At 37.5% G+C, this 72089-nt stretch overlaps 3 protein-coding genes and 1 long non-coding RNA gene across 4 annotated transcripts; all 4 read left to right on the plus strand.

The window, feature by feature from the left end:
- Positions 1-6358: 6358 nt before the first annotated feature.
- LOC755538 (ankyrin repeat and sterile alpha motif domain-containing protein 1B-like) lies at positions 6359-16210 on the plus strand. Its single transcript, XM_030988199.1, has 9 exons — positions 6359-6747; positions 7104-7295; positions 8150-8307; positions 8947-8981; positions 10720-10795; positions 12217-12314; positions 12535-12669; positions 15093-15296; positions 15944-16210. Exons 1-9 carry the CDS (start codon positions 6418-6420, stop codon positions 16201-16203), a joined length of 1488 nt encoding a protein of 495 aa, XP_030844059.1. The 5' UTR covers positions 6359-6417; the 3' UTR covers positions 16204-16210.
- A 1326-nt stretch (positions 16211-17536) lies between these two features.
- Positions 17537-20345, plus strand: LOC105437369. The gene is made up of 3 exons (XR_970589.2): positions 17537-17642; positions 19035-19197; positions 20273-20345. It is a non-coding gene; the product is annotated as an uncharacterized LOC105437369 (long non-coding RNA).
- A 10830-nt stretch (positions 20346-31175) lies between these two features.
- LOC753213 (myotrophin-like) lies at positions 31176-35227 on the plus strand. The gene is made up of 4 exons (XM_030988144.1): positions 31176-31234; positions 31675-31795; positions 34030-34221; positions 35066-35227. Exons 1-4 carry the CDS (start codon positions 31176-31178, stop codon positions 35225-35227), a joined length of 534 nt encoding a protein of 177 aa, XP_030844004.1.
- A 22988-nt stretch (positions 35228-58215) lies between these two features.
- LOC105437372 (putative ankyrin repeat protein RF_0381) lies at positions 58216-65758 on the plus strand. Its single transcript, XM_030988145.1, has 8 exons — positions 58216-58274; positions 59604-59737; positions 59909-59979; positions 60211-60628; positions 60902-61068; positions 61498-61662; positions 61879-61959; positions 65720-65758. Exons 1-8 carry the CDS (start codon positions 58216-58218, stop codon positions 65756-65758), a joined length of 1134 nt encoding a protein of 377 aa, XP_030844005.1.
- The last annotated feature ends 6331 nt before the right edge of the window (positions 65759-72089 follow it).

Consider the following 72089-nt stretch of genomic DNA (forward strand, 5'->3'; position numbering starts at 1 on the left):
CTATATTATATATACACTCAACTCGCTGCGATCTGATCTCTCTCCCCCCCCCCCCCTAACTTTGAAGAACGTAACCCCCGAGCTTTTGGGGGTTTATGCTGGCCCCTTGAAACCCGTGGACCCCACGCCTATATTATATATACACGCAACTCGCTGCGATCTGACCCCCCCCCCCCAACTTTGAAGAACGTAACCCTGAGCTTTTGGGGGTTTATGCTGGCCCCTTGAAACCCGTGGACTCCACGCCTATATTATATATACACTCAACTCAGGACCCGCGGAAATCCGCAGGATTCTAAAGGGGGGCGCAGGCAAAAAATTAAGTTTTTCATTTCGGGGGCTCCATTTCAAATTTTTGGGAAATTTTCGGGGGCTACTTTTTCAACTTTCGGGGGCTCTTTCTTCTGGGGCTCCTTTTTCATTAATTCATAAAAGGATAGGCCTACACTTTGTTGAGATTTGTTTAGTAGGCTATAAGGTTTCAGGCTTCCTACTTCATAATTGCCTATTTAAAAAAAAACAAAAAACATTTTTCTAGTTCAATAACTAAGTTTTCATGCATTGATTTGATGCAAGAACTGTAACATAATAGACCCTAGATTGTGATTATTTCCGACCATGAATTTCGATAATCATTTTTCAAAGTAAAATTTTCACAAGAAAATCAGACAGTCGTTTAAAAACGTAGACATTAGTAATACTTTTACTATTTGTAAGCTCAGGTTTCGTAAATCTATTCACAAAACTATATTGAAATCGCGGCAATAATGATGCAAATCCAACAGATAACAATTTCAAAGTGTCAAATCAGCTCAGCTGAACTCACACACACTACAGCGTAACTCCATGAGCTCGAACACCGGCGCCGCAGGCGTCGGACGCCTGCGGTGCGCGGTGCTGGTGTTGAAGCTTCCTGCAAGCTCATGTCAACTCACACACACTGCACAGCAGCATTGCACTGTTTTGACTGAAGGCAGCTTGCGACTCAACTGTCAGTCCAATGGTTTTCTTGTAATAACTTTCCTTTAGAAAATGATGATCAAAATTTAGTATACATGTCCGTAATAATCACAAAATAAGCTTTGATTTTATACCTCCATTCACAAAAACTATATCAAAATCGCGGCAATCATGATGGAAATAGGTCTCTAAGTTTGGACGTCGACGGGATTGCTCGTCGTGTGTCGTGTGTCTATTTGATACGGATGTAATGTTGAATATGCATGAGGTATCTCTGTCGTCACGCATATCCTGCATTATGCATGTCGCGTCTGTTTTCGCCCTGGACGTCGACACGGAGGAGGACCTCGGGCGGAGTATAGCCAATTCGCTAGAGTAGACTCTCCCGCGGACGACGGCACCGGTCACCGGTACCCCGAGGGGAGGGTTCAGGAGGAGATAGCCGCACCAACTTGGGTCGGCGATCTCATTAAAAAACAATAGAATACAAAGGCTCGCCGAGACGTCGCGCCCCCCGCGGAGCCTTAGCGTATTATTATTATAGATTTATTTTATTTTATTTTATTTCTGCATTTTTTTCAAATAAGATATAACTAAATAACAAAGAACATAATATACATGTCAAAATGTTTTTTTTTTTTTACATAATATATGTACATATAATAACAAAACTTATTATTTCCATAACAATTTTATCATAAATTTAAAGTATTATCCGAACTATTCTGTTGGAAAAGTGCAGGAGACCGCAATCATAAGCAAAGCTTGACAAGGATGGCGGCCTAAAAAAAAAAAAAAAATCATGTGAGCCAAATATTGGTACGTAGTGGTGACTAGATTTAATTGGTTAAATATTTGCCTGGTTGAGCTATTGTTTGTTAGTTAACTAGTTGAATGATTGGTTGAGTAGTTTATTTGTTAGTCGGCCTATATAGATATATTGGTTAAATGAATAACTAGTGATTGGTTACTGGTGGAATGGTTAATCGAGGTGTTGTGGACTAGTGGATAAGCCACCCGACTGCAGATCACAAGGTACGGGGTTCAAGTCCCGATGCGGCTCTAATGTCCTTTAGCAAAGACGTTAATCTACATTTGCACTCTCCAGCGCTAGTTACTTTGGTAGATCGGCTATAACCAGGGTGATATGTGTAAAGCGCCCATTAGTGTCAGAGAATGACGGATACCGGTGCTATATAAATAACCGTATTATTTATACAAAAGTGAGCACACACACACACACACACACACACACACACATTTGGGTAGCCTTTCATCGGATATTGATTGATAAATTAGACCTATAATATAATAATTTTTATCTTTGTTTAATACCGGCAAACGTTAATGTCATGTCATAATCATACTGGCTATAACCTGTTCCATGTTGTCTCAATTTTGAACGGGGTGACGTTAGATAAAAAGCCAGAAGTTCATTTTTTTCTTTGCACAATACTTAAATGTTATTTATGCCTTTGGTTGAGCATATAGAAAGTAAAACCATCCGGTGTTTGATTTATCCCTCTCTACAATTCATTCCACTGATAACGACATTTTATTTCTTCTCGAAATGAAAGAGTTCAATACTTTGTTTGACTAGTTGTAAAGAGATAAGCCATGAAGTCTCTTTTACTTCGTAAATTTTGTTTTGTCACAAACTGAATAACAAAGAGGATTCATGGAGTTTACACACGCACAATGGTACACCCTTCAATACTTCACGCGATGCAAAAACAGGCGCCACATTATCAAAAGGGGAATTCCAAAAGAATTTAACTCTAAGAATACCAGGCAGAATAATGTACGGGATTTACGTGTACAGTGTCTGTATAAAAGTGCTGTAATGGCACAGTATGGGTTATGATCGCAAAATTGTGCATGAAATCACATCCAAGCATGAAAAAACACAATTGATCTACAGTAGACTAATTGAAAGGTGTTTTGCACTATTTCCAAACAATGTACATATTTGCCTTTCATGATGGAATCATAGATAATAAAGTACGGTAACCTTTTACTGAGATGCAACATACATCAAGTAAGCTGGGTAATAAATAAGTTCAGAAGGCTTTAATTTGCTTAATATTGACATTGGTATTTGACGAAGGGAAAAGACGTTCTTCACTGTGAACAGGTCAAAATTCAAAAGCATTTGCAACAATCGGCCTATTTACTACAATACTTAGCAGTGTTGAGCACAAAACTTTCCAAAGTGAATGTATGTAACCATATTGACCATTGAAGTTGAAGAAGATGACTAATGCAATAGTGTTTAAAGTGATTAAAATTGTCCATGAATTTTCACACGAGTCTGTTACATTGTGTGTAATATATGCATTAACAATTTTAATCGAGGCAATGCCGTGATAACCTCAATGTCATATCATATGAAATTAATGTACCGGCAGGCGCGTACGCCGGGGGGGGGGGGTTAAACCCCCCCCTTTGGTTTTTTTAATGTGTGTATTTAAAAAAAAAAATTATGCCAAATTATTAAAATTATGCCAATGGCTGACCTAAAACAAGTGCCCTTACCCCCCCCCCCCCCTTACGGAGCAAAATGTCAAATTTTCAAACTTCGAGACTCCCCCCCCCCTCCCCCCAAAGAAAAATGTCCTCTTACCCCCCCCCCCCCCCCCCCCCCCCCCCTCTTGAAAAAAAAACCTGCGTACGCCACTGGGTACCGGAATATAATCTTGCAGCTCAATGGCTGCAAGAAGCCTGGGTGCATGGAGTGGGTGCAGACGTCGAATTATATCGATAGAAAACACATATTCAGTCAGGGAAGGAATATCTTTCTTCCACCGTAATCTATTTAATCGTGTCTACAATGGTACCGAGTTTTACGGGTCAAACAAGAAATGCGTTCATGAGTTTTTACCTGTAGCTTTAAATAGAATCTTCCCACTAAATGCAAAGTCCCGAGCAATTTTGTTGGCCTTTCCGTCCGAGGGGAAGGGGGGGGGGGGGAGAGCCTGTTTTGATCCTTTCTGCCTTCTCAGTTCGATATTTAACTGTGCATCGCGGTAAATAGGGATACATAATTGACAAATTCATGTGTACCTCAATCCGGCGAAGCAGGTTAATGTTTTGAGAAAAGCCTTCTAGGTGGCCTAGACTGGGACTGAGAAGTAATGCCTTACTTAAGGGCACTTCTACACCGCGTTGGCTTCTTTTTAACAGGGACTTGCATAAATAAGACAATAGGCATGCACCCTCCATGTGCTACAATGCAACGGATAAATACGGTTGACTTGAAATAATTCACCATCATTATCTTCAACTCCATTATATGACGGCCATAACCATTTAAATACTGTATGCTCCATCATCGTCATCGTAGTTATCATATCAGTCCGATATCAGTCGGACATTTGTCCCAAGCTTCACTGCATTTCTATTACCAACCATATACTTAGTGCCATAATCAGCGTTAATATTTGCTTTGTTCATGAGTAATTAAATTATCAAAGGTTAGGAATCAGTGTCTTCCACGCATAGTAAGTAATTTAATTTCGAGATACGTCATTAGGCGGCAAATGCTCCTTTACTACAAATTGTGTCATGAAACATGTAAAACATGGAATGTTTCTCCTTAATTAGGCTTGACGATATCCCTCCTTGAAAATGTTTCTTCGTAGTTACACGTAAATGTATGTCTCAATGAAAGAGACGAACAGCTAGAACAAACGTTTCCACCCTTTATTTAAGAGTGAATGGGAAGGAAACTTTGTTTTTTTAAAAATGCACACGCTTTATATTTATTGAAACGTTGATGATTGCCACAAAATATAAAAATAAAAGAGGAAGAAAGAGCGAGGTTAACAGTGGAATAGGAATAACAGATATTTGAATAAGGATTTAGTTCACTGCACAGGACTTTGGAACTTGTTGAAAACGATATAAAAAACAACTTTACATTGCGAGAAAAAACAAACCAGTGTGGTGTAAGATTATGCTTGTAACATGCAAAATGCAACGGGATCATCTGCTACACAAGTTTTAGATTGCTAATCGTAACATTTCGAAGTCAAGCGTTAAGAGAGAAGAAGATAATTACAAGGAACTATGCTAGATTAGGGTGTCTGGTAAACAGGTGGTTCTTCAAGTATGGAGTACAGAAATCAACATCTTCATGAGGCAGGATTGAGGGGTAAAATCAAAAGCTTTACAAATCTGCTAAAGAAGGGTTATAACAAATACCGGACATACAAAGTTGGAAACACACGTTTACATAATACGGTAAAGAAACGCCATAGAACCGTCATTGAGTATCCCATGAACCAAGGTGCTGAGATAGAGAAGGGTGATAATGACGGATGGACTGCATTACACAGTGCTGCTTTCAATGGTCATCTTGATGTCACCATATCTCTCATCAGTCAAGGAGCTGATGTGAATAAAGGAGATAATGAAGGTGTGACTGCCCTACACAAGGCTGCTCAAGAGGGTCATCTTGATGTCATCAAATATCTCATCAGTCAAGGAGCTGATGTGAATAAGGGAGATAATGACGGTTGGACTGCATTACACAGTGCTGCCCTAGGGGGTCATCTTGATGTCATGACATATCTCATCAGTCAAGGTGCTGAGAAAGAGAAGGGAGATAATGACGGTTTGACTGCATTACACAGTGCTGCTTTCAAAGGTCATCTTGATGTCATGAAATATCTCATCAGTCAAGGAGCTGATGTGAATAAGGGAAATAATGACGATTGGACTGCATTACACAGTGCTGCTCATGGGGGTCATCTTGATGTCATGAAATATCTTATCAGTCAAGGAGTTGAGGTGAATAAGGGAGATAATGACGGTTGGACTGCATTACACAGTGCTGCTCAAGAGGGTCATCTTGATGTCATGAAATATCTCATCAGTCAAGGTGCTGAGATAGAGAAGGGAGATAATGACGGTTTGACTGCATTACACAGTGCTGCTTTCAAAGGTCATCTTGATGTCATGAAATATCTCATCAGTCAAGGAGCTGATGTGAATAAGGGAAATAATGACGATTGGACTGCATTACACAGTGCTGCTCATGGGGGTCATCTTGATGTCATGAAATATCTTATCAGTCAAGGAGCTGAGGTGAATAAGGGAGATAATGACGGTTGGACTGCATTACACAGTGCTGCTCAAGAGGGTCATCTTGATGTCATGAAATATCTCATCATCGGTCAAGGTGCTGAGATAGAGAAGGGAGATAATGACATTTGGACTGCATTACACAGCGCTGCTTTCAAAGGTCATCTTGATGTCATGAAATATCTCATCAGTCAAGGAGCTGATGTGAATAAGGGAAATAATGACGGTTGGACTGCATTACACAGTGCTGCTCATGGGGGTCATCTTGATGTCATGAAATATCTTATCAGTCAAGGAGTTGAGGTGAATAAGGGAGATAATGACGGTTGGACTGCATTACACAGTGCTGCTCAAGGGGGTCATCCTGATGTCATGGAATTTCTCATCAGTCAAGAAGCTGATGTGAATGAGGGAGATAATGACGGCAGGACTGCATTACACATTGCTTCCCAGAAGGGTCATCTTGATGTCACTAAATATCTCATCACCCAAGAAGCTGAGGTGAATAAAGGAGATAACGATTGTTTGACTCCTCTACACCATGCTGTTCAAAATGGTAATATTGATGTCGTTCAAGTCCTTCTGGCAGGAGGAGCACGTTCTGACACAGAAGACATTCACGGGCACACACCTCTACAACTGTGTTCATCACTCGGGTACCAAAGCATCGCTGATCTATTCATCGACCGTTCAAATTACAAGGTAAAAATAATAAAAAATACTTTATGTCGAATCTACCTTGATGTATTTGATACATGCATGTATAGTAACAAAAATTGAAATTCAATTAAGCGAATATCAGTCATAGGCTACCTACCATTATTTGTTTAGACCGGATCAATTCGATTTTGTTAAGCTAATAATAACCATACATAATAGACTTCAATGCTGTTTTGTATGTACTTTATAGAAAAGTTACGATGTTTGTGTAAAATGAATTCGAATTATTGGTTTAATTGATCACATATGGCAGTACTTGTGTTCACAGAAATTTGGATTTCCTAGCATTACCAAAATAAAATCTCAAGCTCTCATGCTGCGTATTTTCTCATTTCCAGCTCGCCCAGAATGATTTAACTGATATCCATCTTGCCATACAACACGGTAACACGTCCATCATTGAGAAGTTAGTTTCTGAGGGAGCTGATCTCAATGTCCAGTCAACTGACGGCCAGACGTGTCTGCATGAAGCCATTAGACTCTGCTATAAGAGCGTGAACACCGTGCAAAAAACTGACTCTCTAAGAAAGGTGAGTCATACCAAAAAAACTGAAAAATAGGTAGAACGTACGCTCATCTTAATGCCTAGATTACATTTGCCCCGGGCGCCGTACGATAAATTAGTCTACGATATTTGGTGCGATTTTTGGGGCATCGTAGGAGGCTACGGGCTACGATGTTTATGTTTACATTATCTAAAAGCATCGTGGGATTTCTTGTATAGGCCCTCGGGGGCAGGCCGGGGCAAATCTGTACAGAGGATGCTTGAAGATTGTACGGAAATAGTGCAATTTCAGTGCAGTCTCCGCAGCCTCCGCACGGAAATCGTACGAAAACCCGATTGCTTTACGAAAAGTATGTTGTTTCTTTTCAAGTGTATTTTGTTTAAAGGGACTTTTTTAATAGCAATCTTCCCTTTCTTTGGAACTATACCTTGGATAATTGATTCGTTAATCAGATAGCTTATTGGTCGAATGATTTCATTTATGGACATCTAAAAAAGAAAAAAAATATTCCGTCCAAACCTACTGATTTCTTATTTGTAGTTGTTATATTTCTTTCAAAATACCGCATTCACTTACAGTAGAAAGTTGTAACGGACATTCCACTCCGGTATCACTACTCTCAGAAAATGTAGTCTCAATTACTGTTATTAGTGAATCCAAGAATCTGATATCCGTGATTGGCCCAAGAAATATGTATGTTGGTATTTGGGCGAGTGTTTGTGTGTGTTGGAAATCTACAATAAAAATACAGATTTCAACTGATGTAATTCTAAGAGGCAGCGTCAGTATGCGTGTGATGCTTCATCCATCCTGACTATTGATGCGTGATACTGTTTTAATAACAAAAGTATATACAAAATTATGTTTGTATGTTTTAGATCTCTGATGAGTATTACAAGGGCGAACTATCTCCTGAGAAGGCCTTGGTGTTCTATCTCCTAGAGAATGGAGCAAAGTCAGATGTGAGGGACACGGCAGGCAAACTACCAATCCAATATGCCAAGGACGAAGTGATCAAACAAATGATTTTGTCAAGGTGATTTTTTTTTCCAGGTCTAAAAGAATAACGTTGTCCCCATCAGCCATGTCACTGTGAGACAAGATGTTTTTCAAAACTCAAGGAAATAATGCGTATTTCCATCTTGCTCTTTTGACTAGGAAGCGGAATGACATATTTTGAAATAGAAAATTCCACTAAGTGTTATTATAAATCTTAACAGCTGATCAAATAGTATATTTGTTGTTTGGACATTGAAATTGTACAGTATGTGATAACTAGTGACAATTAATATGTTCGATGCTAAAAGCCAGGCCTGCTATATATAAGTCGACTACTTCATCTTTGTTTTCCTTCTACTCTACTACTAAGATAGTATACATTTTCTACCAAATTCGTTTACAAGTTATTATCCAACTCTGGTTCTTTAAATATTAAAATTATGTGTGAATTGTATTTTACGGTATTACCAGGTGAATAGGTATGTATTTTCTTCTTTTCATGCGTAATGCTAAGATAATAGCCCATTTTTTAAAATAATATGCCTCGATAAGTGTTTGACGTTCAACAGTTGTTCATTTTGTTGTAATATCATGTTTGTCATTTGTTTATGAATGAAAACAAATACATGCTTTCACAGCCCATATAAATTACCTTCTTAAATATGATTAATTTCAGATTACCTTCTTTAGAGGAGATCCATTCTTATCGAGGTAAGAACATCCTTCAAACACGAAAAGCTTTTCTTAGTATATAATAGCTAAATAAGTGATTCTAATATCATATTTTTCCTCATCCATTTAGTCATGGATTAATGTCTAGCGATGATTAAACATGGCATTTCAGGTTTTCCATCACGAAGAACAAGGGATTTTATAATTTAATGTCCGTGTACTTAATCGCACACATATCCTACCCACTTATCCCTACGAACACTACATTTGTGGACCGATCTACACCCCCTATCAGTGTTCGTACAGAGGTCGTACAGAGGATATTTTATGTTGGGGACCGGGGTAAAATTCAATGAATTATTGAAAATTGCATTTACTTTTTTTTTAACTTTTTTATTTGTGTGAACTGCCCCTACCCTAGCCCTCGCTGCGTACATGCAGTCATGGTTCAGTGGCAAAGCAATGGCCTCGTAACTGTGAGGCTCTAGGATCAAAACTGTGTCGATGTGCCATATTAGTTCCCTTTTTTGTGGGGCATTAGTCCTCATTACTGTCATTTATGACTTAAGTGCGTAGGTCCCCTAGTTGATAAGCATAGTAGCATACACATGCTTTAGCAGTCACGCAAAAACAAAAACAAAACACTGGCAAATATTATTCAATAAAATCTGAGAATGTATACTATTATCTAGATCTATGAGGAATAATCATTGTCAAAATAATTCCATAAATTTGGGTAAAAAAAAATATTCCAACTATATGAGCGACAGTGTATATGCATGTTCCCTCCTTTTGAAAACACCCCCTAAGTCCGGTGTGTAAAGTCAATACGGGCCGGATTTTTGTGTACTACAAGCCGGACTTTGGTGCGTGAAAAGTACCCCTTTACCGGACATTTTGGTAACACGCATGGTATCCCTCCGTTCACGGAGTGGGGGGGGGGGGGGGGGGGGGGGGGGGGGTAGCGTATGTAAGTGTGTTTTGGCGGGAAAGTTATAAGAGAGAGAGAAAGAGTCTAGACTACAAGAATAACAACAAAAATTGTATAAGGAAAGATAGAGAGTAAATAATAGAATGATAAAAACAAATGATAACATAACAGAAGGTGATAGAAAGAAGAAACAAAGAATCACATGAGGAAAGGAAGGAAGAGAAAATGAGCCTTATAAAAACAAAGAATAACATAAGAGAAGGTGATAAAAGGAATAACAAAAAAAAGAATAACATAAGAAAAGGTGAAAGGAGGCAGAAACAGAGATTAAAATGAATAAAGATAGAAAGAAAAAGTGATAGAATGATAAACAATAAATATTAATTTTGTGAAGGAAACTAAAACAAAACATTACTTACAGGCCGCCGTACATAAATTTTGATTACGCGCGAAAACGACCCGTGCTATTATAGCAACATGATGCAACAGGTGTTGGATCCTTCATATTTCTCCATGTATACTAGATTGCGAAGGATTCAACACCATTAAAATAATTTGACAATTGCGTTTTTGAAGGTGAAAGTGAAAGAGAGGTAATATCCACTGCTTGGTCGGCCTGCTCCCTGACTTATAATACGTAATATACTGGGCAGTGCGTGAGGGGGGAGGGGGGGGGGGGGGGGTATCATTCAATATTTATTTCAGTGTGTACTTGTATTGTATCGGCTTCTGAACTGATGAGGATAGAAATTAATGTTGGTATTAGTAATGGGATCATTCATATTTTATTATAATCTGTTAATACTACATGTCAATACTGCCATAATACATATCATTGATTTTCAGATAGTGGAAAGGGCGATGCTCTGTTGAATACGGAACCTGCTGGCACATCTCAAGCTTTAGCTGAGGAATCAGATCAGTAAGTTTAAGTTTTCATGAGTCTCGCAATTCAATTTCATGTGCTGATGCTTGTATTACAGCGGCATTTCTTTTCCCGCCCAACTTTTTAAAACCAGCATGCAAATTAACATTCAGTTCACTCAGTTTCATAAGATATCGAATGAGGGCTTAGATCTTCATTCCAAAAGTGTTCTATTTTTCCAGGTTTAATTTTAGGGTCATGGGTCACTTTATTTCAAAGTGTGTGACGAGCTTTCATTTTCAAAATGCACGTAAGGAGCATCCGATTTCATGCCTGCAAGTCTCTGCAGGAGTCATTCATCATTCTCGTTACAGTGAATGTGACACTTGTACAATACATTTCATGTATATTAAAACGTTACGTGGTCAAGTTTTGTCTTTAAACATGCATTCGAAATTCTCTGCAAATTTTGTCATGACAAAATCCACATGAAGGAAATGAAAGAATAGATCCCGTAAGGAAAAAAAGATGAAAAGCAATACGTACAAAGACGTATTTAGCTACATTTTTGGGCTCTTAATTGTAATGCAAACCATGCCGAAACTTATCAAATGTGATATCATCTTGTAGGAAATGTAATTACCTAACGACATGTCACTCATGCTAAACTGAGGTTCTGTTAGACATATTCCAGCAGCATATATTCGAATAAGTCCAAATAGAAATACCCAACAACCTTTTGCAAGATTCCATGTCTCAAAACCCGTCAGATTGGGGTTTTGCATCCCCCATATGTCAAGCACTTAGAGACATTGTCGATGTAATAAGGGCTATTATATAGGGGTCCATTCGCTATTCATAAGGACCGTTATTCATAAGGACCTCTATTCGTAAGGACCGCTACTCATAACGTGAAACTTCCCATACCTGCAGGTCCGCTATTCATAATGGTAAAAGAGGGTCACTATTCATAAAGAAATAAGGTTCGTTAATCATAAGGACCGCTATTCACAACGTGAGATGAGGGTCGCTGTTCATAATACGAAATGAAGTTCAGTCGTAAGGGTCGCTATTCATAATATGAAGTCAGGGTCGCTATTCATAATACAAGAAGAGGGTCGCTTTTCATAATACGGAATGAGGTTCATTTTACGCATAAGGGTCGCTATTCATAACACGAGAAGAGGGTCTCTATTCATGATACGAAATGAGGTTCGCTATTCATAATACCACGTGAGGGACGCTATTCATAATAGGAGAAGAGGGTCGCTATTCATAATAGGACTAGAGGGTTGCTATTCATGTAATGTATTTATCTGGAACGGAGTCATGGGATGTCCTCTAATTGAAAGATAATTTGCCACACGTCAATAGGTAAATGACCAACAACATCAAATTTACAAGAGATGTGAATAACCTAGTTGTTAACTGTATAAGTTTTGTTTATTTGTATGTGTTTTTTTCTTCTTCTTCGACAGAAGAACTATGGAGGCCGAGATGAACGACTATGACAATCTTCCGGCAAAGGCGCAAAGTGATGGAACATACAGTGAAGAGCCAATAGACCACGCCTTAGGTGAGATACGTATGAATCTGAGGCTGGTGAATATTTGTATGCAAGAACACATAGGTATATTCACCTCCAAGTTAAGAATCTGTATTTATATATAGATCTGTGTAGTCAGCAGTGAATATGTTGATCAACATTATCAAACAAAATATGTTATAAATGATATGTGGTTTGTGTCAAATAAATCGAGTCCTAAATGTTACCTTTTCCCATTTCCAAAAAACAGGTGAATTGACAGGACTAGATTTCCCTCGGAAAATAGAAGCAGTGCAAGGCCCCACAGGAGGACAGACCATGAAACAGGAGCCTTCAGCAACCAATGTCCAACCTCTTCCAGATGACACGTCCTCCGCGAACCAAGGTAATGTGGCGAATGGAGGTAAAACAACTGTCAGTCTATTCAAAGTTGATACGCGGTGCCATTCAATGAAACAGTTTTCGATAGAGAACTCCAAGCAAGTACGTACACATGACACTGTATCGTCAAAATGCATTGTTATGGCGAGAGTATGATCGTTTTTTTAAATTTGGTCGAAGATAAATTATGAAAACAGGACAAATATACACAGTTTTGTTGACTTGATTTGTCACCTGGCCTTTAACTGCGACATTAGCAGATAATGTTCTCCACCTCTACCTAATTAAGGTTATACTCGATGTCGCCATCAGGAAATTTTCTCAAGATTTAATTGAACCCTGCATATGAAGAAATGGGGAAGAGAGATGCGCAGAAGAATAACTAAAAACATGAGGCAACCTGCATAGTATTACAAGCATTTTGCAAACCTACAACAGCCGCTTTGAGGTCGAAAAGTTTGTTTTGACAGGCCCATATTAATATTATTATTATTCCTTATTGAAACCAAAGTTGTATTTCAAATACAAATACAACTACGACCAGAGACATAACACTGGTAACAATAATGTACAAAGTGATACCGTGCACAAAGCGTACAGTATGATACATGAATTTTATGAATAACAATGTAAACTCATGATAAAATATTGCCTCATGATTGTGGCGCACTTACGCACTCATCGCACCTTCATTATTTTTTATTAGGTGTGCGCATATGGGTGTGTTTGGTCTGGGGATGAAGATTGTAGTAATGAGTACGAAGCGCGGAAGCTCTGACGTTTCATTAAATTATGAGAAAAATCAGACGATTTGGTGTACTGTTCTCTACTCTTAATCCTTATCTGAATTTAGTTCTCCCAAGTTTTGACGTTTCATTAAATTATTAAAGAAATTAGAATATTCGTTGAACCGTGCTCGACTTTTAATCCTTGTCTGAATGAAGTTTCCCCCGACGGCGCTAAGTGCGGAAGTTTTGACGTTTTATTAAATTATTAGCGAAAGCAGACGATTCGTTGTACCGTTTCGACCTTTAATCCTTGTCTGAATTCAGTTTCGCCCTTCCCGCGTAAAGCGCGAAAAGCTTAGACGTTTGATTTAATTATCATAGAAAGAAGACAATTCGTTGCACCGTTCGCGACTCTTAACCCTAATTTGTATGAATTCAGTTTCAGTTTTGGAAGCTTTGACGTATCCTTAAATTATGAGAGAAAGCAAACGATTCGTTGTACTGTTCTCGACTCTTAATCCTTATCTGAATTCAGTTTTTCCCCCTCCCTCGCAAATCGCGGAAGCGTAGACGTTTAATTAAATTATTAGAGAGAGAATACAATTCGTTGTACCGTTCTTGACTCGTCTAAAGGAAGTTTTTCCCTCCCGCGCGAAGCGCGAAATTGTTGGCGTTTTATTCAAATATAGAGAAAGGAAGACGATTCGTAGTACCGTTGTTGACTCTTAATCCTTGTTTGAATTTAGTTTCCCCGAAAATTTTAAACCTTTGATTTCTTTAGCTGATATTATAGGAAATTGAAATTTCGAGAAAATACAAGTATTGTAGTTGTAGTCACTCCCGGAGTCGTCACAGCGGATAAAAAGTTACAGTTCGTAGGGAAAAAATCTTGTCGGCCGACCGACAATATACATCTCACCGACTTCAAATTTCTGCATTGATATAATACACGAGGATCGAGCAAGAATACCGACACAGCTGACCCAACACAGCAACATATTTACCCGTGTCTTTCTTGCTCCCTCGACGAGACGACTCCACCCATCAACCCCCTCTCTCTTTTACTCCCACTCCTCCTCTTTCAGGCTCTCACACTCCCTCTCTCTCCTCTCTTTCACCCCCGTTTCTTTTGTTTCCCTTTTCTCCTTTTTCTTCTTTTTTTCCTTTTCTTTCTTTTCTTTCTTTTCCTTTCTTTCCTCTCCTCTCTTTTTCTCTTTTCTTTCCATTCTTTTCCTTTCTTTCCTTTCTTTCTTTTCTTTCCTTTCTTTCTTTTCTTTCCTTTTTTCTTCTTCTTTCTTTGCCTTTCCCTCTTTCCCCCTCCCCCCTTTCTCTTTTTTCCCGACGGCAGCGTAATTTTACTGACAATATCCTGACAGGTGGGTGGGAGGGGGGGGGGGGGGAGAGGGGGGGAAGTCGCACCCCAACACCCCTCCCCCCCTTTAGAGACGCCCCTGATTTCACCCATTGGCTAAAAATAGGTCGGTTTGGAGTCGGTCTTTAGGAAGGTCTGCCAGTGTGACTGAGGTATGATGGTGGCAATGATTGATGATGTTGACTGTGTTGGTGATGATTTTGGTGATGATGGTGATGGTGATAATCGTACAACTCTTGAAAACATGTTGGTCAAGTAGATTATGCAATCTTTTACAGTTGAGAAAATTAACAAACTTTGTACATCCTACCAACCTTTATTTTTCAGTCGGAGAGAAAGTCCATTGGGATCTTTTGACAGAAAGTCCTCGAGAACTTACCCTTCAAGATAATGAAGTAGTAATATCATGCGGTATCAGGTTCTCGCCTTCTGGAGTCAAGCTCAGCGAAACTATCAAGGTCACGTTGGACCATAATGCACATTTCACCAATCCAAGACGTGCAGAGGTCGTCTTCTACACCCGCAACAAAGGTCTGGGGCAACTATCGTGACAAAAGCTCCTGCGACAACAATTGTTCCGGGCTTTATTTCTTCAAAGTTATAAGCATTTGGTTGGGGTAGAAATTGAGTTCCAGATTTAAGTTAAGGATTTGTGTATTGGAGGAGATTGAAGCGGAGCAATTGTCGCAGGAGCAAGTATCATAACGTTTACCACAGCTCAAATGTCTTTTTCATCTAACAAACAAAACAATGTTGACATAGAAATATAACACTAAATATAAGTGAAATTATCGTTGAAGCTTAAAATAAGAAAACAATATATGTCACTTTTATTTCCTTTCTTTTTTCTTTTTTGTTTAATTAAGTAAGCTTAGTGATAACTTATTTACGGACCAGAAGGTGATTCTATGTACACATTCCCTCAGCCCCGCCCCCTCCCCCTCCAGATTTATTTTTGTGGGCATAGAAAGAAGAAAATTAATTGGCTGATGGCCCTACTGCATAGTGAAAGTTGATGCCAACATATCTATATGCTGTCTCTCAATAATTTGTTGGATTATATATCAATATATTGTTAATAGATTCACCAATAATATAGGATTTGTCATAAAAAAAATCAAATGACGTACAAGTTTCTTGGAGACCGAATATTTATGTTATGAATTTCGTTGTTATAGACTCAACAACTTTTGTGAGAATTCCCGCATCCACGGACGGTTGTCCGGCACGTTGTGACGTCAGATCAAAGGACTTGGATCTCTACGTAGATCATTTTAGTGATTGGTGGATTGTGGCCTTAATCACTCGGTACTTCATCGGAAAGAGGGTCCAGTGTACGCCATATATACGACCACCTGTCACGAAAGGGTTCACTCACTTAGTGCTACTCTGCATAACTGACGATCTCTTGGATGTTGTTAGGGTGAGACAGAGATAAGGGCGTTTGGCCGTTGTATATCATTTTGGATGGGTGGGGGGGGGGGGGGGCGGGGCGGGAGGTTGGTGATGGGCGATGTGTTGGAGCAAATATTCCAGCAAGTGAGTCTAAAAATTTACCATTCAAGAGGGTCTTCCGTTTTTTGCATTTGCCGCCAGATATTCTACAAGATTTTGTAAACAAGCAAACAGATAAATGAATTAGAGAGGGCGAAAAAGGCAAGTTATCATCTTCCCCAAAAAGTTCTCTGAAAAGAAGGAAAAGCAAGTTAAATACATTTTTTGGCTATTTTATGATTTTATGACGTCTGAATTAGTTATTGTGTGTGTGTGTGTGTGTGGGGGGGGGGGGTTAAGGTTGATATGGACATGTTTGCCCTTTTTGTTACTTAAAGATACTATGTCCCTTTTGCAGCCAACATTAATTTTGTAGAACTTTGCAGGAGTCATGAATATGTCATATATGTCCTATCTGTGAAATTTAAATGTTAGCAGTGTCCTAGTATTCAAATTATGCAACGAAACCCATTTACTTTCTAGATTTCCCTGTCAGACACTAGAGTGACTGACTGACATATTGTTTTCTTTGGCAATGATAAACATAAAATGAGCTGTAAAGGATACAAGAGCATTTGTCTACATCAATAACCCACTACTTGTAATGGCCAAAATTAAACTGACTGAATCTTTGCGCAACACACAAAGTACGACCATTCGGTACAAGGTTCTGAAAATCAGACCATTACTAAAAATATTGCAATCACTAGAGTCGATTGGTAAGTCGATTTGACAACTAACGGTCGTTATTTTCCTACAAAAAGCCATTTTCAAACCCTTTTGTTTTTTAGGGGAGTTTTAAATACGTTTGTGCTTTTGTTGTCTGGGTTTCCTTTAAATGATAATAGTTATCAAACAAATTTGATGACGAGTAACTTTGTAGACTGATTAATTTGTCAAACACTATAATCATTTGTTGTTGTTGAAACAATATGTCTATTATGTCTATTTGTTATCTGTATTGTATCTGTATGTGAAATATGAAACTAATAAACTAAATGCCGTTGGAATGTAACCTTTCCATATTTTTGACCAGGAAATTTAATATGTAATTTATATCCTAGAATTGTTGGATTAAAAAAAAGAGCTAAATATATATATATATATATATATATATATATATATATATACAGCTTTCTCTCTTTCTTTATGTATATACAAAGAAAGAGAGAGAGAGAGAGAGAGAGAGAGATGCGGGGGGGGGGGGGGGGTGTCTTCTTTACCATTCATTATGTTTTGCTCCAACAGAAAATAAACGAAGAAATGAAGGAGTACAGAAAGCTTTATCCGCCCCAGCCAATGTTCGTAGAATGGAGGCGTGGTGATATCAATATCGAGTTGTCCGATTGCTCAGAGGAAAATGAAGAGAAAATCAGTGAAAAGGTATTTTCTGTATTCCAAAGCTAGGGGTGTATGGATAATTAAAGAAAATAGGCCACTTTTGTTATGTAATGGCATTAATGCAGAAGCTTAATGTATGTCCTACCTATAGCTGCTGCTGCAACAATTGAAGTATGCGATTCGCATTCTGTTTTACTGGAATTTAATTATTTGTAACGGGTAAATGAAATATAAAAATAAAAAGATTCGTGCATCGAATTACGAAAATGACGAATTTACTATACGTTATATAACAACAATTGCGGACATATTCTGACTGGCCAAACACAGGGCATTTCGAAGCCGGAGTTTTAGAAGTATGTCAAGTCGGCTATTGTGGACGCCATTTAAAACCCTGCATGATTATGCGAGTATGGAAGGCCAATTTGGCCATAGCCCGCTTCAAAACCTTTTCTGATTTCACCCAAATCCCATTCATTTTGCACACAGTGCTTGCGAGCCCTAATCTCGTTCCCTTCAAGTTCCTCGATCCCAATTTTTTTTTCAAACATCGCAGGCAAAATCTTCGGCATCCAATCGAAGTCACATAATTCTTTGTTCATTGAAATCTCTCAAACATGACCGCCCAAGCGCCATTTTGTCTTTTCGGGCTGTTTAGGGGCTCTTCTGTCGGTCTACATATCTCAACCATCCGCAATACTAGAGCTATATCTCACCAATTGCATCTAGTGATGCACGTAGAATCACGGTCGTCAATCAATGCATATCGTTCTAATACCATTGCATTTTAGTTTTAATGTCACCCCCACTCTTTCTCTTTATTACATGCACATGAACAGCAGCTAACCACACATGCACCCACAAAACAAATGCACATATGCACACCCTTTCTCATTTGCAATCTAAATGGGGATATGTCTGACTTTTCAATGAATATAAATGGTTTAGGAATGGGAAGTAGTGATAGCATTATTGAGTTAGTATAGTCCGATAACAGCTGTGCGTTGTCATTACTAAATTCTCATAATTGAATAAAAATGTTATTGTCAAATTTATCTAAAAATATTTACCAGCCCTTTCGCCTCTTTCATTAATTTGAAACGAACAATTATGGCGTGAAATCTAATAATCTGTGATTTCATTTTTTTGAACAAAAAGGGTATGTTACTTATTACATTCACTTATTTTAATTCGCAGAACTTGCATTGCAACGCAATTACGCACATTTCCACTCTCTATCTCTTATCGCCTTCTTATTTCCAATTCTTATATACCTAGGCATGATTATGCGATGTATATACCTCTTAAAAATATCCTTGTTTCATTAAGAGTGTGTGGTGAATTTCTAGCGTCAGGTTACGCTTTTCACGTTGTTTTGTAAAGTGGTAGAAAATGAACTTGAATTCCCTTGATTTCCCTCTTCTTTTAAAATAGATACTAGGTGAAAGGGATATGTACCTCGTTGAAGGTAAACAATTCTCCTTTAAAGTGAAGCCACTCGAGTCAGAGGCAAGCCAAAGGTTCCTCCAATTCACCTTGGATCAAAGAAAGTCTTCTTCTTACCCTACCCTGATTCAATTCGACTTGTCATATGATGGTACGTATGATGGAGGGACCACAAGCTACATACTTTGATCTGAAAGTCTAAAAGACTTCTAATTTCGAAATTTTAAGACAATGTCTAGTGCAACTTGGTTCACTTCTGAGAAAAAGTAAGACTGACAAATGTCAATAAAGTACGTGTTCCTTTTGCAGGAACTTGCGATCCCCGTTTAAAATTTGTTTAACAAATTTAAAGAGTTCATAAGCTATCCACATGTAATAACATAAATGCACTTCTTCATTTTGCGGATGACTATTAAATGTGAATTTCACCTCTATTTGAAACTATTGACGATCAAAATGTTTAACAAAGAAAATATACATTTTGAGAGGATAACCTATTAATGATGTTAATTAGCTTATTGTAATGGAGTCCTAGGAATAATCGATATGTATAAATCATGATTTATTTTTGTCATATAATGAATTAAAAAAAAAAAAAAAAATATATATATATATATAAATTGTTCAAAATTATGACAACCAAAACATAAAATGTACATACATTTTTCTTTGGCATAAATAATAGCACACAACGAGAAAGATTTCGCATTAACCTTCGGGAAAATCAAAGCCCATGGTGAATGACTGAATACCGACTATGATGAATAAGGCATATACAGTATACAAACGTAAATCTCATTGAGGTACCTTGTATTTCAAACACAATCACATTTAATGATAAATTTAGTTAAAGCTCAAGATGTATGTGTCACGTGACACACTTCTCCCTTTTCTACAGTTAATACCCTCCTATACGATATCTCTACACAAGTATACAAGTAAGTGACTAAGCCAGTTTAGACGGGATTTAGTTAATCAATATTTCTACAGCAGATCAGGTATTTTGAAGAGTGCTGTATACCTCAAGTAATAGAAGCGACCCCTCTCCATAGCATCTTTTAAAGAGTAGCAATTATAAATACTAGTCTTTTAAAGTTGTTTGCTAATAGACCAGCCTTAAACTGGTAACACTCTGTTTTCATGACATTGACTGTAATGGACCTGGCTTTTTATTAATTCACCAACTCACTTCTGTTTTGTTTTTTAAATAAATGGTACGAAAACAGCAGCAACAACACACGTGGAAACAACACCAGCAGCAGGAGCAGCATTTTGTGCAATGGATGCAGGGTCAACGCAATCAGGGTTAGTATCCGATCTATAATAATTATTTTTTCAAAGAGCAGGCTGAGTTCTGGCAAAAATAAAAAGTGCTTTGTGAGCGTTCTCAATCTTTGTATTACGTTTTGGAAGAATATCATAGTAGTGAGGAGCGGTAGTATTAACATAAATATTGGTAGTAGCAGAAGTTGTACTGGAGGTAGTACCAGTAGTGGCTTGACTGTTTATTAAAAGCCTGCTTATCCAGGTCAAATTTATATTGCTAATATATTTATGAAATTATTTTATATGGTACAATTTCGAAGAGTTAATATTTATTTCTCCTCTGGGGCAGGAAATTAAAAAATATCAGGGACTTCTTGCCTATGCAGAATACAATTTTAATTCTTAAATTTCAGTGCATCTGATGAACAGAAAGTAACAGATGCGAATATCCTGAACCTAGCAAGGCTTCTAACAACCGATCTTTGGAGCCCTCTTCACGTTGCTCTAAGCATCGATTACAGCGTTGCTGAAGGTATCAGAGAGAAGTATAGAGAGATAACTGAGCAGTACATACACCTCCTTCAAACATGGAAAGCTGCATCAACTCGGACTATAACGGATTTAAATGCGATCCTCATAAAGGCAGGAGCAGGAGGATTGGTAGACAAATACTTGGATTAGGTGTAAAACCAGAAAGAGAAAGTTAGAGACAACCAGAGAGAGAGAGAGAGAGAGAAGAAGAGAGAGAGAGAGAGAGAGAGAGAGAGAGAGAGGAAGGAGGGGGTGGGGCGAGCCAAAGTGAACAAGAATATAATAAATCCTTGTCACACACCTTCCCCTGTAATACTCGGTGACCCCGTTATAGTCAGATGCCGTCAAATAACAACATAGAATTAATTGACAGTTGTCAGCAGAAACACATTATTATCCATAATCGTTCGTCACAATGCTGTTTATACCGATTAATAGTTATGCAAGTTTGGCTTCTTTTTCTTTTCCCTGTTTGGGGTTGTTTGTTGTTGGTTTAGGGAGCATTGTGTTTGTTTTAGAAAGCAAGTTCGTACAACTACAGAGTGATTGTTCCTTATACACGAACATGAATCTTAATGAATACCGCTCACTAAACACCGAAATATGCAGATACTTCCAATGGTCAGTTGAGATAGAAATGTGATTAAAGATCCTACATTATGTCACATCGTGTAATTTCTATCTTACCTATGAATCGTAAAGATTTATGTTTTTATTTCCATTACCAACCCACACTTAATAACTTCAACATGCAGATGCAAACTCTACTATTGTTTTCCAGGTGTGTAGTTTTTCAGTGTTTCCCATCTTTAATTCACACTATGTTTGATAAATTTCTTAACGCAATGTAAATTCCTTTTATGTGTATGCGTTCATTATTTAAAGATGCTTGCGTCTTCTGCTGATATGTAAGTTTTATACATGATATTCTGTGTAATATTCACTGCAGCTTTTTACTATGGATATAACGACTTTTCCTTCTATCAACTGTGGAGGTTAGATATCATAACGCGAACTTGTAGATGTTGTGTTAAAGCAACCATGTTTGTAAAAATGTATATATTGTTTTTAGTTTTACGATCTTTGTATACTTATTCTGCATCCCTAAACATTCAAACATCTACCAGAGGCGGTATTCTGAAAGCTCACTTAACTTTCATTTTTATTCCTCAAGTTAAGTGAACGGTAAAGTGAATATACATCTAAATTTATATATTAAAGCTCACTTAGCGCTTATTTAACTCATGCGCCATTAAAACAATGCCCACTCCCTCTTTTTAGCCCATTTCTACCAATCATATGCGATGTAAACAAAGAACAGGGATGTATACGCTCGTCAACTTAAACAAAGGAAATTTGTGCAGTAAACTACAGCCTGTGAGACTCGGTTTCAAACATGTAATTGTAATTGTAAATGTAATTACAAACATAACTTTAATGAGCACTTATCCAGTATTTTCGTCTCCGTGTATTTCGCAATTCGGTCTGCAATGACCTTTATCTGCCCATGCTCAGACTGCTAAGATATATATTATGTATAAATATATGTCCAAAAACTGTTCCCTACCTTTAAGGACTACATATTGTTTTCGTAATGTTTCTTTTTTATTTCGTTTCTACATATGGTATACTTGTGCATTGTTCTTTTGAACGTAAACATTTTAGGATGTTTCTCGTAATGTGATATAATTTTGATTGTATATAATGCACAATTCAACAAAATACCTTTTAAATGTTATTCATTTTTTTTTTATTTCTTGACTAACTGATCATAGACATAAAAGTATACAAGCCATACCGATGTATATGACATGAGCTGAAGTCTGAGTACCTACAGTTATATTCATGGAGTTGAAAAGCAACATTTCTTCTACATTTCTGTCATGCATGTTCTGAAACAAGTTAACTATGCTTCAAACATAATGTTACTCATTGGTGTATATTATCATAAAATGCAATCGTACTTGGCATAATATATTGACGAATGTGATGCCGAAATGTAGAATAAAGCAAAATTTTGTTTTATTTTACGTGCTTCCAATGGAAATATTCGGATATGAAAATATGCATATACCTAAGTTACATACATGTAAATACAAATATATTATACTATTTATATTTACCACTATTGCTTTTTTCCATCTGTACAATACACAAACTACAAGCACTGCTATTTAGTGGACCCCCCCCCCCCATGTCCTCAGAAATTAAGAATTTCTTGTAATAATTTTATTATGTGCAAAGTTTATTTGTACAGTTTCCTGAAAAAATGAATTATGTATAAAAAAAGGAAATATCTTTGTTTACCTTTCTGTTGGAAATGAAATAAATATGAATATGAGTATATGAATATACATTATTTACTGTATAGTTCCATATTCATAGTATATAATGTTAAACGCTTTGTTCGTATTTTCTTGTTAGATATGTTAATCCAACATTGAAAGCGTTTTGCCATGTAATGATAGATGTATACTGATATGAAATATCGCAAATATTGCAGGGAAATACGTCACCTTGGCGTAAGAGAGAAAGTATATATATAGCCTCTCTATTCGTAAAATTTTGCAACAAACTATGAACTCTAATGAAAATTACAAGCACTTGCAAAAAAGGTGTTCAAATCTTGTACTTAAAGATTTACAGGGAGGCATGATGCCTAGTGCCCTTTGCTTTTATATTTAAAATCATGTACCCATTGTACAATTTACATCGTCTCTAAACTTATCAATTTATGCTGGGAAAAAATACGCTGGAGTCACTCAGATGAACAAATTAGATTAAGTTCAACTTCATTCAGGTTTAAAACGCTTTGTTCTAGTTATTTATTAAATAGTTCATCGAATTTCTTGGTTTCTTAGGATTGGCACAGTTGACTGTAAGTGCTTGTAAGATGTTGTTGGTATGTGCTTCTTTGTGTAATTAAGTTTCTGTTATTGATTTAGTTGACTCTGTATTTACTTGGTATTTGTTATTTTCTAGAGTCATTCTCACAATAATCTGTTTTCTACTGGTCCTTTTCATATTCCATACTGTGTTTTGTATAATTGTTTGAATTTTGTTTATGGTTACGGTCAAATACGATATCTTGAATCTTGAATGACCGTTATCGAACATTCAGAAGCCACAATATTCTATCTTGGTGTTTCTGCATTTGAATAACAAATAGATTATTATAGTTGTCTTTAGGGGTTCAATCCCTATTGGATTTTGTAAATATAACAAATACCTTATACCAACCAAAACACTGGTAACGTTTTGTAATAGTTTATTTCTGTATAGCGATAACGTGTAAACTTGAAATCAATACGCTTTGTTATCATGCCATTTTCTTTTTGCCATACTTCGTAACTCACTGACGATGCATCGATCAAACATATTCACGAATTTACAACTTTCTGTAAATTCATGACGATGCATTGCAACATTCAGAAGGATTTCCTGTATTGTATCGACACTAACATTATTCTTCCATTTGCACATACTGCAGGAAACTGCAGTTTCATTGTAAAGTGATATTGTCAAACGGTAACATATTACAAAGACTTACTTGGCTTCATTTGTTTAATATTGTTCAAACTAAGCCATTGAAATTGTCCATATATTTCTTGAAGATGTCTGAACATTCTTATACTATCTACGTTGGTTTTTTTCTCTTTTGATATGATTGGCCTATGTTTAGTAGCTTCACATCACGTGTCTCTTTTTATAAGGGTTTTCTAGTGCTCCAGTAATGCTGCAGCTCGGTGAAATGCAAAGCCCTTTTTTATCAAATGTTGCAAGAAAAGATGTCCACAGTTTTAAAAATAATAGTGATTGTGACAGATGAAATAATCTGTAACCATGTTTCGAGATTCTCTGGATATAGTCTATATCTTTACCAGCCTATACACTACGTAGAAACTGTATGTAAACTGTTAGTTTCACTGGTGAAAAATTGTAAAAGAAAGCGTTATTCCGAAGTGCCTTTTAAGTCTTATCTTTCATTCAGGGTGGTCATGAAAGAACGCAACACCTGAGATCTGCAGTTTCAACAAATAATTGACACAATGTCACTTGTTTGTAATTCTAAAGTAGTTATGTCTTGTCCAGGTAAATTGACAACAGGATCAACATTTTTGGGCTATGATTATGTTGAAGTAATGCTTTTTTCAAAAGTATTGCAATTGCATGGCACAGACTATCATATATATATATATATATATTTAAAAACTTGCGATAACACCCGTACTTTCTCAATAGTCGAACCTTCAGTAGGATGATTTTAAATAAAGCACGTGATATAAAACATACCTGTATGCAAGTATTCCTGAAAGACCTTATACAATAATCTTTATTGCTCAATTGTATGTTTGCGATTCGGTGTACATATACAGATGTTAATGTAAATAAGTGCGTAGTTGAGATAAGAATATTGTAAATGTGAAATGTATAACATGCCTAATTTTCTTCGTGACATTCGTTACATTCACACAAGGAAAACTTAAGGAAAAGTGATCAATTCATTTGAAGTAAAACCTTTAAGATGATAAATACACTACGTGCATGTATAATGCCAAATTATATGAAATCAAGATGTGTTGCGACAACAATTCGCAACAAATCATGCACTTGGATATTTTAGAGCTAATTTTTAAAAAAATTCAAAAGAGTTTATTGTTTGGAGAATGACAGAATGTACATATATGTCTATCATATCGAATGCAACTTTGGAAATACGTATTCAGTACTAAATCTATAGTAACTAAATAACGAATTGGTTGACTAAGAAACTTAGATATTAAGTAAACAATTAAAATATTTTTTATATATAAATATAAATATATATAACAAACATACTTACATCATCGAAAACGATCTGTTATTTGTATGAGTGCGCATTTAATGTGTATTAAGCGCGCGCGCGTGTGTGTGAGTATTTGTGCGTTCTATATTCTGTAGCTTAGTATTTCCATCTCCTGTATATACGTTACATCCTTTTTATTCACCTTGCCATATAGTTATTGTATGTATTTTGTTTACTATAGAGCCCCGGTCACAAGCTTAGCTTCTAAAGGGGTCCTAAAACCATTCATTTTATGATGTAATCAATTTAACATACGTTGATTAATGTACTATTACCAGTCACTTTTCTATGTAAAAGATTATATCATGTTTTGTGTCGTTTTGAATAAAATGAATTTGAAGCAGTGATGAACAACAGATGAGCTTTCCCAATTCAACAACAGTGTGTGTATGTGTGGGTGTGTGTGTGTGTGCCATCCACTGCCTCTGTTATGAGCACTGAGGGCAGCAGACTTGAAAGATAATAACCAAATGTGTGCAAATATCACTGTATTACTATGAAATTCATACAAATATAAATTATAAGCCCTTGGTCGACCGTGTCGTTTTCCCACTCTCCCTCTCAATATCTGTAACATTTTAACCAAGTGCTGTCTTATACTGCGCTATAAGGTGCTAACTTTCATGAATATTTTGTAGTTCTGAATTTTGTACTTCAAATAATTTTGTATTTTAAGAATGCCTTTTGAACACCTCAAAGGCAACAGCTATGCTGCATATTTTTAATTATATGGCCTCGTATTTTCATTTGTATAACTTTGTTGTTTCTAAAGTTTGGTATTGTCATGTTGGAAAACGCAAACAGCGGTTTTATCAAAATATCTTTTTTCTTTCTTTAAACTAGGAAAATAAACAAAGCGAATTATAGCGTACATACATGTGACAGAGAGATAGAGAGAGAGAGAGAGGGGAATAGAGGGAGAGAGAGAGAGAGAGCGAATGTGCCATCGGTGGATGTATTTAGTATAGAAATCATACAGTGTCCCGCTAAGCATCGAAGGTGTTGTCACGGGTTACTGTCTAAAAAGGTTGAGGCTACCATTGAAAGGAAAGTGGAATGGCATTACACCTGTTATAGACAGGAAGTTCTTTTGTAGATGATTGTATATAATGTACTGGAGTAACAGTGGCTAGGGGCCACATCCAATGAATTGTCTTGGTGTACGGAGGTCTTGGTGTACGTTGCAGCTTGCCTAGAAGCATAAGGGACTTTTAGATTCGCACGAAGACAATGGGGATTGCTACGATCGACGTCCTTTTAATGCACTGCCTTGAATGGACGTCACACGGATCAGTCCACGCAAATCTAAAAGTCCCTAATATAGCTAGCTGCTTGTCTACACATTGAAGAATACAAGTTGAGAAAGATGTGACTTCTTGCTTTATAAGTTTTGCTACATGAGAATTTGCAGCCTTTAAGTAAAACCGATACTTTTCCATCGTTAAGTGAAATCATGAAATTGTATTCTTTCACTACATTGATGATTGCATAATCTAGCTTGTACTCTAATGAAGGGTGATTTTATTTCAAATGACAAAATGAAGTACGAGAAAGGTATAACATGTTGTTTTACCTTTTGTTATCAATTATACTTTGGGCAAAGAACATTATGATTAAAGAAGGGGAAAATATTTACAATTTGTATTGATGCATGTTTCACCTATAAGAAGAATCCATAGTAGAGAAATGTTCGTGCCTGAACTCTTTACATTTTAAATGGCACAGGGCCTTGGGGAGACAGGCTGAGATTTCTACGAGAGTTGATGCTAGACGGGACATTCGGACACGTGGCCGACAGATCACCAAGAACATGGCGTCTCCAGAAGAGAACGCAAAATGAACAGTATAGTGAGCTGTAATTGTGCCGAGAATGTTGACAAGACTATTATGGAACTTGTTGAGAAACCAAATAGTTCGATGAACTTGAAAGACATATCTGAAGAGATGTCAAAGGCGTAGCAGAGACAGTCCTATCAGTTGGACATATTGACTATTTCGAGATTAATTGTGCCGAGAATGTTGACAAGACTATTATAGAACTTGTTGAGATACCAAACAGTTCGATGAACTTGAAAGACATATCTGAAGAGATGTCAAGGGCGTAGCAGAGCCGGTCCTATCAGTTGGACATATTGACTATTTCGAGATTGGGTGTGTATTGTTGATGCATGCATTGTAAAGAGGACTTTGAAAGGTCAGTCAAACAGTAGCGTACGCAGGATTTTTTCCAAGGGGGGTTGGGGTAAGAGGTCACTTTTTTGGAGGGAGTGGGGGGTAAGAGGATACTTTTTGAGGTCAGCCATTGGCATAATTTTTTTAAATTATTTATTTAAAAAAAGAGGGGGGGGGGGGGTTTCCTCCAAAATACACACATAAAAAATACCAAAGGGTGGGGGTCAACCCCCAATCAACCCCCCCCCCCCCTGCGTACGCGCCTGCAGTCAAGGGTGAAGTTAGCGTACAATACAGGTCTGGAGTTAACATGACTGTTTACGACAAGAAATCAGTCATTGATTGTCTTGAGAAGAGATCATGGTCGTTTGAAGGTATAATATGTAACGTTGATAACTAAATAAATGGACAATGCTGGTCTGTTTATTGATGTTAAGGTAATGTTACTCAAGAACGAGACGTTTATGAGACAATTGATATATAAGCTGCAGATGTGTTATATATTTAGATAAGTCAGGTCTGCTTATATTGAACATTATTGGTGTAGATTTCATACATAACAAATTATAGAAATATTTGATACATGTTACAAAGGTGTTGATCATTTATATTTCATTAGACAAGGTTGATTTTATTTTGCTGGGGCCGAGTATTTTTGAAAGATATTGTAAGAGGGTATTTCTGGTCACCATTACGTACCAATATTTGGCTCACATGATTTCACATTTGGCCTCCCCCTAAGAAATCCTGGATCCGCGCCTGCAACCAATCAACCATTCAAGTAATAAACAATCAAACAATTCTGTAACGAATGAATCTATCGGCTAATATTTAACAAACAAGCACTTCTACAACCATCAACCTAGTCTCTTTATGCACCGCACTTCACTTTCTTTCATTAACTCCGTAACAAAAGAACAAAAGAAACTAAAATTCATGAAATGTCAAATAACTTTACTTTGATAATTATCTACTACAAAATTACCTATTATGTGTTTCTCTTTTTTTTCATCAAGTATAGGATTAACATACTAGTGAATTTATGATCATAAGTACTCTAGAATTATTTCAATAAAAAGAAACGAATCATCATCAATCATAATTTGTTTGATAACTGGTCCTGTTTCTAGGTACAAATGATAGACCATTGGAAATGACACGAAAGCTTATACTTGTGACTTTGTACATATACACAGAAAACAATTGATGTCATAAATTATAATACTTGTACAATATTTACAAACACCGACTTTGCACTACATGGTTTATATATTTTACATAAATAAATTTCAAATGGAAAACATAATTGAGATACCAATATCCAGACATCTTTAAAATGTGACATTATTAGTTAATGACATTATGAATGCAGACACATTGCACATAATGTTAAAGGCTTGTTCACATTATGCGGTACAACGTGGTAATTTACCGTGTCATGAGAACGAGGAGACGAGAAAGAGAAAGAGAGAGAGAGATAGAAAGAGACAAGAGAGAGAGAGAGAGAGAGAGAAAGAGAGAGAGAGAGAGAGAGAGAGAGAGAGCGCATCGAGGCAAAGACAAGGAGACATTTCAAGAGGGCAACGTACTGATAACAAGAGCAATAAATGTAGCAACTAAGAAGTCAAAGTCAACTAACCATTTTTGATTGATTGTGATTAAGCGAGAAAAAACTTCTGCCTGAAGGTAAATGTGTCCAAGAATGTTCAAACTTGTCTGATATAGTGTGTGTATTATATGCATTAAACATTTAATCGAGACAATGCCGTGATAATTAACCTCAATGTTATCTCATATGAAACCAAGGTACCGGAATTGAATTTTGCTGCTCAATGGCTGCAAGAAGCCTGGGTGCAGACGTCGAATAATATCGATAGAAAACACATATTATTCAGTTAGGGAAGGAATATCTTTCTTCCACCGTAATCTATTTCATCGTGTCTCCCTAACGTCGTAAAAAATATACAATGGTACCTAAAGAACTGTTTTACGGGTCAGGCTATTCCGTGATCCATGTAAACAAGAAGTGCGTTTATGAGTTTTCAGCTGTAGCTAAGAATCTTTCCACTTATCAAAGTCCATTCGAAGCTTATCTATGCATCGCGGTAAATATTGATACATATCGACAAATTCATGTGTACCTCAATCCGGCGAAGCAGGTTAACGTTCTCAGAAAAGCGTTCTAGGCGGCCTAGGCTCGGAAAGGGGGGCGTTGCTAATGATGTTAGTTCATGGTTATTATTTATACATCCATCTGACGTCTGAGTGTCTTACTCAAGGGCACTACACCGCGTTGACTTCTTTTTTACAGGGACTTCCATAAAGAAGGCATGCACCCGGACTCCTTGTGCTGCAATGCAACGGACAATTCACCATCATTATCTTCAACTCCATTACCGTGATGTCCATAACCATTTAAATACTGTACACTCCAACATCGTCGTCGTTGTTGTCATCACAATACCGGTTAACTTCAGTCGGATTTATTTCCCAACCTTCACCGTATTACCATTACTATACTTAACATCATAATCAGCGTTGATATTTGCTTTGTTCATGAGTAATTCAATTATCAAAGGTTAGGAATCAGCGTCCTCCACGCATAGTAAGTAATTTAATTATTTTGCATTGAGATACGTCATTAGGCGGCAAATGCTTCTTCACTACAAATTGTGTCATGAAACATGTAAAACATGGAATGTGTCTCCTTAATTAGGCTTGACGATATCCCTCCTTGAAAATGTTTCTTCGTAGTTACACGTGAATGTATGTCTCCGTGAAAGAGACGAACAGCTAGAACAAACGTTTCCACCCTTTATTTAAGAGTGAAAGGGAAGGAAACTTTGTTTGAAAAAAATGCACTCGCTTTATATTTATTGAAACGTCGATGGTTGCTAAAAAAAAATAGAAAATAGAAAAATAAAAGAGGAGGAAAGAGCGAGGCTAACATTGGAATAGGAATTACAGATATATTTGAATAACGATTTAGTTCACTGCATAGGACTTTGGAACTTGCTGAAATCGATATGAATAGCAACTGTACATTGCGAGTAAAAAACAAGAACCCAGTGTAGTGTATGATTATGCTGTAACATGCAAAATGCAACGGGACTATCTGCTACACCAGTTTTAGATTACGGTAGGCTTGCGGTTACACCATGTGAGAGAGAGGGAGGATTGAGGAGTCCTAACAAAGGAACGTTCAGTAATCTTTCTCGAGGGTGTGTAGTACAGTCCTGATTGTTCATCGTAACATTTCGAAGTCGAGCGTTAGGAGAGAAGAAGAACATTACAAGGAACCATGCTAGATTAGGATGTCTGGCAAACAGGTGGTTCTTCAAGTATGGAGGACAGAAATCAACATCTTCATGAGGCAGGATTGAGGGGTAAAATCGAAATCTTCACAAATCTGCTGAAGAAGGGTTATAACAAATACCGGACATACAAAGGTGGAAACAAACGTTTACATAATGCGGTGAAGAAACGCCATAGAACCGTCATTGAGTATCCCATAAACCAAGGTGCTGAGATAGAGAAGGGAGATAATGACGGATGGACTGCATTACACAGTGCTGCTTTCAATGGTCATCTTGATGTCACGATATCTCTCATCAGTCAAGGAGCTGATGTGAATAGGGAAGATAATGAAGGTGCAACTGCCCTACACATTGCTGCTTTCAATGGTCATCTTGATGTCATCAAATATCTCATCAGTCAAGGAGCTGAAGTGAATAAGGGAGATAATGACGGTTGGATTACATTACAGAGTGCTGCTCAGGAGGGTCATCTTGATGTCATCAAATATCTCATCAGTCAAGGAGCTGATGTGAATGAGGGAGACAATGACGGTTGGACTGCACTACACCGGGCTGCTCAGAAGGGTCATCTTGATGTCACGAAATATCTCATCAGTCAAGGAGCGGATGTGAATAAGGTAGAAAATAAAGGTGCGACTGCCCTACACATTGCTGCTTTCAATGGTCATCTTGATGTCATCAAATATCTCATCAGTCAAGGAGCTGAAGTGAATAAGGGAGATAATGACGGTTGGATTACATTACAGAGTGCTGCTCAGGAGGGTCATCTTGATGTCATGAAATATCTCATCAGTCAAGGAGCTGAAGTGAATAAGGGAGATAATGACGGTTGGAGTACATTACAGAGTGCTGCTCATGAGGGTCATCTTGATGTCGTGAAATATCTCATCAGTCAAGAAGCTGATGTGATTAAGGAAGATAATGCCGGTAGTACTGCATTACACATTGCTGCCTTTCATGGTCATCTTGATGTCACGAAATATCTCATCAGTCAAGGAGCTGAAGTGAATAAGGGAGATAATGGCGGTGGGACTGCCCTATACATGGCTGCTCAGGAGGGTCATCTTGATGTCGTGAAATATCTTATTAGTCAAGGAGGTGATGTAAATAAGGTATATAATGACGGTTGGACTATATTACACAGTACTGCTCAAAAGGGTAATCTTGATGTCATGAAATATCTCATCAGTCAAGGAGCTGAGGTGAATAAGGGAGATAATGACGGTAGGAATTCACTACACGAGGCTGCTCAGGAGGGTCATCTTGATGCCATAAAATATCTCATCAATCAAGAAGCGGCATTGGATGAGAAAGATAATGACGGTAGGACTGCATTACACAGTGCTGCCTTAAGTGGTCATCTTGATGTCACGAAATATCTGATCAGTCAAGGAGCGGATGTGAATAAGGTTGATAATAGAGGTGCGAGTGCCCTACACAAGGCTGCTTTCAATGGTCATCTTGATGTCATGAAATATCTCATCAGTCAAGGAGCGGATGTGATTAAGGTTGATAATAGAGGTGCGAGTGCCCTACACAAGGCTGCTTTCAATGGTCATCTTGATGTCATGAAATATCTCATCAGTCAAGGAGCTGAGGTGAATAAGGTAGATAATGACGGTAGGACTGAACTACACAGTACTGCTTTCAATGGTCATCTTGATGTCATCAAATATTTCATCAGTCAAGGAGCTGATGTGAATAAGGGAGAGAATGAGGGTAGGACTGCATTACACATTGCCTCCCAGAAGGGTCATCTTGATGTCATGAAATATCTCATCACCAAAGAAGCTGAGGTGAATAAAGGAGATAATGAATGTATGACTCCTCTACACCATGCTGTTCAAAATGGTAATCTTGATGTCGTTAAAGTCCTTCTGGAAGGAGGAGCACGTTCTGACACAGGAGACATTAATGGGCAAACACCTCTGCAATTGTCTTCATCCCTCGGGTACCAAAGCATCGCTGATTTATTTATTGACCGTTCAAATTACAAGGTAAAAATAATTAAAAAAACATTTCATGTCGAATTCATCTATTTCGATGTATTAAATACATGCATGTGAATATTAAAGGTATTACCAAGTTTTGGGAAATTTTGAAAAATGGGTGAATAGTAATTCTTTACAATTTTAATATATTTGGATGCCCTGTGGATGTATAAAAAACACCAGAAATTTTAGCCCCTAAGACACTTCTGCTTTCGAGAAAAATTGAATATAAAGATTTACCGGTGCTCCCGGTAAATTTTGATAAATTTCAAATAGCTCCTACTGCCGTATAATGGTAGCTGCGACCATGAAAATCTCAGAGTATGTAGTTGTGGTATATAATTTCCGAACGAGAATAGCTAATCAGTCAATTTTAGTTAATAAACATTGTTTTATAGCTTAATTAATATCTTGACCTTGAGAGGGAGCTATTCAACATAAAGTGTTTATTATTTACAATTTCATAACTTTAGAATCGATTTCGACCGCGACATCGATCACTGAATATTGTAGGATCGTATATGCTTCCAATATGTTCATTTGAACCAAATTGATGACCCCATACCAAAACTTTGTATTACCTTTAAGCATAGGTTACCTATCATATATTATTTGTTTAGACTTGACCAATTCGATTTTGTATCGCCAATAATTACCACACTTAATTATAACACTAGTTAGATTTCAAAGCTGTTTTGTATGTCCTTTATAGAAAAGTTAGAATGTTTGCATAAAATGTATTCGAATTATTGATTTAATTGATCACATATGGCAGTACTTGTGTTCACAGAAATTTGGCTTTCCCAGCGTAACAAAAACAAAATCTCAAGCTTTCATGCTGCGTATTTTCTTATATCCAGCTCACCCAGAATGATTTAACTGATATCCGTCTTGCAATACAACACGGTAACACGTCCATCATTGAGAAGTTAGTTTCTGAGGGAGCTGATCTCAATGTCCAGTCAACTGACGGCCAGACGTGTCTGCATGAAGCCATTAGACTCTGCTATAAGAGCGTGAACATCGTGCAAAAAACTGCCACTCTAACAAAGGTGAGTCGTACCAAAAGAACTGAAAAATAGGTAGAACGTACGCTCATCTTAATGCCTAGATAACATTTGCCCCGGGCGCCGTACGATAATTTAGTCTACGATATTTCGTGCGATTTTGGGGGCATCGTAGGAGGCTACGGGCTACAATGTTTATGTTCACATTATCTAAGAGCATCGTGAATTTCTTGTATAGGCCCGGCGGGGGCAGTCCGGGGCAAATCCGTACCGAGGATGCTTGAAGATTGTACGGAATCGTGCAATCTCAGTGCAGTGTCCCCAGCCTCCGCACGGAAATAGTACGAAAACCCGATTGCTCTATGGAAAGTATGTTGTTTCTTCTCAAGTGTATTTTGTTTGAAGGGACTTTTTTTTGTTGCAATCTTTTATTTCTTTGGATCTTTACCTTGGATAATGGAATCGTTAATCAAATAGCTCATTGGTCGAATGATTTCATTCATGAACAGTTAAAATAAAAAATAAATATTCCATCCAAACCTACTGATTTCTTACTTTTAGTTGTTATATTTCTTTCAAAATACCGCATTCACTTACAGTAGAAAGTTGTAACGGACATTCCACTCCGGTATCACTACTCTCAGAAAATGTAGTCTCAATTACTGTTATTAGTGAATCCAAGAATCTGATACCCGTGATTGGCCCTAGAAATATGTATGTTGGTATTTAGGCGAGTGTTTGTGTGTGTTGGAAATCTACAATAAAAATACAGATTTCAACTGATGTAATTCTAAGAGGCAGTGTCAGTATGTGTGTGATGCTTCATCCATCCTGACAATATGGATGATACTGTTTTAATTACAAAAGTATATATAATTGTATGTTTCAGATCTCTGATGAGTATTACAAGGGCGAACTATCTCCTGAGAAGGCCTTGGTGTTCTATCTCCTAGAGAATGGAGCCGAGACAGATGTGAGGGACATCGCAGGCAAACTACCAATCCAATATGCCAAGGACGAAGTGATCAAACACATGATTCTGTCTAGGTGATTTTTTTGTTCAGGTCTAAAAGAATAACATTGTTTCCATCAGCTATGTCACTTGTAAGACAAGATATTTTTCAAAACTCAAGGAAATAATGCGTATTTCCATCTTGCTCTTTTGACTAGGAAGCGGAATGACATATTTTGAAATAGAAAATTCCACTAAGTGTTATTATAAATCTTAACAGCTGATCAAATAGTATATTTGTTGTTTGGACATTGAAATTGTACAGTATGCGATAACTAGTGACAATTAATATGTTCGATGCTAAAAGCCAGGCCTGCTATATATAAGTCGACTACTTCATCTTTGTTTTCCTTCTACTCTACTACTAAGATAGTATACATTTTCTACCAAATTCGTTTACAAGTTATTATCCAACTCTGGTCCTTTAAATATTAAAATTATGTGTGAATTGTATTTTACGGTATTACCAGGTGAATAGGTATGTATTTTCTTCTTTTCATGCGTAATGCTAAGATAATAGCCCATTTTTTAAAATAATATGCCTCGATAAGTGTCTGACGTTCAACAGTTGTTCATTTTGTTGTAATATCATGTTTGTCATTTGTTTATGAATGAAAACAAATACATGCTTTCACAGCCCATATAAATTACCTTCTTAAATATGATTAATTTCAGATTACCTTCTTTAGAGGAGATCCATTCTTATCGAGGTAAGAACATCCTTCAAACACGAAAAGCTTTTCTTAGTATAATAGCTAAATAAGTGATTCTAATATCATATTTTTCCTCATCCATTTAGTCATGGATTAATGTCTAGCGATGATTAAACATGGCATTTCAGGTTTTCCATCACGAAGAACAAGGGGTTTTATAATTTAATGTCCGTGTACTTAATCGCACACATATCCTACCCACTTATCCCTACGAACACTACATTTGTGGACCGATCTACACCCCCTATCAGTGTTCGTACAGAGGTCGTACAGAGGATATTTTATGTTGGGGACCGGGGTAAAATTCAATGAATTATTGAAAATTGCATTTACTTTTTTTTAAACTTTTTTATTTGTGTGAACTGCCCCTACCCTAGCCCTCGCTGCGTACAGTCATGGTTCAGTGGCAAAGCAATGGCCTCGTAACTGTGAGGCTCTAGGATAAAAACTGTGTCGATGTGCCATATTAGTGCCCTTTTTTGTGGGGCATTAATCCTCATTACTGTCATTTATGGTTTAAGGGCGTATAGTTGATAAGCATAGTAGCATACACATGCTTTAGGAGTCACGCAAAAAAAAAAAACTGGCAAATTATTATTTAATAAAATCTGAGAATGTATACTATTATCTAGATCTATGAGGAATAATCATTGTCAAAATAATTCCATAAATTGGGGTAAACATTTTTTTCCAACTATATGAGCGACAGTGTATATGCATGTTCCCTCCTTTTGAAAACACCCCCTAAGTCCGGTGTGTAAAGTCAATACGGGCCGGATTTTTGTGTACTACAAGCCGGACTTTGGTGCGTGAAAGGTACCCCTTTACCGGACATTTTGGTAACTCGCATGGTATCCCTCCGTTCACGGAGTGGGGGGGGGGGGGGAGCGTATGTAAGTGTGTTTTGGCGGGAAAGTTATAAGAGAGAGAGAGAGAGAAAGAGACTAGAGTACAAGAATAACAACAAAAATTGTATAAGGAAAGATAGAGAGTAAATAATAGAACGATAAAAACAAATGATAACATAACAGAAGGTGATAGAAAGAAGAAACAAAGAATCACATAAGGAAAGGAAGGAAGAGAAAATGAGCCTTATAAAAACAAAGAATAACATAAGAGAAGGTGATACAAGGAATAAGGAATAACACAAAAAAGAATAACATAAGAAAAGGTGAAAGGAGGCAGAAACAGAGATTAAAATGAAGAAAGATAGAAAGAAAAAGTGATAGAATGATAAACAATAAATATTAATTTTGTGATGAAAACTAAAACAAAACATGAATTACAGGCCGCCGTACATACATTTTGATTACGCGCGAAAACGACCCGTGCTATTATAGTAACATGATGCAACAGGTATACTCAAGTGTGAAGGATCTAACACCATTGCAATATTTTAACAATTGCGTTTGTGAAGTTGAAAGTGAAGGAGAGGTAACATCCACTGGAAAAAATACTGGACGGTGCGTGAGGGGGAGGGGGGGGGGGGAGGTATCATTCAAAATTTATTTTTGTGTGTACTTGTACTGTATCGGCTTCTGAACTGATAAGGATAGAAATTAATGTTGTTAATGGGATCATTCATATTTTATTATAATCTGTTAATACAGCATGTCAATACTGCCTTAAAGTTACTATTTCCCACTTGCAGTCCCCCAAAATGAATTTGATGTTGGCTGCAAATGCGACATATAGTACCTTTAATACATTTCATTAATTTTCAGATAGCGGAAATGGAAAGGGCATTGCGCTCCTGAATACGGAAACTGCTGGCACATCTCAAGCTTTAGCTGACGAATCAGATCAGTAAGTTTAAGTGTGCATGGGTCTATCTCACAATTAAATTTTATGTGCTGATGCTTGTATTACAGCGGCATTTCTTTTCCCGCCTAACCTCTTAAAATCAGCATATAAATTAACATTCAGTTCACTCAGTATCGGGTGAAATCGAATGTGGGCTTAGATCATCATTCCAAAAGTGTGTTTTTTTAAAAATATTTTGTTTAAAATTCCCAGTTAAATTTTAGGGTCATGGGTCGTTTTATTTCGAAGTGTGTTACGAGCTTTTATTGTCAAAATACACGTAAGGAGCATCCGATTTCGTGCCTGTCAGTCTGCAGTAGACATTCATCATTCTCGTTACAGTGAATGTGACACTTGTACAATACATTTCATCTATGTTAAAACGTTACGTGGTCAAATTTTCTCTTTAAATAGTATTCGAAATTCCCTGCACATTTTTTCATAAGAAAATCGAAATGAAGGAAATGGAAGAATATATCCCGTAAGTAAAAAAGATGAGAAGCAATACGTACAAAGACGTATTTGCCTACATTTCTGGGCTCAAAATTGTTATACAAATCATGCCGAAACTTATCAAATGTGATATCATCTTGTAGGAAATGTAATTACCTGACGACATGTCACACATGCTGAAATTCGGTTCTGTTCGACATATTTCAGCAGCATATATTCGAATAAGTCCAAATAGAAATTGTGCAGGAGGTGCTCGGAATATGATGATACCCAACAACTTTTTGCAAGATTCCATGTCTCAAAACCCATCAAATTGGGGTTTTGCATCCCCCATATGTAAAGCACTTAGAGACATTGTCGATGTAATAAGGGCTATTATATAGACCCATATTTTATTATTATTATTATTATTATCATACTTGTTATTATTTTCATTATTATTATTAATATTATTATAAGTTTTATTGTTATTATCATTATTATCATCATCATCATCATCATCTTAATTATTACTCTCATCATAAATATAAATATGATTGTTATCATTATTACAATTAGTCGTATTATTATTTAATCAATTAAGTATTAGGTACATGTGAGAAACGACTCAATTGAATTTGATTCATTGTAATGTATTAATCTGGAACGGAGTCATGCGATTTCCTCTAATTGAAAGATAATTTGCTACACGTTAATAGGTAAATGACCAACAACATCAAATTTACAAGGGATGTGAATAACCTAGTTGTTAACTGTATACGTTTTGTTTATTTGTATGTGTTTTTTTCTTCTTCAACAGAGGAACTACGGAGGCCGAGATGAACGATTATGACAATCTTCCGGCAAAGGCGCAAAGTGATGGAACATACAGTGTAGAGCCAATAGACCACGCCTTAGGTGAGATACGTGTTATGTATCTGAGGCAGGTGAAATTTGTAATGCAAGAACACATAGGTTTATTCACCTCCAAATTAAGAATCTTTATTTAGATATAGATCTGTGTAGTCAGCAGTGAATATGTTGATCAACATTATCAAACAAAATATGTTATAAATGATATGTGGTTTTTGTCAAATAAATCGAGTCCTAAATGTTATCTTTTCCCATTTCCAAAAAGCAGGTGAATTGACAGGACTAGATTTCCCTTGGAAAATAGAAGCAGTGCAAGGGCCCACAGGAGGACAGACCATGAAACAGGAGCCTTCAGCAACCAATGTCCAACCTCTTCCAGACGACACGTCCTCCGCGAACCAAGGTAATGTGGCGAATGGAGGTAAAACAACTGTCAATCTATTCAAAGTTGATACGCGGTGCCATTCGATGAAACAGTTTTCGATAGAGAACTCCAAGCAAGTACGTACACATGACACTGTATCGTCAAAATGCATTGTTATGGCGAGAGTATGATCGTTTTTTTTTAAATTTGGTCGAAGATAAATTATGAAAACAGGACAAATAGACACAGTTTTGTTGACTTGATAGTTTTACAAGCATTTTGCAAACCTGCAACAGCCGCTTTGAGGTCAAAAAATTGTTTTGACAGGCCCATAATAATATTATTATTATTCCTTATTGGAACCAAAAGTTGTATTTCAAATACAAATACAACTACGAACAGAGACATAACACTGGTAAGAATAAAGTACAGAGTGATACCGTACACAAAGCGTACAGTATAATACATGAATTATATGAATAATGTAAACTCATGATAAAATATTGCCTCATGATTGTGGGACACTTACGCACTCATCGCACCTTCATTAAATTTGTTTAGGTGTGCGCATATGGGTGTGTTTGGTCTGAGGATGAAGATTGTAGTAATGGATAGGATAATAGTGACGATGATGATTATGATGACAGTGTTGCTGATACCTCAGTCACACCGACGAGACCGACACCTGACCGATGACAAACCGAACAAACGATGACATTACACCCAATGGCTAAAAATAGGTCAGCTTGGAGTCGGTCTTTAGGAAGGTCTGGCGGTGTGACTGAGGTATGATGGTGGCAATGATTGATGATGTTGACTGTTTTGGTGGTGGTGAAGATGATGATAATGATGATGTGGCAATGCTGATGATTTTGGTGATGATGGTGATGGTGATAATCGTACAACTCTTGAAAACATGTTGGTAAAGTAGATTATGTAATCTTTTACAGTTGAGAAAATTAACAAACTTTGTACATCCTACCAACCTTTATTTTTCAGTCGGAGAGAAAGTCCATTGTGATCTTTTGACAGAAAGTCCTCGAGAACTTACCCTTCAAGATAATGAAGTAGTAATATCATGCGGCATCAGATTTACGACTTCTGGAGCCAAGCTCAGCGAAACTGTTAAGGTCACATTGGACCATAATGCCCATTTCACCAATCCAAGACGTGCAGACGTCGTCTTCTACACCCGCAACAAAGGTCTGGGGCAACTATCGTGACAAAAGCTCCTGCGACAACAATTCGTCGCTGTTTTCACGAAGTGACGGTAGTGAAAAAAAATGCATTCACTTTGCGTGACGATTTTCCTCACTACCGTCACTTCGTGAAAACAAGGACGAATTGTTCCGGGCTTTATTTCTTCAAAGTTATAAGCATTTGGTTGGGGCAGAAATTGAGTTCCAGGTTAAAGTTAAGGATTCGTGTATTTGAGGAGATTGAAGCGGAGCAATTGTCGCAGGAGCAAGTATCATAACGTTTACTGCAGCTCAAATGTCTTTTTCATCTAACAAACAAAACAATGTTGACATAGAAATATAACACTAAATATGAGTGAAATTATCGTTGAAGTTTAAAAAAAAAGAACAAAGTACGTGTCACTTTTATTCCCTTTCTTTTTTTGTTTTTGTTTAATTAAGTAAGCTTAGTGATAACTTATTTACGGACCAGAAGGTGATTCTATGGACACATTCCCTCAGCCCCGCCCCCCTCCCCCTCCAGATTTTTTTTTTGTGGGCATAGGAAGAAGAAAATTAATTGGCTGATGGCCCTACTGCATAGTAAAGGTTGATGCCAACATATCTATATGCTGTCTCTCAATAATTTGTTGGATTATATATAAATATAATGTATATAGATTCGCCAATAATATAGGGTTTGTCAAAAAAAAATCAAATGACGTACAAGTTTCTTGAAGACCGAATACTTATGTTATGAATGTCGTTGTTATAGACTCAACAACTTTTGTGAGAATCCCCGCATCCACGGACGGTTGTCCGGCACGTTGTGACGTCAGATCAAAGGACTTGGATGTTTACGTAGATCATTGTAGTGATTGGTGGATTGTGGCCTTAATCACTCGGTACTTCATTGGAAAGAGGGTCCGGTGCACGCCATATGTACGACCACCTGTCACGAAAGGCTTCACGCACTTACTGCTACTCTGCATATATGACGATCTCTCCGATGTTATTAAGGTGAGACAGAGATAAGGGCGTTTGGCCGTTGTAAATCATTTTGGATGGTGGAGGGGGGGGGGGGGGGGGTGGGGGGGGGGGGGGGGTGGGGGGGGGGGGCTGGGCGGGGGGTTGGTGATGGGTGTGTGTCGGATCAAATATTCCAGCAAGTGAGTCTAAAAAAATACCATTCAAGAGGGTCCTCCGATTTTTGCATTTGCCGCCAGATATTCTACAAGATTTTGTAAACCAGCAAACAGATAAATGAATTAGAGAACGCGAAAAAAGGCAAATTATCATCTTTCCCAAAAAGTTCTCTGAAAAGAAGGAAAAAGCAAGTTAACACAATTTTGGTTATTTTATGATTTTACGACGTCTGAATTAGTTATTGTGGGGGGGGGGGTTGAGGTTGATAGGGACACGTTTGCCTTTTTTTTTTACCTAAAGATACTATGTCCCTTTTGCAGCCAACATTAAATTCTGTAGAACTTTGCAGGAAATGTGAATATGTCATGTATGTCCTATCTGTGAAATTCAAATTATGCAACGAAACCCGTTTACTTTCTACATTTCTTTTCCTACAAAAAGCCATTTTCAAACCCTTTTGTTTTGAGGGGAGTTTTAAATAAGTTTGTGCCTTTGTTGTCTGGGTTTCTTTTAAATGATAATAGTTATCAAACAAATTTAATGATGAGTAACTTTGTATTCTGATTAATTTGTCAAACACTATAATAATTTGTTGTTGTTGAAATAATATGTCTATTATGTATATTTGTTATCTGTATTGTATCTGCATGTGAAATATGAAACTAATAAACTAAATGCCGTTGGAATGTAACCTTTCCATTTTTTTGACCAGGAAATGGGACATAGTTTCTTTAATATGTAATTTATATCCTAGAATTGTTGGATTGAAAAAAAGCTATACATATATATATAGCTTTCTCTCTTTCTTTCTTTATATTTATATACAAAGAAAGAGAGAGAGAGAGAGAGAGAGAGATGCGGGGGGGGGGGGTGTCTTCTTTACCATTCATTATGTTTTGCTCCAACAGAAAATAAACGAAGAAATGAAGGAGTACAGAAAGCTCTATCCGCCCCAGCCAATGTTCGTAGAATGGAGACGTGGTGATATCAATATCGAGTTGTCCGATTGCTCAGAGGAAAATGAAGAGAAAATCAGTGAAAAGGTATTTTCTGTATTTCAAAGCTAGGGGTATATGGATAATTAAAGAAAATAGGCCACTTTTGTTATGTAATGACATTAATGCAGAAGCTTAATGTATGTCCTACCTATAATTGAAGTATGCAATTCGCATTCTGTTTTACTGGAATTTAATTATTTGTAACGGGTGAATGAAATATAAAAATAAAAAGATTCGTGCATCGAATTACGAAAATGACGAATTTACTATACGTTATATAACAACAATTGCGGACATATTCTGACTGGCCAAACACAGGGCATTTCGTAGCCGGAGTTTTAGAAATATGTCAAGTCGGCTATTGTGGACGCCATTTAAAACCCCGCATGATTATGCAAGTATGGAAGGCCAATTGGGCCATAGCACGCTTCAAAACCTTTTCTGATTTTACCCAAATCCCATTCATTTTGCACACAGTGCTTGCGAGCCCTAATCTCGTTCCCTTCAAGTTCCTCGATCCCAAATTTTTGTTCAAACATCGCAGGCAAAATCTCCGGCATCCAATCGAAGTCACATAAGTCTTTGTTCATTGAAATCTCTCAAACATGGCCGCCCAAGCGCCATTTTGTCTTTTCGGGCTGTTTTGGGGCTCTTCTGTCGGTCTACATATCTCAACCATCCGCAATACTAGAGCTATATCTCACCAATTGCATCTAGTGATGCACGTAGAATCACGGTCGTCAATATCGTTCTAATACCATTGCATTTTAGTTTTAATGTCACCCCCACTCTTTCTCTTTATTACATGCACATGAACAGCAGCTAACCATACACGCACCCACAAAACAAATGCACATATGCACACCCTTTCTCATTTGCAATCTAAATGGGGATATGTCTGACTTTTCAATGAATATAAATGGTTTAGGAATGGGAAGTAGTGATAGCATTATTGAGTTAGTATAGTCCGATAACAGCTGTGCGTTGTCATAACTAAATTCTCATAATTGAATAAAAATGTTATTGTCAAATTTATCTAAAAATATTTACCAGCCCTTTCGCCTCTTTCATTAATTTGAAACGAACAATTATGGCGTGAAATCTAATAATCTGTGATTTCATTTTTTTGAACAAAAAGGGTATGTTACTTATTACATTCACTTATTTTAATTCGCAGAACTTGCATTGCAACGCAATTACGCACATTTCCACTCTCTATCTCTTATCGCCTTCTTATTTCCAATTCTTATATACCTAGGCATGATTATGCGATGTATATGCCTCTTAAAAATATCCTTGTTTCATTAAGAGTGTGTGGTGAATTTCTAACGTCAGGTTATGCTTTTCACGTTGTTTTGTAAAGTGGTAGAAAATGAACTTGAATTTCCTTGATTTCCCTCTTCTTTTAAAATAGATACTAGGTGAAAGGGATATGTACCTCGTCGAAGGTAAACAATTCTCCTTTAAAGTGAAGCCACTCGAGTCAGAGGCAAGCCAAAGGTTCCTCCAATTCACCTTGGATCAAAGAAAGTCTTCTTCTTACCCTACCCTGATTCAATTCGACTTGTCATATGATGGTACGTATGATGGAGGGACCACAAGCTACATACTTTGATCTGAAAGTCTAAAAGTCTTCTAATTCCGAAATTTTAAAACAATGTCTAGTGCAACTTGGTTGACTTCTGAGAAAAAGTAAGACTGACAAATGTCAATAAAGTACGTGTTCCTTTGCAGGAACTTGCGATCCCCGTTTAAAATTTGTTTAACAAATTTTAAAGGGATCATATTAAAGCTATCCACATGTAATAACATTAATGCAATTCTTCATTTTGCGGATGACTATTATATGTGAATTTCACCTCAATTTGAAACTATTGACGATCAAAATTTTAAACAAAGAAAATATACATTTTGAGAGGATAACCTATTAATTATGTTAATTAGCTTATTGTAATGGGGTTTTAGGAATAATCTATATGTATAAATCATACTTTAATTTTGTCATATAATGAATAAAAACAAGAAGAAGAATATAAAAATTGTTCAAAATTATGACAACCAAAACATAACATTTTATACATTTTTCTTTGGCATAAATAATCTTAATAAGGAGCATACAACGAGAAAGATTTCGCATTAACCTTCGCGAAAATTTAAGCCCATGATGAATAACTGAATACCGACTATGATGAATAAAGCATATACAGTATACAAAAGTAAATTTCATTGAGGTACAGTGTATTTCAAACATAATCATATTTAATGATAAATTTAGTTAAAGCTCAAGATGTATGTGTCATGTGACACACTTCTCCCTTTCCTACAGTTAATACCTTCATATTCGATATCTCTACACAAGTATACAATTAAGTGACAGTAGATCGGGTATTTTGAAGAGTGCTGTATACCTCAAGTAATAGAAGCGACCCCTCTCCATAGCATCTTTTAAAGAGTAGCCATTATAAATATTAGTCTTTTAAAGTTGTTTGCTAATAGACCAGCCTTAAACTGGTAACACTCTGTTTTCATGACATTGATCGGAATGGACCTAGCTTTTTATTAATTCACCAACTCACTTCTGTTTTGTTTTTTAAATAAATGGTACGAAAACAGCAGCAACAACAAACGTAGAAACAACACCGGCAGTAGGTGCAGCATTCTGTCCCATGGATGCAGGATCAACGCAATCAGGGTTAGTATCCGATCTATAATAAATATTTTTTTCAAAGAGCAGGCTGAGTTCTCAATCTTTGTATTACGGTTTGGAAGAATGCCATAGTAGAAGTGAGGAGCGGTAGTATTAACATAAATATTGTTAGTAGCAGAAGTTGTACTGGAGGTAGTACCAGTAGTGGTATTGTCTTCAATTTTTTTTTTTTAGTATCTGAAAGTCTGAAATCTAGAAAATCTTTCCAAGACAAACAATTTGTGGCTAATTTCGGCCCACGCCGCGACTGTTCATTAAAAGCCTGCTTATCCAGGTCAAATTCATTTCTCATTCTCTTGCATTTGCTATTATATTTATGAAATGATTTTATATTGTACAATTTCGAAGAGGTAATATTTATTTCTCCTCTGGGGCAGGAAATTAAAAAATATCAGGGACTTCTTGCCTAAGCAGAATACAATTTTAATTCTTAAATTGTAGTGCACCGGATGAACAGAAAGTGACAGATGCGAATATCCTGAACCTAGCAAGGCTTCTAACAACTGATCTTTGGAGCCCTCTTCACGTTGCTCTTAGCATCGATTACAGCGTCGCTGAAGGTATCAGAGAGAAGTATAGAGAGATAACTGAGCAGTACATACACCTCCTTCAAACATGGAAAGCTGCATCAACTCGGACTATAACGGATTTAAATGCGATCCTCATAAAGGCAGGAGCAGGAGGATTGGTAGACAAATACTTGGATTAGGTGTAAAACCAGAAAGAGAAAGTTAGAGACAACCAGAGAGAGAGAGAGAGAGAACGAGAGAGATAGGAAGGAGGGGGGTGGGGCGAGCCGAAGTGAACAAGAATATAATAAATCCTTGTCACACACCTTCCCCTGTAATACTCGGAGACCCCGTTATAGTCAGATGCCGTCAAATAACAACATAGAATGAATTGACAGTTGTCAGCAGAAACACATTATTATCCATAATTGTTCGTCACAATGTTGTTAACGATCAATAGTTATGAAAGTTTGGCCTTTTTTCTTTTACTTGTTTTTTGTTTTGTTGTTGTGTGGTTTAGGGGTCATTGTGTTTGTTTTAGAAAGCAAGTTCGTACAGATACAGAGTGATTGTTCCAAGATATGTACATGAACATGAATCTTAATGAATACCGCTCATTTAACACCGTATTATGACTTTCCCCTTTTTGCAGAAGTTCCGAATGGTCGGTTTAAATTTAGATGGGATGAAAGATCTTAAATTATATAATTTCGTGTAAATTCTACCTCGCCTACAAATCGTAGAGATTTATGTTGTTATTCCCACGATCAACCCGTATTAATGACAACTTCCACATACATATGTATACTCTACTAATGATTTATTTTTTCTTTGTCGTTTTTTCTCCCTTAAAGGTACTATGTCCCATTTGCAGGCCCAAAAAATTAAAAGGTTAAATTCCAACGGCATTTGAAAGATAATACTAATTTAGAACTTTCCTAAAAAAAGTGGGGCTTGCTTGAAAATGTCTTCAAGTGGGAAAATAACGACTATTCGTTGTCGAATCGACTTAGGAGCTATAGAGCCAATAAGTAATAGTCTTGATTTTCAGACCATTGTACCGAATGGTCATACGTTTTATGCTGCGGCAAAGATTCAATCAGTTTAATTTTGGCCATCACAAGAAGTGGGCTATTGATGTAAACAAATGCTCATATACTCTTTACAGCTCACTTTATGTATGTTATTACCAAAGAAGAAAAGAAAGCCAGTCAGTCACTCAATAGTGTCTAAAAGTGAAGTCTAGCAAGTAAACGGGATTCCTGCACATTTCTACAGAATTTGAGGTTGGCTGCAAAAGGGACATAGTACCTTTAACTTATGTTTGAATAAACCTCTTATAGGTATAGACCTGTTTTGGAAACGCCCCCTCTCAAAAAATGAAATGGAAGCTCTTATTACCAATCATGTGAAATAATATTTTTTTGACTGAAGCTTATAACTTAGGATATAACAACTTTTGTATTAGCTATAGGAGCTAAACATCATAACAATTGTGTAAGTAGCCTTGCTTGTAAAAATGTATGTATTGTTTTATATTTGTTACGTTTTTTGTTTCGTGTAATACTCATTCTGCATCCCTAACGTGTTTGTATATATGATTTGTGCACAATTTTAAGAATCTACAATGGGCGGTATTCTAAAAGCTCACTTTACTTTCTTTTTAGGTCTTCAAGTTAGTGAGTGGTAATATAAATCCATTCAGTATATTGAAAGCTTACTTAACTTTCCTTTTAAGTACTCCAGTTAAGTGAGCGTCCTTAAAAGTGCCCCTCCCTCTTTTTAGCCCATGTCTACCAATCAGATGCGCTCTATAAAAAAAAGGATGTAAACGCTAGCCAACTTCAACATAGGAAATTATTGTAGTAAACCAAAGCCTGTGAAACTTGGTTTCAAAGGGCCATGTGATAATGTGAATTCGCTTAACTTGAAACAACCACCAAATGCTTAAAACTATAAATTACACCGCTTCGTCGTAATGACACGAATAAGGAAATTCTAATTTAATCAGACGCTTCATCCTTGCGATTGAACCACATTCACGTAACATGAAAGTACAGTAAAAGAACGTAATGTCCTTAAACTGCGGAGGGCACTTAGGTGCCCTTTCAGAATACCGATTCGCTAATAGACCAGTTCATAGTTAACACATGTCCCAAACGACCCCGAATATCCATATATCTACAAAATAGGAAGAAGTCAAGTCCCACTTTGTACATTTTGAAATAATCACTCCTACAGTTATGGAGGTGCTACATAAACATCCTTTCTTTCCCCTTTTCAAAGAAATTACTTCCATCTGTGTATCATGAAGTGCACTGCTTTTGCGTAAGTGAATAATAATTACAAACATAACTTTCATGAGCACGTATCCAGTATTTTCTCTACGTGTATTTCACAATTCAGTCTGCAATTACCTTTATCTGCTCATGCTCAGACTGCAACTATGAACTGGCTAATCGAGCGCTAAGATATATATGTATAAATATATTGCCAAAACTGGTCTATACCTTTAAGGACTACATATTTTTTTCGTAATGTTTCTATTTTTATTTCGTTTCTACATAATATGGTATACTTGTGAATCGTTATTTTGAACGTAAACATTTAAGGGTGTTTCTCGTTATGTGATATAATTTTGATTGTATATAATGCACAATTCAACAAAATACCTTTTAAATGTTATTTGACATCTGAAGTCTAAGGACCTACAGTTATATTCATGAAGTTGAACAGCAACATTTCTTCCACATTTCTGTCATGCATGTTCTGAAACAAGTTAACTGTGCTTCAAACGTTATGTTACTCATTTGTGTATATTATCATAAAATGCAATCGTACTTGGCGTAAAATATCGACGAATGTGATGCCGCAATGAAAAATAAAGACAAATTTCACTTTATCTTTACGTGCTTCCAATGGAAATATTCGGATATGAAAATATGCGTATACCTAAGTTACATACATGTATATAAATATATTATTCTATTTATATTTACCACTATTGCTGTTTTCCATCTGTACAGTACACAAACTACAAGCACTGCTTTTTAGTGGATCCCACACATTTCCTCAGAAATTAAGAATTTCTTGTAATAATTTTGTTATGTGCAAAGTTTATTTGTACAGTTTCCTGAAAAAATGAATTATGTATAAAAAAAGGAAATATCTTTGTTTACCTTTCTGTTGGAAATGAAATAAATATGAATATGAGTATATGAATATACATTATTTACTGTATAGTTCCATATTCATAGTATATAATGTTAAACGCTTTGTTCGTATTTTCTTGTTAGATATGTTAATCAAACATTAAAAGCGTTTTGTCATATAAGGATAGATGAATACTGATATGAAATATTGCAAATATTGCAGGGAAATACGTCACCTTGGCGTAAGGGAGAAAGTATGGCCTCTCTATATATTCGTAGATATTTGCAACAAACTATGAACTATAAAGGAAATTATAAGCATTTGAAAAAAGAGTGTTCTAACCTTGTACATAAATAATTGTAGGGTGGCACGATGCCTAGTGCCCTTTCGTTTTTCATTTGAATCATATACCTATTGTAAATTTGACATCGTCTCTGAACTTATTGATTTATGCTGGGGAAAAAATGTTGGAGTCACTCAGATGAACACATTAGATTAAGTTAACCTTCATTCAGGTTTAAAAAGCTTTGTCGTACTTATTTATTAAATAATTCATCGAATGTCTTGGTTACTTAGGATTGGCACAGTTGACTGTGTAAGTGCCTGCACAATATTGTAGGTACATGTATGTGCTTCTTTGTGTAATTAAGTTTCTGTTTTTGATTGAGATGACTCTGTATTTACTTGGTATTTGTTATTTTTCTAGGGTCATTCTCGCAATAATCTGTTTTTCTACTGGTCCATACCATATTCCATACTGTATTTTGTATAATTGTTTGGATGTTTTTTTATGGTTATGGTCAAATACAATATCTTGAATATTGTATGACCGTTTCCGAACATTCAGAAGCCACATATTCTATCTTGGTGTTTCTGTATTTGAATAACGAATTGATTATTATAGTTCTTTTTAAGGGTTCAATTCCTATTGGGTTATGTAAATATAACAAATACCTTATACCAACCAAAACACTGGTAACGTTTCTAATATTTTACTGCTGTATAGTGCATAACGTGTATACTTGAAATGAATACGCTTTACAATGTTATCATGCCATTATCTATTTGCCATATTTCGTATATCATAGACGATGCATCGATCAAACAGATTCATGACTTTACAACTTTGTGTAAATTCATGGCGATGCATTGCAACATTCAGAATTATATATTCTGTATTGTATAGACATTAACATTATTCTTCCATTTGCACATACTGCAGGAAACTGCATTTTCATTGTAAAGTGATATTGTCATAAGGTAACATAATTACAAAGACTTACATGGCTTCATTTGTTTAATATTGTTCAAATTAAGCCATTGAAATTGTCTATATATTTCTAAAAGATGTCTCAACACTCCTATACTATTTACGTTGGTTTTTTCTCTTTTGATATGATTGGCCTATGTTTAGTAGCTTCACATCACGTGTCTCTTTTTATAAGGGTTTTCTAGTGCTCCAGTAATGCTGCAGCTCGGTGAAATGCAACGCCTCGTTTTATCAAATGTTGCAAGAAAAGATGTCCACAGTTTTAAAAACAATATTGGTTGTGAGAAATGGATTAACTTTTAACCATGTTTCGAGATTCTCTGGATATAATAGTCTATATCTTTAACGGCCTACTACATAGAAACTGTATGTAAATTGTTGGTTTCACTGGTAAAAAAGTGTAAAAGAAAGGGTTATTCTGAAGTGCCTTTTAAGTCTTATTTCATTCAGGTTGGCCATGAAAAAAGCAACACCTGAGATCTGCAGTTACACAATTTCATTTGTTTGTAATTTTAGAGTAGACACGTCTTGACCAGGTAATTGACAACAGGATCAACAGCTTTGGGCTAAGATTATGTTGAAGTTATGCTTTCTTTCAAAAGTATTGCAATTGCATAGCACAGACTATCATGTACATATTTAAAAACTTTCGATAACACCCGTACTTTCTCAATAATCGAACCTTCATTTGGATGATTTTAGATAAAGCACGTGATATAAAACATACATTATGCAAGTATTCCTAAAAGACCTTTATACAATAATCTGTATTGTTCAATTGTATGTTTCCGATTCGGTGTAAATATACAGATGTTAATGTAAATAAGTGAGTAGCTTAGATCACAATATTTTAAATGTGAAATGTATAAAATGCCTAATTTTCTTCGTGACATTCGTTACATTTACACAAGGAAAACTTAAGGTAAAGTGATCAATTCATCAGAAGTAAAACCATTAAGATGATAAATACACTACGTGCATGTATAATGCCAATTTATATGAAATGAATGGATATTTTAGAGCTATTTGTTAAGAATTGCAAAGAGTCTATTGTTTAGAGAATGACAGAATGTACATAGATCTATATGTCTATCATATCGAATACAACTATTATGGAAATAGTTATTTAGTATTAAATCTATATAACTTCAATAATGGATGGGTTAACTGAGAAACTTAGATATCAAGTAAACAATTAACATAGTTGTCATATATAAATATATATATATATATATTATAAATATACTTACATCATCCAAAACGATCTATGATTTGTATGAGTGCGTATTCAATGTGAATTAAGTGCGGGAATGTGCGCGCGCGCGCGTGTGTGTGCGCGTATGTTTGTGAGTATTTGTGTGTTCAATATTCTGTAGCTTAGTATGCCATCGCTTGTATAATTATAAGTTACATTCTTTTTATGCACCTTGCCATATTGTTAATGTGTGTATTTAGTTGACTATAAGGCCCCGCTCACAAGCTTAGCTTCTAAAGGGGTCTTAAAACCATTCATTTTATGATGTAATCAAGTTAATAGGATTATGTTGATTAATGTACTATTACCAGTCTCTTTTTTATGTAAACGATTATATCTAGTTTGTGTGGTTTTGAATAGAATGACCTTGAAGCAGTGATCAACAGCAGATGAGCTTTCCTGAGATACAAGGACAGTGTGTGAGTGTGTATGAGCCATCCACTGCCTCTGTTATGAGGACTGAGGGCAGCAGACCTGAAAGATAATAAGCAACATGTGTGCAAATATCACTGTATTACTATGAAATTCATACAAATATAAATTACCATCCCTTTATAGTCGACCATGTCGATTTCCCACTCTCCCTCTCAATATCTGTAACATTTTAACCAAGTGCTGTCTTAAAACTGCGCCATTAGGTGCTAAATTTCATTAATATTTTGTATTTCTGAATTTTGTACTTCAACAGGTTTTTTGTATTACATTTACTATAACTAGTTTCAAAATGGTACTTTATAAACAGTAAATCTTTGATTTTCACTGGATAACTATCACTTTTTGCTGAAATGTATGCACTTAGTCATTTTTTCATTCATTGAAGTAATCGACAAAGTAGTTTTGAGAATCTGTCTATTTTAGGCAATTCAAGCAAGGGAGCTTCTATTGCATTTGATTGACTTATATTTGTTTTTTTGCCGGTTTTACTCTTTTACAACAAATGACATACCGGGAAAGGTATTGTAATCATGTTACAGCGTTCAAATCAGATGTATTTGCTGGATGTTTATTTGTTTACCATGAGTTTAAAGGTGATACAAAGTTTTGGAAAATTGGCTGAAAGGGATTCTTTAGATTTAGATGCTCCTGTGGATGTTTTATAAGCACTAGAAAAATTAGCCCCAACACTTCTGCATTCGAGACAAATTTAATATCAAAATTTACCGGTGCTCCCGGTAAATTTGGATAAATTTCAAATAGCGCTTTAATACGGCCATACAATGGTAGATGCGACCATGAAAATCTCGGAATATGTAGTTGTGATATATAATTTCCAAATCGGAATAGCCAATTGGTCGATTTTTGTCAATAAACATTGTTTTATGACCTAATTAATATCTTGACCTTGAGAGGGAGCTATACAACATAAAGAGTTTATTATGTATAATTTCATAACTTTTGACTCGATTTCAACCGCGACAACGATCACGGAATATAGTAGGATCGCATATGCTTCCAATATGTTTATTTGAACCAAATTGATGACCCCATACCAAAGCTTTGTACTACCTTTAAAAGATAATGGTGAAAATAGTGGAACTAATTTCTTCACAGGAATGAACACATACCCCATTATTATTAAAATTAAAATTTACCTGCAGGCAAAAACAATTTCTCGCTTAATCACAATCAATAAAAAATGATTTGTTGACTTTGACTTCTTAGTTGCTACATTTATAGAGTACCGAAGCTGGGACATCAGAAAATTCTTTTTTTGGAATTTCTTTATGTTTTCTTCATTTTCTGAAAGAGCATAATGTCCAATTGTGGAAAGACAATGGAATATGTTAAGTATTGGCTGAAATATAACCATCTGATTAGATTTCCTATAGGAACTCGGAGTTATATTGCTCTGGCTCATAATGTTACGAACCAGAGCAATATAACACTGAGTTCCTATAGGAAATCTATTTATTCAGATGGTCGTATCTCAGCCAATACTTAACATATTCAAATGGTTTTCAACATGTGGACATTATTTTTGATGCTCTTTTAGAAAAATGAAGAAAAAAATTGAGAAATTCCAAAAATAGATTTTTTTTTTTAATGATGTCACACTTCACCGCTCTATTGCAAAGCTGTTGTTATCAGTACGTTGTCCTCTCGATATCTCTCTCCCTGTCTTTGCCTCGATGCTCTCTCTCTCTCTTTCTCGTCTCCTTGTTCTCATGACACAGTAAATTGCAACGTTTTAACGTATCATGTGAACAAGCCTTTAAAGGCCCACTGCACTAGTTATAGCTTCTTGCGCCCTCTATATAACAAACAACGCATAATCGGTGATCATTGGTCCCCCATGATCCTCTTTTTCTTATGTTATTTGAGAGCTGATTTGATGAGATAGCCACCTGTCCAGTGACCTTGCAGTGTGGTCTAATCCCTCCTCTACACTTGTACTGATGGGCTTTAAACATATCATTTGTGCAATGTGTCTGCATTCATAATAATGTCACATTTGACAGATGTCCGGCTATTGCTTAAACTCCCTTATGTTTTCCTTTTTGAATGCATTTATGTTTTTATAATATATAAACCATGTAGTGCAAAGTCGGTGTTTGTAAATATTGTACAAGTGTAAAATTTTATGATAGCGATTGTTTTCTGTGTATACGTACAAAGTCACAAGTATAAGCTTTCGTGTCATTTCCAATGGTCTACCATTTGTACCTAGAAACAGGACAGTTATCAAACAAATTATGATTGATGATGATTTGTTTCTTTTTCTTGAAATAATTCTAGAGTACTTATGATCATAAAGTCACTAGTATTTATTCCTTTACTTGGTGAAAAAAGGAAATTACAAAATAGGTAATTTTGTGGTAAATGATTATCAAAGTAAAGTTATTTGACATTTCATGAATTTTAGTTTCCTTCGTTCTTTTGTTAAGGATTTCATGAAAGGAAGTGAAGTGCGGTGCAAAAAGATATTTGGTTGATGGTTATAGAACTGCTTGTTTGTTAAATATCAGCCAATAGATTCATTTGTTACAGAGTTGTTTGATTGGTAATTACTTGATTGGTTGCAGGCGCGGATCCAGGATTTCTTGGGGGGGGGGGGGGCAAATTTGAAATCATGTGAGCCAAATATATATATTTATTTTATTTTATTTTATTTCTGCATTTTTTTCAAATAAGATATAACTAAATAACAAAGAACATAATATACATGTCAAAATGTTGTTTTTTTTTTTACATAATATATGTACATATAATAACAAAACTTATTATTTCCATAACAATATTATCATAAATTTAAAGTATTATCCGAACTATTCTGTTGGAAAAGTGCAGGAGACCGCAATCATAAGCAAAGCTTGACAAGGATGGCGGCCTAAAAAAAAAAAAAAAATCATGTGAGCCAAATATTGGTACGTAGTGGTGACTAGATTTAATTGGTTAAATATTTGCCTGGTTGAGCTATTGTTTGTTAGTTAACTAGTTGAATGATTGGTTGAGTAGTTTATTTGTTAGTCGGCCTATATAGATATATTGGTTAAATGAATAACTAGTGATTGGTTACTGGTGGAATGGTTAATCGAGGTGTTGTGGACTAGTGGATAAGCCACCCGACTGCAGATCACAAGGTACGGGGTTCAAGTCCCGATGCGGCTCTAATGTCCTTTAGCAAAGACGTTAATCTACATTTGCACTCTCCAGCGCTAGTTACTTTGGCAGCTCGGCTATAATCAGGGTGATATGTGTAAAGCGCCCATTAGTGTCAGAGAATGACGGATACCGGTGCTATATAAATAACCGTATTATTTATACAAAAGTGAGCACACACACACACACACACACACACACATTTGGGTAGCCTTTCATCGGATATTGATTGATAAATTAGACCTATAATATAATAATTTTTATCTTTGTTTAATACCGGCAAACGTTAATGTCATGTCATAATCATACTGGCTATAACCTGTTCCATGTTGTCTCAATTTTGAACGGGGTGACGTTAGATAAAAAGCCAGAAGTTCATTTTTTTCTTTGCACAATACTTAAATGTTATTTATGCCTTTGGTTGAGCATATAGAAAGTAAAACCATCCGGTGTTTGATTTATCCCTCTCTACAATTCATTCCACTGATAACGACATTTTATTTCTTCTCGAAATGAAAGAGTTCAATACTTTGTTTGACTAGTTGTAAAGAGATAAGCCATGAAGTCTCTTTTACTTCGTAAATTTTGTTTTGTCACAAACTGAATAACAAAGAGGATTCATGGAGTTTACACACGCACAATGGTACACCCTTCAATACTTCACGCGATGCAAAAACAGGCGCCACATTATCAAAAGGGGAATTCCAAAAGAATTTAACTCTAAGAATACCAGGCAGAATAATGTACGGGATTTACGTGTACAGTGTCTGTATAAAAGTGCTGTAATGGCACAGTATGGGTTATGATCGCAAAATTGTGCATGAAATCACATCCAAGCATGAAAAAACACAATTGATCTACAGTAGACTTGAAAGGTGTTTTGCACTATTTCCAAACAATGTACATATTTGCCTTTCATGATGGAATCATAGATAATAAAGTACGGTAACCTTTTACTGAGATGCAACATACATCAAGTAAGCTGGGTAATAAATAAGTTCAGAAGGCTTTAATTTGCTTAATATTGACATTGGTATTTGACGAAGGGAAAAGACGTTCTTCACTGTGAACAGGTCAAAATTCAAAAGCATTTGCAACAATCGGCCTATTTACTACAATACTTAGCAGTGTTGAGCACAAAACTTTCCAAAGTGAATGTATGTAACCATATTGACCATTGAAGTGGAAGAAGATGACTAATGCAATAGTGTTTAAAGTGATTAAAATTGTCCATGAATTTTCACACGAGTCTGTTACATTGTGTGTAATATATGCATTAACAATTTTAATCGAGGCAATGCCGTGATAACCTCAATGTCATATCATATGAAATTAATGTACCGGCAGGCGCGTACGCCGGGGGGGGGGGGGGGGGTTAAACCCCCCCCCTTTGGTTTTTTTAATGTGTGTATTTAAAAAAAAAAATTATGCCAAATTATTAAAATTATGCCAATGGCTGACCTAAAACAAGTGCCCTTACCCCCCCCCCCTTACGGAGCAAAATGTCAAATTTTCAAACTTCGAGACTCCCCCCCCTCCCCCCAAAGAAAAATGTCCTCTTACCCCCCCCCCCCCCCCCCCTCTTGAAAAAAAACCTGCGTACGCCACTGGGTACCGGAATATAATCTTGCAGCTCAATGGCTGCAAGAAGCCTGGGTGCATGGAGTGGGTGCAGACGTCGAATTATATCGATAGAAAACACATATTCAGTCAGGGAAGGAATATCTTTCTTCCACCGTAATCTATTTAATCGTGTCTACAATGGTACCGAGTTTTACGGGTCAAACAAGAAATGCGTTCATGAGTTTTTACCTGTAGCTTTAAATAGAATCTTCCCACTAAATGCAAAGTCCCGAGCAATTTTGTTGGCCTTTCCGTCCGAGGGGAAGGGGGGGGGGGGGAGAGCCTGTTTTGATCCTTTCTGCCTTCTCAGTTCGATATTTAACTGTGCATCGCGGTAAATAGGGATACATAATTGACAAATTCATGTGTACCTCAATCCGGCGAAGCAGGTTAATGTTTTGAGAAAAGCCTTCTAGGTGGCCTAGACTGGGACTGAGAAGTAATGCCTTACTTAAGGGCACTTCTACACCGCGTTGGCTTCTTTTTAACAGGGACTTGCATAAATAAGACAATAGGCATGCACCCTCCATGTGCTACAATGCAACGGATAAATACGGTTGACTTGAAATAATTCACCATCATTATCTTCAACTCCATTATATGACGGCCATAACCATTTAAATACTGTATGCTCCATCATCGTCATCGTAGTTATCATATCAGTCCGATATCAGTCGGACATTTGTCCCAAGCTTCACTGCATTTCTATTACCAACCATATACTTAGTGCCATAATCAGCGTTAATATTTGCTTTGTTCATGAGTAATTAAATTATCAAAGGTTAGGAATCAGCGTGTTCCACGCATAGTAAGTAATTTAATTTCGAGATACGTCATTAGGCGGCAAATGCTTCTTCACTACAAATTGTGTCATGAAAAACATGGAATGTTTCTTCTAATTGGGCTTGACGCTATCCCTCCTTGAAAATATTTCGTCGTAGTTTCACGTGAATGTGTGTCTCCGTGAAAGAGACGAACAGAACAAACATTTCCACCATTTATTTTAGAGTGAAAGGGAAGGGAAGGGGTTGTTAAAAAAAATGCACTCGCTTTATAATTATTGAAACGTCGATGATTGCCAAAAAATAGAAAAATAAAAGAGGAGGAAAGAGCGAGGCTAACAGTGAAATAGGAATAACAGATATACGAATAACGATTTAGTTCACTGCACAGGACTTTGGAACGTGTTGGAAACGATATAAAAAAAACCTGTACATTGCGAAAAAAAAGGGAACCCAGCGTGGTGTATGTGTATGGTTATGCCTGTGACACGCAAAATGCAACGGGACTATCTGCTACACGAATTTGACAATTTTAGATTGTTAATCGTAATCGTAACATTCCGAAGTCGAACGTTAATTAAGAGAGAAGAAGAACATTACAAGGAACTATGCTAGATTACGATGTTTGGTAAACAGGTGCTCCTTCAAGTATGGAGGACAGAAATCAACATCTTCACGAGGCAGGATTGAGGGGTAAAATCAAAAGCTTCAGAAATCTGCTAAGGAAGGGTTATAACATATAACGGACATACAAAGATGGAAACACACGTTTACAATGCGGTGAAGAAACGCCATAGAACCTTCATTAAGTATCTCATAAACCAAGGTGCTGAGATAGAGAAGGGGAATAATGACGGTTGGACTGCATTACACAGTGCTGCTCAGAAGGGTCATCTTGATGTCACCATATCTCTCATCAGTCAAGGAGCTGAGGTGAATAAGGGAGATAATGACGGCTGGACTGCATTACACGTGGCTGCTCTGAAAGGTCATCTTGATGTCACTAAATATCTCATCAGTCAAGAAGCGGATGTGAATAAGGGAGATAATGAAGGTGAGACTGCTCTACAGATGGCTGCTTTCAATGGTCATCTTGATGTCACTAAATATCTCATCAGTCAAGAAGCGGATGTGAATAAGGGAGATAATGACGGCTGGACTGCATTACACGTGGCTGCTCTGAAAGGTCATCTTGATGTCACTAAACATCTCATCAGTCAAGAAGCGGATGTGAATAAGGGTACTAATGAAGGTGAGACTGCTCTACACATGAATGCTTACAAAGGTCATCTTGATGTCACCAAATATCTCATCAGTCAAGGAGCTGATGTGGATAAGGAAGATAATGCAGGTAAGACTGCTCTAAACAAGGCTGCTTTCAATGGTCGGCTTGATGTCACCAAATATCTCATCAGTCAAAAAGCTGATGTAAATAAAGAAGATAATGCAGGTGCGACTGCTCTAAACAGTGCTACTTTCAAAGGCCATCTTGATGTCATCACATATCTCATCAGTCAAGAAGCTGATGTGAATAAGGGAAATAATAAAGATTGGACTGCATTACACTATGCTGCTTTCATTGGTCATCCCGATGTCATGAAATATCTGATCAGTCAAGGAGCTGATGTGAATAAGGGAGATAATACCGGTAGGACTGCACTACACAGGGCTGCTCAGGTGGGTCATCTTGATGTCATCACATATCTCATCAGTCAAGAAGCTGATGTGCATAAAGGAAATAAATACGGTTCGACTGCACTACACATGGCTGCTCAGGAGGGTCATCTTGATGTCATCAAATATCTCGTCAGTCAAGGAGCTGAGGTGAATGAGGTAGATAATGACGGTGGGACTGCACTACACGAGGCTGTCATTAATGGTCATCTTGATGTCATCAAATATCAAATCAGTCAAGGAGCAGATGTGAATAAGGGAGATAATGGCGGTAGGACTGCACTACATGTGGCTGCTCAGGAAGGTAATATTGATGTCACCAAATATCTCATCAGTCAAGGAGCTGATCTGGATAAGGAAGATAATGCAGGTAAGACTGCTCTAAACAAGGCTGCTTTCAATGGTCGGCTTGATGTTACCAAATATTTGATCAGTCAAGGAGATGAGGTGAATAAGGGAAATAAGACAGGTTGGACTGCATTACACATATCTGCCGTTAGGGGTCATCTTGATGTCACGAAATATCTCATCAGTCAAGAAGCGGATGTGAATAAAGGAGATAATGCCGGTAGGACTGCACTACACAAGGCTGCTCAGGAGGGTCATCTTGATGTCATCACATATCTCATCAGTCAAGGAGCTGATGTGAATAAAGAAGATAATGCAGGTGCGACTGCTCTACACAGTGCTGCTTTCAATGGCCATCTTGATGTCATCACATATCTCATCAGTCAAGGAGCTGAGGTGAACAAAGAAGATAATTCAGGTGCGACTGCCCTATACAAGGCTGTTCAGGAGGGTCATCTTGATGTCATCACATATCTCATCAGTCAAGGAGCTGATGTGAATAAAGAAGATAATGCAGGTGCGACTGCTCTACTCAGGGCTGCTTTCAATGGCCATCTTGATGTCATCACATATCTCATCAGTCAAGGAGATGAGGTGAATAAGGGAAATAAGACAGGTGTGACTGCTCTACACAGTGCTGCTTTCAATGGTCATCCCGATGTCATGAAATATCTGATCAGTCAAGGAGCTGATGTGAATAAGGGAGATGATTCCGGTAGGACTGCACTACATGTGGCTGCTCAGGAAGGTAATATTGATGTCACCAAATATCTCATCAGTCAAGGAGCTGATGTGGATAAGGAAGATAATGCAGGTAAGACTGCTCTACACAGTGCTGCTTTCAATGGTCATCCCGATGTCATGAAATATCTGATCAGTCAAGGAGCTGATGTGAATAAGGGAGATAATGCCGGTAGGACTGCACTACATGTGGCTGCTCAGGAAGGTAATATTGATGTCACCAAATATCTCATCAGTCAAGGAGCTGATGTGGATAAGGAAGATAATGCAGGTAAGACTGCTCTAAACAAGGCTGCTTTCAATGGTCGGCTTGATGTCACCAAATATCTAATCAGTCAAGGAGCTGATGTGAATAAAGAAGATAATGCAGGCGCGACTGCTCTACACAGTGCTGCTCTCAATGGCCATCTTGATGTCATCACATATCTCATCAGTCAAGGAGATGAGGTGAATAAGGGAAATAAGACAGGTTGGACTGCATTACACATATCTGCCGTTAGGGGTCATCTTGATATCACGAAATATCTCATCAGTCAAGAAGCGGATGTGAATAAGGGAGATAATGCCGGTAGGACTGCACTACACAAGGCTGCTCAGGAGGGTCATCTTGATATCATCACATATCTGATCAGTCAAGGAGCTGATGTGAATAAAGAAGATAATGCAGGTGCGAATGCTCTACACAGTGCTGCTTTCAATGGCCATCTTGATGTCATCACATATCTCATCAGTCAAGGAGATGAGGTGAATAAGGGAAATAAGACAGGTTGGACTGCATTACACATATCTGCCGTTAGGGGTCATCTTGATGTCACGAAATATCTCATCAGTCAAGAAGCGGATGTGAATAAGGGAGATAATGACGATTGGACTGCATTACACTATGCTGCTCCGAGCGGGCATCTTGATGTCACCAAATATCTCATCAGTCAAGGAGCTGATGTGGATAAGGAAGATAATGCAGGTAACACTGCTCTAACTAGGGCTGCTTTGAATGGTCGGCTTGATGTCACCAAATATCTGATCAGTCAAGGAGCTGATGTGAATAAAGAAGATAATGCAGGTGAGACTGCTCTACACATGGCTGTTTTCAATGGCCATCTTGATGTCATCACATATCTCATCAGTCAAGGAGATGAGGTGAACAAAGAAAATAATTCAGGTGCGACTGCCCTATACAAGGCTGTTCAGGAGGGTCATCTTGATGTCATCACATATCTCATCAGTCAAGGAGCTGATGTGAATAAAGAAGATAATGCAGGTGCGACTGCTCTACACAGGGCTGCTCTCAATGGCCATCTTGATGTCATCACATATCTCATCAGTCAAGGAGCTGAGGTGAACAAAGAAGATAATTCAGGTGCGACTGCCCTATACAAGGCTGTTCAGGAGGGTCATCTTGATGTCATCACATATCTCATCAGTCATGGAGCTGAGGTGAACAAAGAAGATAATTCAGGTGCGACTGCCCTATACAAGGCTGTTCAGGAGGGTCATCTTGATGTCATCACATATCTCATCAGTCAAGGAGCTGATGTGAATAAAGAAGATAATAAAGGTGCGACTGCTCTACACAGGGCTGCTTTCAATGGCCATCTTGATGTCATCACATATCTCATCAGTCAAGGAGATGAGGTGAATAAGGGAAATAAGACAGGTTGGACTGCATTACAATTATCTGCCGTTAGGGGTCATCTTGATGTCACGAAATATCTCATCAGTCAAGAAGCGGATGTGAATAAGGGAGATGATTCCGGTAGGACTGCACTACACAAGGCTGTTCAGGAGGGTCATCTTGATGTCATCACATATCTCATCAGTCAAGTAGCTGATGTAAATAAAGAAGATAATGCAGGTGTGACTGCTCTACACAGTGCTGCTTTCAATGGTCATCCCGATGTCATGAAATATCTGATCAGTCAAGGAGCTGATGTGAATAAGGGAGATAATGCCGGTAGGACTGCACTACACAAGGCTGCTCAGGTGGGTCATCTTGATGTCATCACATATCTCATCAGTCAAGAAGCGGATGTGAATAAGGGAGATAATGCCGGTAGGACTGCACTACACAAGGCTGCTCAGGAGGGTCACCTTGATGTCATCACATATCTGATCAGTCAAGGAGCTGATGTGAATAAAGAAGATAATGCAGGTGCGAATGCTCTACACAGTGCTGCTTTCAATGGCCATCTTGATGTCATCACATATCTCATCAGTCAAGGAGATGAGGTGAATAAGGGAAATAAGACAGGTTGGACTGCATTACACATATCTGCCGTTAGGGGTCATCTTGATGTCACGAAATATCTCATCAGTCAAGAAGCGGATGTGAATAAGGGAGATAATGACGATTGGACTGCATTACACTATGCTGCTCCGAAAGGTCATCTTGATGTCACCAAATATCTTATCAGTCAAGGAGCTGATGTGGATAAGGAAGATAATGCAGGTAACACTGCTCTAACTAAGGCTGCTTTGAATGGTCGGCTTGATGTCACCAAATATCTGATCAGTCAAGGAGCTGATGTGAATAAAGAAGATAATGCAGGTGCGACTGCTCTACACATGGCTGCTTTCAATGGCCATCTTGATGTCATCGCATATCTCATCAGTCAAGGAGCTGAGGTGAACAAAGAAAATAATTCAGGTGCGACTGCCCTATACAAGGCTGTTCAGGAGGGTCATCTTGATGTCATCACATATCTCATCAGTCAAGGAGCTGATGTGAATAAAGAAGATAATGCAGGTGCGACTGCTCTACACAGGGCTTCTCTCAATGGCCATCTTGATGTCATCACATATCTCATCAGTCAAGGAGCTGAGGTGAACAAAGAAGATAATTCAGGTGCGACTGCCCTATACAAGGCTGTTCAGGAGGGTCATCTTGATGTCATCACATATCTCATCAGTCAAGGAGCTGATGTGAATAAAGAAGATAATGCAGGTGCGACTGCTCTACACAGGGCTGCTTTCAATGGCCATCTTGATGTCATCACATATCTCATCAGTCAAGGAGATGAGGTGAATAAGGGAAATAAGACAGGTTGGACTGCATTACAATTATCTGCCGTTAGGGGTCATCTTGATGTCACGAAATATCTCATCAGTCAAGAAGCGGATGTGAATAAGGGAGATGATTCCGGTAGGACTGCACTACACAAGGCTGTTCAGGAGGGTCATCTTGATGTCATCACATATCTCATCAGTCAGGTAGCTGATGTGAATAAAGAAGATAATGCAGGTGTGACTGCTCTACACAGTGCTGCTTTCAATGGTCATCCCGATGTCATGAAATATCTGATCAGTCAAGGAGCTGATGTGAATAAGGGAGATAATGCCGGTAGGACTGCACTACACAAAGCTGCTCAGGTGGGTCATCTTGATGTCATCACATATCTCATCAGTCAAGAAGTGGATGTGAATAAGGGAGATAATGCCGGTAGGACTGCACTACACGAGGCTGTCATTAATGGTCATCTTGATGTCATCAAATATCAAATCAGTCAAGGAGCAGATGTGAATAAGGGAGATAATGGCGGTAGGACTGCACTACATGTGGCTGCTCAGGAAGGTAATATTGATGTCACCAAATATCTCATCAGTCAAGGAGCTGATATGGATAAGGAAGATAATGCAGGTAAGACTGCTCTAAACAAGGCTGCTTTCAATGGTCGGCTTGATGTCACCAAATATCTGATCAGTCAAGGAGCTGATGTGAATAAAGAAGATAATGCAGGTGCGACTGCTCTACACAGTGCTGCTCTCAATGGCCATCTTGATGTCATCACATATCTCATCAGTCAAGGAGATGAGGTGAATAAGGGAAATAAGACAGGTTGGACTGCATTACACATATCTGCCGTTAGGGGTCATCTTGATGTCACGAAATATCTCATCAGTCAAGAAGCGGATGTGAATAAGGGAGATAATGCCGGTAGGACTGCACTACACAAGGCTGCTCAGGAGGGTCATCTTGATGTCATCACATATCTGATCAGTCAAGGAGCTGATGTGAATAAAGACGATAATGCAGGTGCGAATGCTCTACACAGTGCTGCTTTCAATGGCCATCTTGATGTCATCACATATCTCATCAGTCAAGGAGATGAGGTGAATAAGGGAAATAAGACAGGTTGGACTGCATTACACATATATGCCGTTAGGGGTCATCTTGATGTCACGAAATATCTCATCAGTCAAGGAGCTGATGTGGATAAGGAAGATAATGCAGGTAAAACTGCTCTAACTAAGGCTGCTTTCAATGGTCGGCTTGATGTCACCAAATATCTGATCAGTCAAGGAGCTGATGTGAATAAAGAAGATAATGCAGGTGCGACTGCTCTACACAGTGCTGCTCTCAATGGCCATCTTGATGTCATCACATATCTCATCAGTCAAGGAGCTGATGTGAATAAAGAAGATAATGCAGGTGCGACTGCTCTACACAGTGCTGCTTTCAATGGCCATCTTGATGTCATCACATATCTCATCAGTCAAGGAGATGATGTGAATGAGGGAGATAATGACGGTCGGACTGCATTACACTATGCTGCTCTGGAAGGTCATCTTGATGTCACTAAATATCTCATCAGTCAAGAAGCGGATGTGAATAAGGGAGATAAAGAAGGTGTGACTGCTCTACACATGGCTGCTTTCAATGGTCATCTTGATGTCACGATATCTCTCATCAGTCAAGGAGCTGATGTGAATATAGGAAATTATGCAGGTTGGACTGTATTACAAAAATCTGCCTCGAGGGGTCATCTTGATGTCACTAAATATCTCATCAGTCAAGAAGCGGATGTGAATAAGGGAGATAATGCCGGTTGGACTCCACTGCACAAGGCTGCTCAGGAGGGTCATTTTGATGTCATCACATATCTCATCAGTCAAGAAGCTGATGTGAATAAGGGAGATAATGCCGGCAGGACTGCATTACACACTGCTTACAAGGAGGGCCATCTTGATGTCATCAAATATCTCATCAGTCAAGAAGCTGATGTGAATAAGGGAGATAATGCCGGCAGGACTGCATTACACATTGCTTCCCAGAAGGGTCATCTTGATGTCACCAAATATCTCATCAGTCAAGGAGCTGATGTGAATAAGGGAGATAATGCCGGCAGGACTGTATTACACATTGCTTCCCAGAAGGGTCATCTTGATGTCACCAAATATCTCATCAGTCAAGGAGCTGATGGGAATAAGGGAGATAATGACGGTAGGACTGCATTACAAATTGCTGCCTTTGCCGGTCATCTAGACGTCATCAAATATCTCATCAGTCAAGAAGCTGATGTGAATGAGGGAGATAATGACGGTAGGACTGCATTACAAATTGCTGCCTTTACCGGTCATCTAGACGTCATCAAATATCTCATCACCCAAGAAGCTGAGGTGAACAAAGGAGATAATGATTGTATGACTCCTCTACACCATGCTGTTCAAAATGGTAGTCTTGATGTCGTTAAAGTCCTTCTGGCAGGAGGAGCACTTTCTGACACAGGAGACATTAATGGGTGGACACCTCTACACCTGTCTTCATCCCTAGGGTACCAAAGCATCGCTGACTTATTCATCGACCGTTCAAATTACAAGGTAAAATAATAAAAAACACTTCATGTCGAATTCATCTACCTTGATGTATTTAATACATGCATGTAGAATAACAAGTACTGAAATTCATTAAAGCGAATATTAGTCATATTAGGCTACCTTATTTGTTCAGACTTGACCAATTCGATTTTGTTTAGCCAATAATAACCATACGTAATTATAACACTAGTTAGACTTCAATGCTGTTTTGTATGTACTTTATAGATACAATTTTTGTTTAAAATGAATTTGAATTATTGGTTTAATTGATCGCATGGCAGTACTTGTGTTCACAGAAATTTTGCTTTCCTAGCATTACAAAAATATAATCTTAAGCTCTCATGCTGCGTATTTTCTCATTTCCAGCTCGCCCAGAATGATTTAAATGATATCCATCTTGCCATACAACACGGTCACACTTCCATCATTGAGAAGTTAGTTTCTGAGGGAGCTGATCTCAATGTCCAGTCAACTGACGGCCAGACGTGTCTGCATGAAGCCATTATACTCTGCTATAAGAGCGCGAACATCGTGCATAAAACTGACACTCTAAGAAAGGTGAGTCATACCAAAAGAACTGAAAAATAGGTAAAACGTACGCTCATCTTAATGCCTAGATTACATTTGCCCCGGGCGCCGTACGATAAATTAGTCTACGGTATTTCGTGCGATTTGGGGGCCATCGTAGGAGGCTGCGGGCTACGATGTTTAAGTTTACATTATCTACGAGCATCGTGGCATTTCTTGTATAGGCCCTCGGGGGCAGGCCGGGGCAAATCCGTACAGAGGATGCTTGAAGATTGTACGGAAATCGTGCAATCACAGTGCAGTAGCCGTGCAGTCTCCGCAGCCTCCGCACGAAAATCGTATGGATCCCGTGCAGCTTCCCCCGCAGAGGTTGCGCAAAGCAGGTGCGGTGACCGTGCAACCGCCGTGCCTTTTTTGAGCGTTTGTTTGCCCCCATGTTCATCAAAAATCGTGCGTTTGCTGCACTATCAGAGCGAGTCCTCCGCTCGATGCCCGTACGAGGATTGTAAAATGCCACCTACGACATGGCTTTGATTTTTTTTTGAAAAATCTTTAGCCTGTTGTCCGTAGACATGTCGTAAGTGTCATGGCACGATCCCCGCACGGGCATCGCGCGGAGGACTCGCGCTGATTGTGCAGCAAACGCACGATTTTTCGGTGAACATGTAGCCCCCAAAACGCTTTAAAACGGCAGGGCAGCTGCACGGTCGCCGCGCCATCTCCGCGCAACCTTGGCACGGAAGCTGCACGGGCTCCGTAAGATTTCCCTGCGGAGGCTGCGGAGACTGCACGGCTACTGCATTGAAATTGCATGATTTCCGTACAATTAAAAATAACATACTAAAAGTCCTCGTATATCCTCCTTGAGCGTGTTCCGTAATCCAAGATGGCGTGTAAAATGGCCGCCATTTCCTGATTTTCTTATAACTTTGCAGCTAGATAACCCAAATACCAAATTTAAATGTCTAAATAAATGTTTTTCAGCATAAGTAAACTCAACCAAATACTTATCAATACATTTTGAAAAACACAAGTGGCAGTAAAACCACTTGAGCCCTTTTCGAAATCAAAATGGCGTCCAAAATGGCCATTATTTCGAATTTATCTCACTGTATTAAAGTAGGTGCGTTATGAATACAATCAAATGTCTATATTAGAAAAGCACTATTGTAATACATATAAGTACAAATAAACCTTTCATTCAATAATTAAATATTTCTTATACATAACGTATACACACCCACCCACCCACCCACACACACATGCACACATATGGCTGCTTCCATAAGACTGACAGCGTGCAAACCTTGAAGAGTACTCAACGTTAGATGGAACTGAAAATGGAGACACATTAGTACCAATTACTGTCGCAAAGGCAAAAGTCATAAGGTTTCAAACAGGAAATGCACCTCAATAAGCACATGCCATGTCATCTCTGCTAGTAGACCAGGTCGATTCTGTCGCCAATATTGTTGGAATGGCTTCGTATAAACACCGGAAGTGTGGCTCTTGGAACAGATAGACATCTTGAGCTGAGGAACATGAGCTTTGTCCTGCATGGATTGGTTTCATGAAAGTGGCCATGCAGAGTGACCAGTACGAGAATTGAAACTCTGCCCTTCATAATACCTCTCCAATCCGAGTACCATCTACACGGCACTATACTTCGCACAGTCACAATGTGAAAAAACATAGAACTTAAGAATATGTGCAGTAACATTTAACCAGCCCTCGTACATCAAGGCAGCAGAGATTGTAGCTTCTTCTCAAGACCTAGGAAAAGTAATCGTCCGTTTTGGTGGATTTCACCTCCTCATGTCATATCTCGGCAGCATATAGTCTACGTCATGGGCAGAAGTATGCTTGAAGAGCTGGCTTATCTGTTAACTGTGATTAACCTGTACAAATTGGCCTAGTAGCGGCATCTGAAACGAATGCATGGTAGGAAGTTTACATAATTCAAGCTACGTACATCGTAAGGACAAGGTGAAGACCATTGGTGCCAAGAGTAAGAGAGTGAAAATCAAGGGACAAAGCACATAAGTCAACCCAACACTACTGTTCAACAGAATAACATGTGTCCAGAATAACAACACTGAGATGGAATCGGTCTTTGCTTATGAACATATTCCCACGCACTTTCCCTTTCAAAGGTGGGGTGATGCGGAAGCCAACAAAGAGTTCTCTGGGTCTCCTGCTTCGTTCTCCAAGCAATCCAACGTGCCAGAAATGGTCTCTTTGTTTAAGATGGTGGTCGCCTACTGCGCCCTTAAGCATTATGGAGCTCATTTGACGGTGGTGTTCGATGGATATGGAAGTGCAACTTCGACAAAGGTAGCTGAGCAGAGACGAATAGCCCAAAGATGTACCTCTTTATTTTGATGATAATATATTATATGCCAACAAGCACAACCCAAAACAGCTTTCCTTGCCAACATCAACAATAAGATGAGACTTATACAACCTCTACGTGACAAAATACGTACCGGTATCAAGCAGACAGATGCGGATGCCACTAACCTGATTGTCTCTACAGCACAAGCAGTAGAACAGGTGCCCGTTGTTGTCGTTGGTAAGAACACAGATTTACTGGTCATGCTAGTTGCTCCGGCCAGGCTCCGGCAACCACTTCCACAGATATGCACATGCTATGCCGCAGAATCCTGTCACGGTCTTCAACATTCATGAAATTCAGCATGCCATAGGGGACACTAGAAATAACCTGATGTTTCTTTAAGCTGTGACAGGGTGTGGTACGGTCTCTGCAATCTACCGTCAGGGCAGTCGTAAAACTTTCAATATGGTCCTCAAGAAACTTGACTATGGCTTGCTTGATACATTCGCAGTGGAAGCACCCATGATGAGGTAAAAAAAAGAGCCTGAAAAGCCTTTATGGGGCCTGCAGTTCTTGATGACTACCGTCACACTGCATACAATTAAGCATACAACATCCATACCGCACCTCTGACAGTCATTATGTATAAAAAGCTTTAGCGACCTTGGTACTAATGTGTCTACATTTTAAGTTCCATCTAATGTTGAGTACTCTTCACGGTTGCACACTGTCAGTCTGATATCGTTGAGGATGATGGAAGCAGCCATATGTGTTTGTTGGTGTGTGTGTGTGTGTGTACTTTATGCATAAGAAGTATTTTTTAATTAAAAGATTGTTGTACTGATATGTATTTCAATGGTGCTTTTCTAGTCTAGACATTTGATTATATTCATTACGTATCTACTTACAATGAGATAAATTGGGAAATAATGGCCATTTTGGGTGCCATTTTGGATTTCGGGAAGGGCTCAAGTGGTTTTACTGATACTAACCCTTGTGTGTTTCAAAATTTGTAAATAACTATTTTGTTGAGTTCCTTATGCTGAAAAACATATATTTAGACATTTAAATTTGGTATTTGGGTTATCTAGTTGCAAAGTTAGAAGAAATACAGGAAATGGTGGCAATTTTGGGCGCCATTTTGGATTTCGAAAAGGGCTAAAAGTGGTTTATAGCTACTTGTGTGTTTAAGAATTTATCAACATGTATTTTATTGAGTTCCTTATGCTAAAAAACATATATTTAGACATTTAAATTTTGTATTTGGGTTATCTAGTTCAAAGCTATAAGAAATTCAGTACATGGCGGCCATTTTGGACGCCATCTTGGATTGCGGAAAACGCTCAAAGAGGATTTATGAGGACTTTTAGTATGTTAATCTAGACATATTCCTGGACCTTTCCTGAAAAAATCAGCTTGTTACCAAAAATGTCCATGTTAAAACTAATGCTCTTGGCCTATTAGTTCTCTATCTTTTCAGCTAGCAAAGCCCAATTGACTATGCGCATATTGACACAGTTCAATTCTATTCTGATCTTTTATGTAGGGCCATCTATATTATGCTATCATTTTAGATTCACTTGTAATTTTGAAGCTGGCTTTCAAGACCAAAAAAAAAAAGAAGAAGAAGCTTTTTTTTTATTTTTTAAAGATCCTCTTTCAAGGTAGGCCTACTACACAGCATATTATAAGGGGGGGGGGCGTGATTATTTATGTGTTTACTTGTAACGGTTTATTGATAAGAAATCAGAGGGCCGAATTGCAATTATCTTACATTCATGGTGATAGATAAGAATACGTTGTAAAATGATTCAACAGAAAGGAAAATATTTAAATCACAATATTTATTAAATTACAACATGTTACAAGACAATTGCAGGAATTACATGGTTTGAAAATAAGAGGATTACCAAATCGAATTCACCCCCATAAAAAGACAAAAGTAAGGAGAGAGAGAGAGAGAGAGAAAGAGAAAAAAGAGAGATGTTGGGAAGTAGAGAGAGAGAGAGAGAGAAAGATAAAAAGAGAAATAATTAGGTAGAGGGGGTACAGAGAGAAGACAACGGGAAAGAAAAGAAGCGGCAAATGAGAAATAAGGAGGGAAACTAAGAATTGAATGAAAGGGGGAAAGAATGGATAGAGTAGTTGGAGAGACACTGAGGGAAATAGCAGAGTTAGTGACATCAAGTTGAGTGAGGAGAGAGACAATTGCTTTCGACACCTCCGCACGAATGTCCCTTGCAAGACTGGTTGTAAGAATTTCCTCGGCTTGTTGCCCATGGTTAGACTTAGGCATCTTTTGTTTCCACTTACCACTTAGACAGTCGAGGCAAGTGGGACTATGGTAATTTGTATGATGCATGAGGCAAATCCTTCCGTCTAAATCTACTCAGGATGCAGAGATATACTTAATCTGAGCACATTATGTCAAAAATGTCTGGTCTGTACTATTAATAAACGACTGAATACGAAGCAATATCTAAAGACGTCCGCTCTGGCTATATGCTACATCCCTTACAAAAAGTACCATGGAAACCATGTTTTTTGGGGACCAAATTTACCATCCATACATTGTTTAATGACCCGATGCATTTCATTGTGTTGGTACCATGATAACCATGGTTATCATGGTGGATGATAATTTGGACAAAAAACATGGTACTTTTTTGTAAGGGATGGAGTCGTTATGGTCGTGTCACTGACTTATACTGCTCCTCTATGTTATTGGTAAAACAAATAATCTGATACCCGTGATTGGCCCAAGAAATATGTATGTTGGTGTTTGGGCGAATGTGTGTTTGTTGGGTAATCTATACAACAAAAATAAAGATTCCACTGGTGTAATTCCAAGAAGCAGCGTCAAAACATAAGTATGATGCTCATCCACCCTGACTGTTCACTCTAAGAAAAAAGGGTGCAAAAAAGAGTGGAAAATAAGAGTTTGCACCCTTTACATAAAAATGAACCCTATTGAAGGAAAAGGGGTTAAAAAAGGGTGCAATATAAGATTTTGCACCCTTCCCACAGAAATGAACCCTATCGACCAAAAAAGGGTGCAAAATAAAAGTTTGCATATAGCATGCATATTCATGATTACTTTACACTAGTTCAAATAAAAATACATTAATCATGAGTTGTAAAGCAAATTATGACAATGCACATCAATTTTGTGATTTGTATTTTCCTTCGGCAATCATTAACCAATATGTTATTTTGTCTGATCATGTTACAATTACATTCACGTTATAGCAATAGATATATTGATTATATGATT

This window comes from Strongylocentrotus purpuratus, unplaced genomic scaffold, assembly GCF_000002235.5.
Source record: "Strongylocentrotus purpuratus isolate Spur 01 unplaced genomic scaffold, Spur_5.0 spur5_scaffold_17, whole genome shotgun sequence".
In the NCBI taxonomy this organism is placed as follows: Eukaryota; Metazoa; Echinodermata; class Echinoidea; order Camarodonta; family Strongylocentrotidae; genus Strongylocentrotus; species Strongylocentrotus purpuratus.

What these genes read in the sequence shown, in the direction of transcription:
- LOC105437372 (XM_030988145.1), top strand. Translation starts at nt 58,216, where the DNA reads ATGTTTGGTAAACAGGTGCTCCTTCAAGTATGGAGGACAGAAATCAAC. An exon ending in GGATAAGGAAGATAATGCAG is followed by an intron (nt 60,629 to 60,901) that starts GTAAGACTGCTC and finishes GTCAAGAAGCGG; the next exon opens with ATGTGAATAAGGGAGATAAT. An exon ending in CTCTCAATGGCCATCTTGAT is followed by an intron (nt 61,663 to 61,878) that starts GTCATCACATAT and finishes ACATATCTCATC; the next exon opens with AGTCAAGGAGCTGATGTGAA.
- LOC753213 (XM_030988144.1), top strand. Translation starts at nt 31,176, where the DNA reads ATGTCTGGCAAACAGGTGGTTCTTCAAGTATGGAGGACAGAAATCAAC. An exon ending in GAAATCAACATCTTCATGAG is followed by an intron (nt 31,235 to 31,674) that starts GCAGGATTGAGG and finishes ATATCTCATCAG; the next exon opens with TCAAGGAGCTGATGTGAATG. An exon ending in AAGGAGCGGATGTGAATAAG is followed by an intron (nt 31,796 to 34,029) that starts GTAGAAAATAAA and finishes TCTTATATCCAG; the next exon opens with CTCACCCAGAATGATTTAAC.
- LOC755538 (XM_030988199.1), top strand. Translation starts at nt 6,418, where the DNA reads ATGGAATTTCTCATCAGTCAAGAAGCTGATGTGAATGAGGGAGATAAT. An exon ending in AAACTGACTCTCTAAGAAAG is followed by an intron (nt 7,296 to 8,149) that starts GTGAGTCATACC and finishes TGTATGTTTTAG; the next exon opens with ATCTCTGATGAGTATTACAA. An exon ending in AAACAAATGATTTTGTCAAG is followed by an intron (nt 8,308 to 8,946) that starts GTGATTTTTTTT and finishes GATTAATTTCAG; the next exon opens with ATTACCTTCTTTAGAGGAGA.